The sequence below is a fragment of the Cavia porcellus genome, unplaced genomic scaffold, assembly GCF_034190915.1.
Source record: "Cavia porcellus strain 051 isolate PalLab524CR breed Dunkin Hartley unplaced genomic scaffold, mCavPor4.1 scaffold_7, whole genome shotgun sequence".
Lineage (NCBI taxonomy): Eukaryota > Metazoa > Chordata > Mammalia > Rodentia > Caviidae > Cavia > Cavia porcellus.
This window is the reverse complement of record NW_026947490.1, coordinates 15,420,663-15,479,005: the sequence shown is the minus strand read 5'-3', so window position 1 is coordinate 15,479,005 and position 58,343 is coordinate 15,420,663. Positions and strand designations below refer to the sequence as shown.

Below are 58,343 nucleotides of genomic sequence, written 5' to 3'. Positions count from 1 at the left end.
TGGGCAATCTAGTGAATCTGTCTCAAAACTAAAAACAAAAAGGGTTTGGGATGTAGGTAGCTTAGTGGGAGGCCCCAAGTCCAAGCATAAGCACCAAAACAAAAAAATTTTTTCCAAGCCCAAATGGTATTTTATAAAAGATTAATAATGTGAAGACACAGACAATATATACATACTATAACCTTTCAAAATAAAACATTTGGACTATTTCATTTTAAATTTTAATAAAATAGATAATTTCATATTACATACATTAAGTCCATCCACTCATTGTTGATAAAATTTTTAGAAATAACTTCTATAAAAAGTTTAGTATTTGATTGAGAATTAATTCATTATAACATAATTTCTACAGGTACAGAATTTTCATCAACACCCTATTCTTTAATTTTGTGAAACTTTAAAAATACAGAAAAGTACAAAAAATAAGACAAGATATCCATATACCACAATGCAGAATTAGCGAGTATCTTATTACATTTACTTGCAGAGAAATGGATATTTATATAAAAAGATGAAGCCCCTCCCCACCCCCACCCTCTCTCATTCCTATCCCTTCTCCATTCTTCACAGACCAACATCAAGTTTGGTCTGTATCCTTCCAATTCACTTCAAAAACATTTACATATGTATGTGAATCCATTAGCAATATAAAGTGTTGAACTGTATCAAGGAAACTCATAGAATTCAAATTTACAAAGTCATTGTACTATATGCATCCTTCTCCAACTTTCCCTCTCAACATTTTTCAGGTGTTTCCATCAACATGTGGCTTTGATCTGTTACATTTTTATAGATGTGTAATATTCCATAAGATATTTGAATTGTTTCCAGTATCCAGCTATTACAAATTGAGCCACAGAGAAACTCCTGGTATTTCCTGAGCATACAGGCAACTACAACTAATACATATTTTTGAGTTTGTTACAAGAAATGTTTTCCTACTCTCAAGGTCATAACCATTTTTAGTACACTGGATTTTAGTAATGGTCTTTAATTCTTGTGAGTTTTACTTTTCTGTGTAACCCATGCTCTACTCTGTACCCTCAAATTACCTTCAAACAGGTCTTTAAATTATTTCCTTACCTCCCAACGCCATCTTTCATATTCTATATTTGAATAAATGCACAGGTCTTTCTGGAATATCTTCTACCTAGCACAAAGGCTTATTACTTTGTTTTTTCCTTTGTAATACTTAAAACTTATTTTTCCGATACGATGAAGATCTCCATATTTATGCTGAGTGTAGTAACAGGCCTCTATATTTTCTGTCCCTGATTTTAGGGAAATGCATCTGCAGTATTACTTCTGACATTTTTTTTCATTTGGAGTGAGCAGTCTTTTCATCATACAAATGTCTTTTTCTTCAGTATGAACTGTTGGTGTCCTATAAAATTTTAGCATTTATTTTAAAGTTCACTTCACTCAGGATACTTTGCTTCAAAATAGTTCTGATTCACTGCGAGATACAAATTCCTGGTGCATATTTTCTCATTTTGAAGCTATTTACAGGTCTTAATGAGTATGAATTTTCTGGTGTCTAATGTGGTGTGACTTCTGGCTAAAAGCTTTTCCACATTCACTACATTGATAAGGCTTCTTACCTGTGTGTATTCTTAAATGCAGGGCTAGGGTTGAGAACTGTGAGAAAGCTTTCCCACATTCATTACAACCGTAGGGCTTCTCACCTGTATGGCTTCTCACATGTACAGTGAGAGAAGAACTCTGAGAGAAGGCTTTCCCACATACATTGCATTCATAAGGTTTATCACCTGAATGAATCCTCACATGTACAATGAGTGATGTTCTTTGAGAAAAGGCTTTTCCACATTCATTACATTCATAAGGTTTCTCTCCAGTGTGAATATTTTGATGTTTTATGAGGTACTTCTTCTGGCCAAAAGCTGTTCCACATTCATTACATTTAAAGGGTTTCTCTCCAATATGAATTTTCTCATGCTCAGTAAGATTTGATTTGCCACTAAAGGTTTTCCCACACTGTTTACATATGAAGGGCTTCTCTCCTGTGTGTGTTCTCTGGTGTCTGATGAGGTTTGACTTCTGAATGAAAGCTTTCCCACAATCTTTGCACTCAAAAGGTTTCTCTCCAGTGTGAATTTTCTGATGAGTAAGGAGGTTCTCCTTCTGGCTAAAGGATTTTCCACAATCATTACATTCAAAAAGCTTCTCTCCAGTATGGGTGTTCTGGTGTTTAATAACATACTGCTTTTGGCTAAAGGCTTTCCCACATTCATTACATTCAAAAGGTTTCTCTCTGTTATGAAAATTCTCGTGTTCAGTAAGACTGGATTTTTGGCTGAAGATTTTCCCACATACTTTACAGGCCAAGGGGCTTTCCCCACCATTTCTCTGCTGACCGAGGTGTGACATCTGAATGGAAGCTTTCCCACATTCACAAGATTTCTCTCCAGTATAAATTTTTTGATGAATGAGGATTTACTTTTGACTGAAGATATTTCAACATTTCTTACATTTATAAAACTTCTCTGTGTATGATCTATCAAATGCAAAATAAGGGATAAAGTTAAGAGATAATTTTATCACACATAGCACATTCAAAGCTTTCTCTTCAGAATAAAATTCTAATATTCAATGATAATATGTTATAGTGACCGGTTTTTCTTGAGCATGAACTTTCTGCTGCTCAATGAGATCTTTCATCAAGCTAATGGCTTTTTAATATTCCTTAGAAATACAGGGTATCTCTTCAGCATGAATGGTTTCAATGAGACATGTGAATAAACGTTTACCCACATTCAGTAAATTCATAGATTTCTCTCCAGTGAGGAATGCTTTGCTGTCAAATAGAATACAAAGGATTTCCACATTGACTTTCAAGGGGGCTATAATCACAGTGAATAAGCTCTAGTAGATGATTTCCAAATTAATAAAATTGATAATACTTTTCTACACAGCTTCCCTCATAATTCAGTCTAAATTAACTTTTGAAATTAAAATTTCAAAAAGGTGCTGCCTTAAGAGAAATAATGTTTATGAGAAAAGGAATTATTTTTCTAATTTTTTTATATTCACTGTTTTCTCCCGACACACTTTATTGGAGATGGATGTAACTTGCCTCACAAGTCTTGATGTTGCTTTATCTGCTCATTATCTTCTCAGAATTATTCTACAACAGAGTACAAAAAAACCATCATTTAAAGGAATTAATGTATAAAGAGCTCAAGTGGTACATTCAACAATCATTTAACAATCATTACTGCTACCTGTGAATTTCTTACTTGAAATAAAATTTCAGATTTCAGAATCCATGACTCATATTTCCCAACTAAATTTGGAAGGGGCTGAGGATTTAGCTGAGTGGTTTAAGTGCCTGCCTGGTAAGTACAAGGTCATGAGTTCGATCCTCGGTACCAAAAAAAAAAAAGACAACTAAATTTGGAGAAGAAAATCTTTGCAGATGAATTTGAGGTGCAAAAAAATTTTTAACGTTCTAAGTTTACAAAGGACAAAGTTCATATCTGGGTTTGGTGGTATACAACTGTAATCTCAGTACCTTAGGTAGCTGAGACAGAAGGATCTTAAAATTTGAGCCTAAGCCAGGTATGGTGGTGCATGCCTGGGCTACATATTAAGTTCAAGGCCAATCTGAATGATTACTAAGACCCTATAGTAATCCAGGCATGGGGGTTCATGCCTATAATTCCAGTTCCCTGAGAGGCCGATACTGGACCCAGCCTGGGTAATTTAGCATCTTAGTTGTCTCAAAATAAATGAAAAGGCTGGAGATGGACAGTGTGAATGAATAGCGGATGTACATCAGGATAAAGACCCTGAGTTCTAGCCTTAGTACCCTCCCACATCCCATTAAAAAGGAAAGGGAAAATGCACAAACTCACACAAAGCAGGATGTATTAGAAAGATCACTACACAGATCCAGGTGTGGTGGCACACACCTGTAATCCCAGCTCTCTGGAGGTTGAGGCAAAAGGTTCACTGCAAGTTTAAGGTCAGCCTGGGCTATAAAGTAAATTCAAGGCCAGCCTGAACTACATAGTGGGAAAAAAAAAAAAAAAACCTACACAACAATTTTACAATAAGAAAAATGAACTGTAAGATTTCCAGTGTATAGTAAAACATTATTTGTTCTTGTTTTTTTTTTTTTGGTCTTTTTCGTTTTTATCAGTACCAGGGATTGAACTCACGACTGCCTGCTTGCAAGGCAGGCGCTTATGCCGCTGAGCTAAATCCCCAGCCCCAGTAAAACATTATTTGAATATTCACTTTATTTATTCATTTATTTATTGGTACTGGGGATCAAACTCACAACCTTATGCTTGCCAGGCAGGCACTTCTGCTGCTGAGCTAAATCCCTTGAAAGGCCCTTCAATCTCACTTTATGTTAAGACTTTGTAAAAGATGCCAAAGTCAAAAAAAGGGGGGAAGGGGGGTGCCTGGGGATTTAGCTCAGAGGCATAAGCGCCTGACTTGCAAGCAGGCAGTCGTGAGTTCAATCCCCTGTACTGATAAAAACGAAAAAGACCAAAAAAAAAAAAAAAAAAAGATGCCAAAGCAACCAAGCTGATTTGCATAAAGAAAAAAATAAAAAGTTCCCACACAAAAACAGAAAAAAGAAATGAAGGGAATCAACTATCTCAAATTGACTCCAGATAATAGCTGGAAAACATGATGTAAGAAACAACTGTAGCTGGGTATGGTGGCTTATGGTCACTCCAGCACTCAGGGAAGCCGAGGCAAGAGGATCGTTGCGAGTTCAAGACCAGCCTGGGATACAAAGTGAGCTCAAGGTCAGTCTGAACTGCATATTTGTCTCAAATAGACTAAAAAAAAAAAAAAAAAAAAAAAAAAAAAAAAAAAAAGAAAGAAAGAAAGAAAGAAACAACTAGGCCAAAAAGCTCCATACACAGGATATCCACCAAATGACAGGGAAGAGCTGCTATACTGAAATCAATGGAATTGTCTAGATACAAACATGGTTGGAATTTCAACACCACTTTGTAGAGAAGGCCAAAAACTATCCACGGAGGTATACATACCTATGAGAAGGATATATATAAGGATCTTTGTCTGAAGAAATCCCACAACAAAGCTAGGATGCTCCTCTATGATAAAACCTTTACTTGTACTTAATTTCATTGGCCAAAACAAAGGACCAGATCATGGCTGAATTCAAAGGCAGTATAACTTTTTCAGGGGAGCAAATGACTGATCATTTTACTTTTACCTACTGAAGCTTTCCATGTAAGAGTTCCCAACCACCTTCAGTGAGCCATGGTTAAATATAGCGTTGCAGCAAATATTCCACACACATTTGAGGAACGCCATTAAAATGGAAGGCAGGGCCTTTCCAAGAAGCAGGCTATGCCATGTGCATTGGAAAGAGCCTCAGCCAGAAAAGAAACCATGCCTTCTTGTAAAGCAGACTCTGTCACTCTAATGGATAAAGGACTTAGCCAGAAAAGAAACCACACCTTCCTGTAAGCCAGGCGGTGCACGGGCTTAAAAAGCAAAAGAACACGGACGTACATGCCCTTAATTCTAGCATCAAAAGGATGAACAAAAGCATTGTGAGCTCTAAGTCAGGCTAAAGAAGGTATTTACCAGTGAAAGAGTATAAAATCTGTAAGAAGTATAAGAAAGTTTCCACAGTAATTAGGACTATGCAGATGATGGGAAAGCTGAGGTAGGCTGTATTGCTATTATCAGGAACAGGGTCTCTGCTGGCATACTGGCACATGCCTGTAATCCTAGCATTTGAAAGGTTAAAGTAGGATGACAGCCATGAGTTTGAGGCCACTCTCAGCTATATATTGAGTTAAAGGCCAGTCCAGACCACACAGTGAGACCTTTTCTCAAAAACCACCACCACCACCAAAACACAAAATAAACAAAAAGCAGGGTCTCTTTACTCCGAAATATTTTTTATATTATCTAACTCTAGCAAGCTTAGGCATGGCCAGTAGATATATTGATACAATACCATCACAAAGGGGAAGTATCATTTTTTGGTGGAAGTTTTAGTAACAAATGAATATAACAAGGAAATGCAATAACTGAGTCTCAGAGAGCTGAAGGCTAAGAAGGCAGGAAAACTCAAAGTTCAAGTCCAGATTGGGCAATTAGCAAGACTGCCCTGAAATACAAGAAGTGACAGAGGGTTCAGCGAAGCAGTGCATACCTATACCTGTAATTACAGGACTTGGATGTCTAAAGCAGGAGGACTGCTGTGAGTTAAAGGCTACCCTGGGCAACCCAGTGAAACCCTGTCTCAAAAAACAAAACAAAGTGATAAAGATGTAGCACAGTATAAAAGCCCTGGGTTCATGTTCTGGAAAAAGGAAAAAATACCAACTAGGGCAAATTTATTTAAAGAACCAACAATGAGAACCTGCTTCAAAAGTCATGAATCCCAATGGCATGTCTGCACTTTTTAGGCCAGACATGATGGCATCCACTTATAGCACACAAAGAGGCTGAGGCAGAAAGAAGCTGTGAGTTTGAGGCCAGCCTGTACTACAGTAGCAAGATCCTGCCTCAAAAAAATGAACACTGGGAAGTGTGAGGTCCTGAGCTTGATTCTCAGTACCAAATGCAACAGCAAAACACACTTTTCAGTATACAAGTGCTCAAAAATCTCACCTCTAAAGGAACTTTTCTCTCAGGATGCTACTGGAAAATGTCAACCATCAAAATTAGTAGCCAGAAAAGGGAATAGACACACAGAATTCCAAGGAAGAGGATACAACTAAGAAAACAGACCAGAGGATCTCCAAAGTAGAACCTGATTATGAGGTCTGAGTACAGCCACCAGTCCAGATGGAGCACTATAAAAATTTTAGTAAAATACTTACTTCAGCAGCACAAAAATTCCAGTAACATCTACAGGGTAGGGGAAAAAAACAAAAAAATGCAAGAGATTTCTCAATGCCATTAACTATGTACATAGTACGGAGAAGGTTTTTACTACAAGGGAATTTGTGCAAAATACAGACAAACCACACAAATAAGTCAAAGAATGACAAATATTAGTTCTATGAAAATTGTTAAGACGTGTACTTCGGGGACTAGGGAATTAGCTCAGTGGCATAAGCACCTGACTGTCAAGTGTGAGGTCTCGAGTTCGATACCTGGTACCAAGGGGGGGGGGGGCATGTAAACTTTTGTACATTAAGCATGCTACTTAGAGCTCTAAGTCTTAAAAATGCATGGGCAATTGCTTAGGTTGCCTGTTTTCACATCCATCTTACTTGGAAGGATATCAGATTTAGGCATTATTTAATTCTTCAGATAGAATGAAGTTAATCATTTCAAGAAAAACTGACATAATACATTAACATTAATAAAATCTGAGAAATTGAACAAAAAGTGTAATTTCAGAAAATTATTATCCTCTTCCATGTAGTTGCTAACTTCTCAAAGAAGTTTTAGCTAAATACTGTAAGCCACTCATCCTGCAACCCCAACACTCAGGAAAATTGATATTAACATATGAGGAAAATTGGTGATATTAGCATATATGACAGGCATGATGGTGCACACCCATCTTAGCACTCAGGAAGCTGAGGCAGGAGGCCAGCCTGAAGTACATAGTGAAAAAGTTTTCATATTGCCTAATAAAATGTGTCAACTTCTGAAAGCCCAATACTATGAACCAATGTTTTTCAAATAAACAATAAACAGCTGGGCATGGTGCCACACTCCTGTAATCCCAGCACTCGGGAAGCAGGAGGATCACTGCAAGTTCGAGACCAACCTGGGCCACAAAGTGGGCCCAAGGCTAGCCAAAACTGCATAGTAAGACCCTGTCTCAAAGACAAAATAATAATAATAAATGTTGATTTATTTTTACACTGATACACAGAAACAAAAATCATACACTGGAGAGATTTTATGTGATTTTTTTTATTAGTACAGAGACTGAACCCATGACCTTGCGCTTGCTAGGTAGGCGCTTCCCCTCCTGAGCTAATCCCTAGCTGATGTGATGTTTTGATACTTTATCTGAATTGTGTAAAATTTTAAAGACTGGGGATGTGGTTCAATGACAGAATGCTTGTGCAGCATATATGAGGACCATGGACTTAATTTCAGAACCACAAAATAAGTAGGGTTAAACATATCTACTGTCCTCAAAGTTCTGTCATTTTTCATGGTGAAACACTGCAAATCCTTTTCTCTAGCTTTTAGAAATACACAATATTATCATCACATGTAGTTACCATACTATAGCAGAACTTTATGCTTCCAGGGAATTTTTTGGGGGGTGGGGAGAAGAGAGACTCTGAAGACAGTGCTGGGATTACAGGTATAATTTGGCTCTCCTGTGGATTTTCAAAACATTTAAGACAGAGCAATGGATGTTATACAAAAATATACTTTACCAAAAACAAGTGATACTGGAGTTTGAACCCAGGCAGGGTCTTAGCACTGGATACATTTCCAATCCTTTCCTTATTTTAAGATAGAATCTCTAAGTCAAGTTGTCCAGGGTGAGCTAAAATTTGCAATCATTCTGCTTTAGCCTCTCAGACTGCTGGATTACAGTATGGATGATGACAACTAGCTTTAAAAAAATTGTTTCAGTCAGGTACACACAGTGGAACATGCTTGCAGTTGGAGAACTTGATAATTTGAGGCAGGACTCCCACCAATTTGAAGCCAGCCTGAACTATATATATATAGCAAGCAAAACGTGGTCTCCAAAAAATTTTTCTTTTGGAGTACAGTTTCAAATTCCATGGGTTGGTTTAAAAGCTTACCATTTGTCCAATGTTATAATACCAAAAGAATACTCATAATCATTTGAATAAACTATTAAAATACTTCTCCCAGCCAGATGTGAGATGTAGTGGCACATGTGTAGTGTGCCACTACACTGAGAGACTAAGGCAGGAAGATCAGAAGCTCAAACCTATCTCAAATCTAGCCTGGGTAACCTAGCAACTGAAGTGGGAACCTACTTTAAAAAAAAAAAAAAAAAAGGCTGTGAAAAAGTCCTGAGCTCATTCCCTGTACCAGGACAAATTCCCAAACTTTTCATTTTTATAGCTACACAGAAAACTGTGTCCTGCGTGAATCTAGATGTTCTCTATATAATTCAATCAAAACAGCATCACAAAAATAAAAGTCCAGCTGCCTATTAAACAAGACAGTGAAGATATTAAAAATGTGTAAAACATTTTCACTCTTCCCATGGTTTTTTTTTTTTTTTGCACCTGGGATCAAACTCACAACCCTACTCTTTCTAGGTAGGCACTTATAATGCTGAGCTAAAACCCTGGCTCTCTCATGTATTTTTTTTTTAATTTTGGAAAGTTATTTTAATTTAGAAATGTTATGTTTATATATATATAATTATTTTTAGGTAAATCAATTTTTTAAAGAATCAATTTTTAAAGTATGATAAATATTCCTATATCCCACAAACCAAAAATCTTTGGGTTAATCAGCTTTTTAAAAATATAAAGTGACTTCTGCCAGGTGTGGTAGCACAAACGTAGAATCCCACACTTAGAAGGCTGAAGCAAAAGGACTGGCATGAGATGGAGGTCAACCTGAACTACATTGTGCATTAAAGGCCAGCCTGAATAACATAGGAAAACCTGCCTCAAAAAAATAAAACAAAAAGCTTTTAATTTATACATAAAGTTGACTTCTAATGGGTACACGATTTCTTTCTGTGGGGATGAAATGCTCTGGCACTTAATACACACGATTTCTTTCTGTGGGGATGAAATGCTCTGGCACTTAATACTTTCTGTTTCCTTACTATGAGTATGGTACAGGTCCACACTCTAGGAATATATAGTATTAAATTAAATGGCAATCACTAATTATTTTTTTCATGCCTAGATCTTGTAACCTGAGCAACTACTTCAAAGATAACAATATGTAATATATTAACTAGTGTTAATTTCCTATTTTTTTGAAATTCTGTATCATTTCCATTTGTTTTTAAAATTAAAAAATGGAATATAAAAAATTAAATGGCAAAATCCCCCACTCTCATCAAGCTTATATTCAAATGGACAAAAGATAACAGGCAGATGGTTTGTTAGAAAATTCTAAGTGTTATAGAAAAATTCAGTTTAAATTTTCTTTTTTGAGGGGGGCACCAGAGATTGAACTCACAGCCTGGTGCTTACCAGGCAGGTGCTTCTACTGCTGAGCTAAATTCCTGGCCTACAGAGTTTCAATTTTAAATAGGGTGATGTGCTGGGCGTGGTGGCACATGCCTGTAATCCCAGCAGTTGGAAGGCTGAAACAGGAGGATTGCTTTGAGGTCAAGGCCAGCCTGTGATACAAAGTGAGTTGAAGGTCAAACTGAACTGCATATTGAGATCCTGTCTCAACAAGACCAAATAAAATCCAGTGATGCCTGAGAAGTTGAGAACTACATGAGACATGAAGAAAACAGAATGACCCTTACAGTATCTGAAGGAAAAGTATTGTCAGCAGAAGTATCCACTAAGCATGCTAAGTGTATAATCTGTGAATCAAATTCTATATATCATGCTCCTCATGTCCTTCCTTAGGTGAGCCTAGCCTAATTTCTTCCTATCTTTTAACCTTTGTAGGATCTACAGATTCTCCTGGAAGGAGTTCCAAGAACATTATTAAAAGACTTTGTTCGCTAACTGTGACTGTTTGTAAATCCCTTTCTCTAAATTTCTACTCACAATCATGTTCATTTTTTCTAAAGTAAATGTTTTACATTCAATGTTTTAAATCCAAATTTGTATGTAACGAAGTCTTTTAATATCCAAAGTATAACCTGAAATTTTCTGGACTGCACCAAGGGCTCTTTTTTTCCCCCTTGAATGACTGACAGCAAAACATACTGCAGGCAATATCAAGAGGAGAAAAATGGGGGCTGGGGATTTAGCTCAGCGGCATAAGTGCCTGCCCTGCAAGCAGGCAGTCGTGAGTTCAATCCCCGGTACCGATAAAAAAAAAAAAAGGAAAAAGACAAAAAAAAAAAAAATTGTAGATTATTGTCATTTATGAAGAGATAAATATAAGTAAAATTCCTGCTTATTTAAGCCAGTACTCAATTAAAAAACTAATTTTTTTAAGTTTAATGTTTGAGACTTCACCTGCTTTGGATTAATTTATGTTTTCAGAATTTTGGTATTGTAACTAGAAAGTCACAGTAATGATGAAGACATCCTTGACTGAACTCCAGTGACAGGTCAGGGTTTGTGAATGAATCTCAGGAATATCAAGAAACTGATCCCCTCACACTTGGGGCAGCCAGACTCTGGGGCAGGGGGTCAGATGCACTGATGGCAACCTCTTACCAGACACCCTGAGTGTTGGCCAGAAACCTAGATTTTCTGCATGTTTGATCCCTGGTACCGACAAAAACAAAAACAAAAAGACAAAAAAAAAAAAAAAAAAAAAGAGGAGAAAAATGTGAGGGAAACACAAGGATAGGGAGAGTACAAAGTTTACATTCAAAAGAAGACAAAAAGCATATGCAAAGTCTAAACCTTGACTGAATACTGGAAACCAAAAACAGGTGCAGCAACATGAGCCCATAATCCCAGCACTTGGTGGGTGAATAAATTTTAGTCCTGCCCAGGTAGCTGAACAAGACCCTGTCTCAATATTTTAAAATGTCTAGGACTATAGTTCAGTGGCACAGTGCTTACTTATCCTATGTGAGGCCTTCTGTTCAATCCCTAGTACTATAAAAAAGGAACTATTTCTGTAATAGTAATAGATTAAGAGCATACAATAGATTGTCTACACAAAAAACTACAAAAATAAAATATAAATCTTCCCTTTAAAAGGTTATAGCATAGATTCTAGACATCAAAAAAAGGTAAAATTAACAAGAACACTTTTAATGAAAAGTGAATTCAGGGCATGGTACCCCACACCTGTATCACAGCACTCTGGAAGCTGAGGGAGGATTGCCATGGCCAGCCTAGGCTATATAAGCAACTTCAAAACCTGTCTACACTACAAGCAAGACCTTGTCTCAAAACACCAAAAATAAACTGGGCATGGGGGTACACACCTGTAATTCCAGCACTTGGGAGGCTGTTGGAGAGGAGGCCACCCTGAGCTAAAGTAATGAGTTCAAGGGCAGCTTGAACCACATAGGGAGACCTTTTGCCTCAAACAAACAATTCAAATTTAAATGATTAACAAGACCTGAATTACAGCACTTCATAATCAAAGGAAAGTATTAGGATGGGTGTGGTATAGTACTCCTGGAGCATCCTAACAGTATTTTCTGTTTAGAGACAAGGTCTTGCTATGCAGTTCCAGCTGGCCTTAAACTCACTCCATAGCCCAGGTTGGCCTCAAATTCATGACGAGGAAATGGGCCTTCCTCAGCTTCCCGAGTACTGCTATGCAGACATGTACCACCCCAGCCAGCCTGGATCCTGAGATTAAACCCAGCTTGGGAAATGGGCAAGTCCCTGTCCTAAAATTAAAAGTGCTTGAGATGCAGCTCCACAAGAAAATAAGCCTTGTGTTCAACTGACAGAACACTACCCAACACACACACACACACACACACACACACACAGAAGAAAAATATCCACATTTATATCTGCATGTTTTATAGTCTTTTTTTTGAACTGGGGATCAAACTCAGGAGCTCATGCTTGCCAGGCAGGCACTGTGCCTCTGAGCTATATCCCCAGCCATACAGTCTTGGGAGTAGAGTAAAATCTTTTTAAATGTTTGACAGTAATCATAGTACCATGAGAAAAGAAATAGCTTAGATATATCCTAAAACTGGTTCATGTGCTCTCTGGATCTGGGAACAAAGGGATGAAACCTCTAATCCGGGGTATTTTGTTTGTTTTGTTTTTGTCTTTTTTTCATCTTTATTGGTACCAGGGATCGAACTCACGACTGCCTGCTTGCAAGGCAGGTACTTATGCTGCTGAGCTAAATCCCCAGCCCCTTTGTTTTGTTTTTTAAAGACAGGGTTTTATTGTGTAGGTCAGGTTTGCCTCAAACTCATGGTGATACTCCTGCCTCACTCTCCCAAAGTGGTGGGACTATAAGACATGTGCCATCACACCTGGTAAGATTTCTAATTTGGGAAAGAGACTGCAGCAGTCTCACATCTTCAGGAGATAAGATTCAAACCCTATACAATGTTTTTCCTATATAGATGTGCCCATTATACTTTATGAATTATGCATAATAAGCTATCAAAATAACAGGTTTTGAGAAAAGGGTTTTACTATATAGTTCAGGTTGGCCTTTTTTTTTTTCTTTTTGAGACAGGGTATCTCTATGCAGTTCAGGTTGGCCTTGAGCTCACTTTGTAGCCTAGGCTGGTCTCGAATTCACACTGATACTCCTGCCTCAGCCTCCCAAGTGCTGGGATTACAGGCATGTGCCACTACATCCAGTACAAAGGTTTTTAATATTTTTTAATGCTTCTGGGTAGTTTCCCCCCAAAACTGCACTTGTCCCCCCTTACTCTTCAGACCTTTTTTTCAAGTATTGCTTTCTGGAAGAGATTATTCCTTGACCAACTTACTTTAAATCATAACCTGGAGGGGCTGGGGATTTAGCTCAGTGGCATAAGCATCTGCTTGACAAGCATGAAGTCATGAGTTCAATTAAAAAAAAAATCATAACCTGGGGGATGAGGTTATAGTGGTAAAGCATGATCAAGACCCTGTTTTCTGCTGCTGGGTATTTAGCTCAGCAGCATAAGCACCTGCCTTGCAAATGCTCAGTTGTAAGCTCGATCCCTGATACCAAAAAAAAAAAAAAAAAAAAAAAGATGCTGGGCGCTGGGTTCAATCCCCTGTACTGACTCCCAATTAAAAAAAAAAAAATTAAAATTAAATTAACCCAGGTCCTCAGTACATCCAAATGGTCCTCAGTATAGCAGTTTTTCTTGCTTTTTTCCCATAGCACTGTCACTACTTGATGAAACACGTTACTTATTATCTACACCATTCCCTAATGACAATAGCTTTTAGGAGAGAAATTTTTGACTATCTTAATCACTGACATTTACTTAGTACAAAAAATAGTAACTAAAATCTAGCACTCAGTAACTTACCTAGTGGTAGAAATGTAAACTGGTTAGTTTTGAGAGCAATGTCCCTGTTTCAATCATACTTTTTCTACGAGTAAATCATCATGTAGTCTTGTCTGTGTACCTCCACAAATCAATATAAATAAGAATTCACAGGGGGCTGGGGATTTAGCTCAGCGGCATAAGCGCCTGCCTTGCAAGCAGGCAGTCATGAGTTCGATCCCCGGTACCAATAAAAAGGAAAAAGACAAAAAAAAAAAAAAAAAAAAAAAGAAAAGAAGTCGGGGCTGGGGATTTAGCTCAGCGGCATAAGCGCCTGCCTTGCAAGCAGGCAGTCATGAGTTCGATCCCCGGTACCAATAAAAAGGAAAAAGACAAAAAAAAAAAACAAAAAAAAAAAAACAATTCACACTTACGTCTCCAATTGCCAGTCTAGAAACTACCTAAATGTCCATGGAGACAAGTCTAATAATGTGGTAAGAGAATTTTTAGGGGGAAAAAAGGTCACATACACTATAGAACAGTACACAATAGAACAACAGTACTATTTGTATGAAAATGTGCAAGAAGGATTTATATAAAAATAGCATATTTGTGGCAAATACATAATATATGCTTGTTTATATATAGACCATCTAATGATGGATATGTGAGAAACTCTTCAGAGTCACTACCATTGGAAAGGAACCACAGGACAAAGGTTAAAAGTCATATATGAAGTCATGCACTAAAAAACAAAGGTATTAAAAACACTCATATAATGAAGGCATCCAACTGCCACCATCATAGGTTGACAAGATCAATGTTAAGTCTCTTTCCATCCCGCCATCCTTTTATATCTGCTAAAGATATATAATCATGGGTTTATAAGGCCCAGTGACCATGATTTAACCTCATAACTCACATCACTCTTTAAGCCCTGCTCTTGACAAGCAACTACCACTATACTTTCTCAAGCACTGTCCCCAGGCAGGTAGCCACAACTCTTTTTCCCCAAACTCTCCCCCTCCTCTCACAGCCATACTTTACACTCATGACCCTATAAAGCTTGGTCTGAGATCATATAGGTCTGGTCTAAGTGGAAGGGGAGACCTCCTCAGGTTTCTTCTAAATAAACCTGTCCAGACTGGTGAGCTCACAACTTTGTTTTTTCTTCCTTTTTTCCTAACATATCATTCATCAAAAATAGCAAAAAGGCACCAGTGAAAGAAGGAAATGAAAAATGGTAGATTTGCTGATCAAAAGGGGAGGTAGGTAAGTATGCAAACATGAAATATAATTCTGAGGGCCTTAACCACTCAAAGAATGAGGCCAGGTACCAAGTAATACAAAGGAATCTAAGTATCAGATGGTATGAAAAGATTTAAGACCTATAAAAGATAACACATGAGGAAAAGAGACTATACATAAGGAGACATGAAACTGGATATGAAACAGAAGGAAAACAATCAAAAGAGTAGTAAAAATAAAGTACAAAGTGTTAACATCAAGATACAGATGACAGGGATACATAACCCTTCAGAATCAGATGAAAGAAGCACAATATAGAGGCTAGGGATACAGCTCAGTGGCACAGGCATTTGCCTGGCAAGTGCAAGGTTCTGAGTTCTATTCCCAGGACCAAAAACCAAGTAAGTACTTCCTGAGGGTAGTGGCTCAAGTCTGTAATTCCAGCTGCTCGGGAGGCTAGAAGTTTTCAACTAGTGCATGGGCAATTTAGTAACTCTGTCTCAAAGGGCAAAGAGCTGAGCGTGGTAGTATATGGCCGTATAATAGCACCCAGGAGGCTGAGACAGAAGGATCACAGTGAGTTTGAGGCCAGCCTGATCTAAAAAGGGAGACCCTGTCCCCCACCAAAAAGAAGCTCCAAATACTTCCAAAACACACAAAAACTTAAAGGGCAAAGAGCTGGCGATGTATAAAGCTTAGCTCATAAGAGCAACTGAGGGCAGGAGTACGGGTCTAAGCTGGTGGCTGGCACAGCAACAGATACCTAGTAGGCCCTCAGTAAGTCTTGCTGTATGAATAAAGGGGAAAAAAAAGCTTAGCCTTCACTAGATCCAATCTCCAGTATTAAAAAATACTAAAATGGAGGCTGGGGATTTAGCTCAGCGGCATAGGCACCTGCCTTGCAAGCAGGCAGTCGTTGAGTTCGATCCCCGGTACCGATAAAAAGGAAAAAAAAAAAAAAATGTAAAAAAAATAAAATAAAATAAAACTAAAATGTGTAGAGTATTGTAACAGAAATAAATCATGTCTGGAACTGTCACCGGGATATCTGTGAAATTCATACCAAGTGAAAAGACTAGGGCCTATAAGGCAATGTCCCCAAAATTAGTTTAGAGATATCACAACTGAACATCTACACAAGCCTAGTTGTCGTTTACTCACCTAGACAGACCTTTTTCCACTTCTTTCTTTACCATCCAGTTTGGCTTCTTCAATGTAAGAACATATCCAGTTTGGTCTCTTTAAAACCTCCTACTGGGGTAAATGACACAGCACTAAACTGTTACTGCTGTGACCAAAGTATTTTAGAACTCAGGATGAGCCCTCTGGGGCCCCTGGGTCTTCTGAAAGATGAGAAAGATATACTTTCCAGAGATGCACAAAGAAGTGGCCTGTGAAAAAGAAAAACCAATTTTTTTAAATCTTGTGATTAAAGCACGCAAGTATATAGGCAAAAGACTTTGAACATTTTTTTTTTTTTTTTGAGACAGGGTCTTACTGCCTGGCTGAGAACTCATGGTGATCCTCTTGCCTCAGCCTACCACATGCTAGGATCACAGGTGTGTGCCACCTCAATCTGGATACCTAGGGCTTTTTGATTCCTAAATTTTAATGTTGTTGAGGCAAGGGGTCTCTGTATAATTTAGGCTTGCCTAGAACTTACAATGTAGCCCAGGCTCCTCTACAACTCATGGCAATCCTCCCACCTTAGCCTCCTGAAGGCTGGGATTACAAGTGTGCCCCACTCCTGGCTGAGTCCCACACTGAGTCATTTAAAGTCTCCATACAATCAGAAATATGGAAAGAGTATTAGCTCCCAGAATTTTACTTAAATAGAAAAATCTACTCATGCTTCACATGACAGGTTGCAATTTTTCTCTAGTGCCACACTCCTGCCTAGGTTTCTGGTTTTGTCCTATTGATTTTTACTATAGCCCTTATTCATATATCTTTGACCAAAGCAACAAATGCCTATCTTCTAGAATTAAGCCCTTTCGGAAAATTGCAACCAAGTCTAATAATACAATAAAACTAAAGACATGAAAAAGGGGGGGGGCAGACTGGGAAAAGTATGGCTTGACAAGTACTTGGGAATAGGCTCCAGAGAAACCAAATTTAGCAACTTCTAGAAGTGAACATGTTCTACATGGTAAGTATGGTAAAAAATTTAGGTTAGAAATCACAGGACGAGTCCTTTGCTGGAACTCTAGAGGAGGCACGTGAGATATGACATGCAGAATGCTACTAGGAAAACCATTCTCATACAAACACGTAAGTACTGCATGCTGATCAACTGTGACACTGGAACTCCAGTCTCATACAAATATAACACTAATAATTTGTCATATATGATACTATACAAAAAACAATGAAAATGGGCAATGTAGGCTGGTCCGAAGGTAGTGAGTTATCTCAATTGATTGTTCACAGTCAGTACAGATTGAACTCCTTGTTCTACTCTTTCCCCCTTCTCACTACTGTACTTGACTAGTCTTAAAAATAAATAAATAAATAAATAAATAAATAAAAAGAAAATGGGCAATGTAGTTTCTCAACAGTTATTTGAAAAATACCACCACAAAGCAGCTGAAAACAAACAGCCTAACAAAAATCAATTTAAAACAACACTTTTAAGATAAGGAATGAAAAGAACTTAAAGAGAAACAGAAATTAAGTAATTTGGTTGCCTAAAAGGAAGAAGAGCAAGAATGGATGTCTTATCCAGCACCTTATTTTTATCCCAGTTAAATTGGGGAAGTGGGAGTTGAGACAGGGTCTATGTAAATTCTGGTTGTCTATGAATTTGTGGCAGTCTGCCTGCCTGTCTCCAGAGGGCTGAGATTACAAGTGTGTACAACCATCTCTTCTGGTGTGCATCTGGGGCATAGAAAGTCTTGAAGCTTTTTGCTTCTATTAGCACCACAGACTCAGCCAGCATGGACAACCTATATCTACGTGGGTTATCATAATTATGCATCTGACCAAAAAGCCAGCATTTTATGGAATATCCAAACAATGAAAGCATCTCCATTAGTCAAAATACAGGGATGACCCCTGCTTATCATTTACAAGAATTACAAATGCTGGGGCTGGGGATTTAGCTCAGCGGCATAAACACCTGCCTTGCAAGCAGGCAGTCATGAGTTCGATCCCTGGTACCGATAAAAAAAAAAAAAAAAAAAAGAATTACAAATGCTAACTCAAAGTTAAACTGGGAATAAAGAATTCGTAAGAAATATTTAAAACCTGTTTGAAGCAAATCTAATTCTCCAGAGGAATCAGAAGGAAATCTGAATCAAATGTTATTCCTGCCACTAGGGAGGCTGAGGTAAGAGGACACTGAGTTCAAGCCCAACCTAGGCAACATAGTGAGATGCTACCTCAAAATAAAAAACTAAGATAAAATATGTATTATATACATGGGTAGGAATACAAAGATGTTCCTCTCCTCTAAATTATTTTATAAGTTTAATATAATTTCAATAGAAAGTTTTTGTTTTCTGGAACCAGATAAACTGATCCTAAAGTTTACATAGGAAAATGTAAAGCCAGGCCTGATAGCACATACCTATTAATCCTACACTGCTTCCTGAAACAGAAAGATAGCAAGCTGGAGCCTACTCTGGCTAAACAACTTAGGGTTTAAAATCTGGGGATACTTCAGTGTGAAAGATCTAGGTTCATCTCCAGTCCAAAAAGTAAGACTAGCCAAGAAAACTGAGAATAAGCAGTAAAATCAGTTATACCAGATATTAAAAAACATAACTATAAAGGTTCAATTAAAAGATAAATATGAAGGGCCTGGGGATTTAGCTCAGCGGCATAAGCGCCTGACTTGCAAGCAGGCAGTCGTGAGTTCAATCTCCAGTACCGATAAAAAAGAAAAAGACAAAAAAGAAAAAAAGATAAAATGCCAGCTCAAAAACAGATAACCAGACTAAATAAGTACAAAAATCTACATCTTAAAATATAAAGGTAAAACTCTTTCACCTTAAAATGCTAAAGGTAAAAACCTTTAAAAAATGGTGTTGAAAGAACGAGGTAACCATGAGAAAAGAGACAACTATTTTTTTTTTTTTTAATTTTTAAGACAGTCTCTCACAGTTCAGACTGGCTTTGAAATCACTATAAAATCACTAGATAGGCCTTGAACTTGTGGCAATCCTTCTACCTCAGCCTCTGGAGCACTGGAATTACTCTTTCAATCAAAAATATAAATTCAAGGGCTGGGGATTTAGCTCCACGGCATAAGTGCCTGCTTTGCAAGCACACAGTCATGAGTTTGATCCCTGGTACTGGTTTTAAAAAAAAAAAAAAAAAAAAATATATATATATATATATATATATATATATATCCAAATATGAAACCTGGTCTGGAGATTTAACACAGTACTTCCTAGTGTAAGGCCCCATGTTCCATCCACAACACTGCAGAATGAATGAATGAATAAAAGGGGGAAGAAATAAAAGAAGAAAATAAAAGGAAAGGAAGGAAGGAAGAAAGAAAAATAAAGCCTGTATCAAATGCTGGTTGGAGTATACACTGGTGTAACCACTGTGGAAATCAGTGTGGAGATTCTTCAAAAAACTAGGACTAGACATTTCATTTGACCCAGCTATGCCCTTCTTGGTATCTTCCCAAAAGAATTAAAAGCATCATATCACAGGGATAAATATGCAGTCTTAGTTATAGTGATAGTTTGCAACAGTCAAATCTTGAAAACAGCCCAAAATGCTCATTAACTGGTTAATGCATAAAGATGTGTTTTTTTAACAATGCAGTACTACTCTGCTGTAAATAAGGATTCGCTCAAGACATTTCTAGGTAAATGGATGCACCTTGAGACTATTCTCTTAAGTGAAATAATACTGCATTGTTTCTCAGGTGCGAGAAACCTAAATTCTAAGGACCAAAATCATAGGTATTGTGACATAGGAAAAAAAATGTTCCAATAGGAAGGAGAACAAGGGAGGAGGGGGGAGGGGAGAAGAAAAAGGAAAAAACAATGAAAACTGTCTACTCTCACATAAATTTCTCTTAATAAAAAAAGGGATAATGTAAAACAAAACAAAACAAAAAAAACACCCTTCCTGATTCTACATGGCTTAGAGAACTATAAAAATTTTGAAACACAAAAATCTGGGGTGTGGAGGGGAGTTGTGCAGCTTATTTTACATACACTGTCTTTTAAAACATGACAATTCCCAGAAGATACTATAGAAAGCAGAAAACACAGTTCTCAGACAACATACATGACCCTTGCGTTATGAATTAAACCTACACTCATATTCTTATTTATGCCTTTGGTAAAAAAAAATTAACCCACACTCGGGAGGCTAAAGTAAGAGGACCACTGAGTTTGAGGCCAGCCTGGGCTATGAAAGTGAGTTCAAGGTCAGTCTAAACTGTCAAGCCAGACTGCCTCAAAAAGAAAACTAAAAAGAGAAAAATCCAAATATTCAACACTACATTCTAATGCTAATGTTATGGGGGAAAGGAACTAATGCATATTGCTAGTGGGAGTGTTATGTACTTACCCAGTGGGTAATTCCACTTGGGAGAAATCTATTTTAGAGATACTCCTGCTTAAGTACAAAATGTCACAGGTAAATTATTCAATAAGGAGGTAGGCAGAAAGGAGATGAGGTAAACTATAATTCCAAAAGTGTGTTCTAAAAATACTGTAACTTCAGGACACAAAATTACTGAATACTATCCATTATCTCTACTCTGGGCTCACAGCACTTTTAAGGATATGATATAGGGCTTTTTTTGTTTGGTACCGGGAATTGAACAAGACCATGTGCTCGCTAGGCAGGCACTTGATGCCCCTGAACTAAATCCCCAGGCCTTAAAGATACAATTAAATCCATAAATTAACTTACTGATAAGGTAGAGGGCAGCAACCAACAGAGAATCAGATTCAAGGAGTTTAAAGAACATTTTTAAGGAAAACTTTTTAGTCACCCATCTTAACTGCTTTTTCTTCTGTAAATGGACATGGTCTTTCACTTGCAAATTGAGTCCTCCCACTCTATAAATTCACATTCCCTATTTCCGACAGATTCCCTGCTCGAAATCAAAAAGATCCTCTTGATGGCAAACAATCTATTTTCTCAGTGTGTACTTCAAGTGAGGAATCCTAAAATTCTTTTGTGTAGAATAGTTAAGACTCTATTCAATGGGCTGAGTTGAGGTATCCACTTTCTTTTAGAGGGAACTCCTCAGAACCCAGCATGCATTTTCAATGACAGCTAAAGATTGGAAACAACCCAAACATTCAACAGGGGAACTATAGTACATCTAACACAATGGCTCTCACTACAATTAAAAAAATAAAAAGCTCACAAGGGATGTCCTCAGGACACAAATGTTTAGTGAAGAAAGTAAACTATACTACTTCTTTGCACCTTTTTTACATAAAGGTGCAAAGAAGAAGTATAGTAAATAGATACCAGTGGCCAACCAAACACCTAATGGGTAAACAAGAAATAAAAAACCCCAATAAACTGTACTTATATGGTACAAAAAATGATTGCAAGAGAAAGGCAGAATGAGGTATTTCTGTAAGATGTATTTTACATTACTTGCTTTTAAAAAGTAGTCAAATTCAGGGGCGGGGGATTTAGCTCAGCGGTGTAAGTGTCTGCCTTGCAAGCAGGTAGTCTTGAGTTCGATCCCTGGTACCGATAAAAAACGAAAAAGACCAAAAAAAAAAAAAAAATAAGTACTCAAATTCATTTTTAAAGAAATAGTGCCTTGTCAGGTGTGGCACATGCCTGTAATGCCAGCACTCTGGAAGGCGAGACAAGCACACTGCAATTTTAAATCCAGCCTTGGCTCAATTTAAGTGAGATCCTGTCTAAAAATTAAAAAAAGTAAAAAACAGCTGAGGATATATATGGCACAGTGCAAAAGCTCTGGGTTCGATCCCAACAAAGTGTCCCCTTAATTTAAATAACTTGATCACATAATTCTGATATAAAAAATGTATTACAAGTGACCTTAGAACAAAGAACTTTGATATATATCTTTAGTGAGATGCAAAGATAAAAAAAGTTAAACCGCTGGGCGTGGTGGGGCATTGCTGTAATCCCAGCACACGGGGGGGCCGCTGAGGCAGGAGGATTATTTTGAGTTCCAGACCAGTCTGGGCTATAAAGTGAGTCCAAGGCCAGCCTGAACTGCATAGGATAGGGACCTTGTATCAAACACACACACACACACACACACACACACACAAAAGTTAAACATACTAAATATGTTAAAGAAAATTTAAACATGATATAGTGTGTTTATGGTTTCTACTATCAAAACAGTATTATTTTGGTAACTATTCTTTCTCTACTACAAAAAATAAGCATTGATACTAACATGTGTCTCAAAGTTTTAATTACAAGGCACAATAAAGAACTAAGAAAATAGACAAAACACACTCTACAGCTGTATATTGCTATACTACATAGCTATACGCAGAGCGTATTGAAGCCATCTATTACTGACAGACATGAACTTATTCGGGTTTTTTGTTTTGTTTTCCTGTTTGGTGCTGGGGATTGAACCCAGGGCTCCGGGTTTACTCAATCATTAAAGCTACATTCCCAGACCTTTGTTGTTTTTTTAATTTCTTTTTGTTGTTCTGTTGAGACAAGGTCTTGCTATGTAACTCAGACTGGCCCTGAACTATGTTTTCCAGGTTCGTCTCAAACACAAGGCAATCTCAAAAGCTTGGCAATCCTGCCTCACCATACCAAGCCCCTGTTTTTAATTTTATTTTTAGACAGGGTGTCACTAAATTACCAAACCAGCCTCAAACTTGCCATACTGTTATTGCCTCTCATGTGGCTAGGATTACAAGCCTGCACCACAAACTCAGTTTCAGTATTTTTCTATGCCAAATATTGCTACGAAAAGCAATCTTGTACTATACTGATTCAGTATATGTAGATACATTTGTAGTTTTAAAAATGTGAGTTAAAGTAACTGTGATTATCATGGATACTGTGTTACCTTTCCCTTCATAAGCTTCCCCCAGCCAATAACGATAGTATTTTACTTTTTGAGGTTTTGTATTTATTTTCTTCTTTTCGCTTTTTGAGACGAGTCTCTATGTAGCTCAGGCTGACCTGAACTTCTGGCGACCATTCTGCCTCAGTCTCTTCAGTGCTGTGATTACAAGTGTGCATCATCACAAAGTGTTGGAGAACTGAGACACCGATTACTTCCTTTTTTGTATGTTCACTGCCTATAGCTGCTTGTCTTTTTCCGTGTTAGTAAAATCAGCTTATGTAGTTCCCCTTTCAAAGCATCACATTAATAAATTAATTCTCTGGTACAATTCTTTATGTACCATAGTATTTCTATTTAAATTTATACCACTTAGTATTTTAAAGATTTTTCTAGAATAATTTTACACATTTCTTAAATTTGCATCTTTTTAATGCTATTGTAGATAGTACTTTTCTTCAATTTTATCATGTTAACTGCTTGCTGCTTGTCAATTTGAGGCTATTGATTTGTAGATCTTAACTTAGTACCAACTATTTAACTCTTTATTATGCAAAGCTTTGCGGAAACAGGACTGCAGGTGATGTCTTTAGAAAAACCATCCAAACAAAGTTCTCTCCATTATGTTACAAAATTCACATACCAAGAATACCTCCATTTATTAAGGTGTTTGGACTTTTAGTCCAGAACCATAGATAAAAGCTGTCACCAACGAAGTTTTCTTAAAAAAAAAAAAAAAATGAGGTTAACGATTTCTAACCCACAGTCCCTGGCTCTAATCCAGGGATACTGCTTCTCAAAAAGAAAAGCTATTTACTACGGGAATTTGCCTAGCAGCTCTTTTTTTAACTAAAGATTTGAGGGTTTAAAACAGGAAGCAGATATCACATAACAAAAAATACCTTTGAAATACTGCTTTAAAAATATTAAATCAAAGTGACTTGCACTCTAACTCAATAAAAGAAGAAGGGGATTTTACCATTTAAAAACATTGTTTTAAACTTATTCAATACTTGCTTTTTACCCGTTTCGGATTTTCCAAGTAAAATACTCTAGAAGATGGCACCGTTATAATTACCAGCACTTTCGCCAAGGGAAACGAGACTCATACGGTACCTCAATGTTGGGTCTCCACGTCTTCTTCTTAGGTGCAACCACACATAATCTTAAGACAGTTTCACATTCGCTCAACAATTCCAAAGAACAGATCAAACTTTACGGTCAAAGTCAGGGTCACTCACGCTCAAGCCTCCTCAGACCCCCACCTCCGCCCCATTCGTAGGCCAGACGTTTTTAAACCCACTCCCCACACGCGCGCCGCGTCCCTACAAATTAAGAATCCTCCCCTTCAACCTCCCCAGCCCGACAGACCCAAGACACCCAGATCCCACCTCCTACTTTCGCGCCACGTGTACCTAGAGGCCGTACCGACCCGCGGACAAAGACCAAAATGTCCACTCCGCGCGTTGCGCCTGCGCACTATGAGGGAGAGCGAGCAGTCCCAGAAGTCTCCGCGACACGGCCCAGCACGTTCGCCCTGACCAGCCTAGACGTGTTACCCGCTACAGTACCCGCAACGCCGCTTTTCTTACCTTGGACTACATTTCCCTTCAGGCACCGCGGACAGTTATATCTCCCCCCACGCAAACTAGGTAGCTTCCTCCTGTGAATTTGTGGGTCTTGCTGTGAGTGGTCCTTATTGGACTCAAGTAAACTTAAACTGTTAGGTTATTTGGAGCGAGGACTTCCTCTTCAATACCTCCCTGGTGCGATCTCAAAACAGGCCAATCTCGGACTCAGCCATCTTGTCCGACTACTTGGCTTTGAACTACGTCTCCCAGAGTTCATAGCGGCCCGACGTTACAGCTCCAGACGTCGTGGCGAGAACAGTAGCTCCACAAGGACCCTTAGGCTACTAAAGGAGGCAGAAGGTGAGGGGGTTTGAGAATCCGGGGCGGAGACAGGGCGTGTCCCTAGCTGGCTGGAGCCGCCAAGGCTGCGAGATTTTGAAAGTGTACTTGGTTGTGGCTCTGTAATGGGGTGTGGATACCTGTGAGCGTGCAATTGTAATCACTTGTCTCCAGGGTATACGGTTGTTTTGTGTAAACCTTGTATAATACTGTAAGCTGTGCTTGTGGAGGTGATATCATCTGTGCCTCTGTTGTGTACATGTGCCAGTCCTTATTGTTCCTGGGAATGAATGTAGTTGTGACTTTGTGACCCGTTCGGGTGGTCTGTCTGAGTTGTGTAATACCGTGGCCATGTGTGATACTGTGTGCAGTTGTGATGTGCGTGTGACTGTCGTGACACTGTATGCGTATTCCTGTGATGTCCCTTGGAAAGGGAAAAGATAATGACTGTGGGATAATGTGTGCTCCTGTGTATACAGGCGTTTAGTGTCTTTGCTACTGTAACTGTTGGCACCCCCAGTGTGGGTGTGTGATTTTAACTGTGTAGGGCATTTTGGAGTCTTGGTATGGAGAGCCTGTGACTGTAGGGGAAGTGATCGTGTGACACGATGGTAAGAGGATTGTGTGACTGTGTGGCTTCTTATTGTGTGGTTGTGACTGTCTATAGTGGCATAGAGTTGTCTGTGGCTGTGTGGTTGTATTCTTGTGTGTCTCCGGAAAGGATATGTAAGGGTCTATGATTCCCATACTCAGACCCCTACAGAAACTGTAAAGTTCTGCAATTCAGAGTGAAGTTACACATTCTGCCCTTGAATAGTAATGACCCCAGTTTTGTTTTTTGTTTCTGGTTTTTTTTGTGTGTGTGTGGTGGGGTCTCTGCTATGCACTTTGGTCTGGCCTTGAGCTCAGGCTGGTTTCAAATTTGCAAGGATCCTCCTGCCTCTACCTCCCAAGTGCTGGAATTACAGGCATGCACACCACGCCCAGCTCATGACCTCAATGCTTTATGGTGATCTTGCAATTAGGCAGGTTTTTGTTGCATGGTTAAATATACATAACATAAAATTTACCATTTGATTGATTGATTAGAGCCAGGGATCAAACTCATGAGATTAGAGCCGGGGATCAAACTCATGAGATCATGCTTGCCAGGCAATCGCTGTGCCACTGAGCTATATCACTGGGCCAAATTCACCATTTTAATCTTTTTTGTTTTGTTTTGTTTTAGACAAGGTCTCACTGTGTTTAGGCTGCTATTGAATTCACTATGTAACCCAAGTTGGCCTCAAAGTCATGAAATCCGCCTTCCCAGCCTTCCAAGTGCTGGGATTACAGGTATGTGCCACCATGCCCCAGCCATGTTAACCATTTTTAAGTGTACAGTGGCATCAAGTACATTCACAGTGCTGTGCTACCATTATCACTATTCATTTACAGAATTTCTAAAATCTTTTAAATTTTTGGACTGAGGATATAGGTCAGCAGCACAGTGCCTGCCTGGCAAGCATGAGGTCATGAGTTCAAGGTCATGGGATAGTGCGTTTGGGTCCCAGTTACAACCCCCCCACACACACACACACAAATCTTTTAAATTCTTAAGAAATCACTAGCCAGGCTTGGTTGGCACACCCTTCTAATCCTAGCACTTTGGAGGCTGAAGCAGCAGCAGCTCTGCAAATTCAGAGACAGTTTGGGTTACGTAAATGAGTTCAAGGCCAGCCTGAACTGCATAGCAAATCTTGTCTCAAAAAGAGAAAAGAAAAAAGAAACCAATGAAGTGTTCTTCATACCAACTATTCCCTCTTATCTTCCCACCAGGAATGTACAAAGGTTTTAAGTTTTCCACATCCATGGCAATGCTTGTTATTTTGATTTTTTATTAATAGCCACCTAATGAATGTCAAATGGCATTTCTCTAATGATTAGTGATACTGAACATTTTTTCTTGTGCTTATTGGCTATTTGTATATCTTCTTTGAAGAAATGACTGTTCAAATTCTTTGCTCATTTAAGAATTGTGACAGCTGGGGATTTAGCTCAGTGGCATAAGCACCAGCCTGGCAAGCATGAGATCGTGAGTTTGATCCCCGGTACCAAAAAAATAAAAAAGAACTGTGGAAAAGTGTATTATTACACACAAAATTTACCATTTTGACTATTTTTAATTGCACACTTCAGTGGCATTAAGTGCATTCACATTATTGTGCAGCTGTCTCTATCCTCCATCTCCAGAATTTTTTTCATCTTCCAAAACTGAAACTGCATTAAACAGTAATTCCCCAATGCTCTCTCCCTATAGCTGCTGGCAACCACCATTCTTTCTCTGTGAATTTGATTACTCTAGGTCCCTCACATAGGTAAAATCATATTTGTCCTTTTGTGACTGGCTGAAGTTCATCATTATTGTGACATTATATCCCATGCTCTTTTTTTCTCCTAAGTATTTGGGATTGAAGCCAGAGCCTTTGCACTTAGCTGTATTCCCAGCCCTTTAAGAAAAAATTTTTTGAGGGCCAGGTGTGGTGGTGCACACCTGTAATACCAAGATTTTGAAGTCTGAAACAGGAAGATTGCTTTAAATTATAAATCAGCCTGGTCTTCACAATGAGGCTAGCTGTGAATTTGTGGTAATCCTCCTGTCTCAGCCTCTTGAGTACTAGGATTATAAGCCTGCACCGCCCCACCTAGTGAGGCCAAATTATTATAAATAAAGACACTAGTTGTTAATAATCATAATAATTATTTACTGATAAGAATATATGTTTCAAAACTTTTCATTCTCAGTTGCTCAGGCTGAGCACAAACTTGTGATCCTCCTGTCTCAGCCTCTAAAAGTGCTCGAATTACAGGTGTGCACCACTATTTGTAGATGTTTTATTGATTGCTTTATAAATCACTTGGGAACTTTGTATTGAAATATGATGCATTATATTCTTTTACATTTTAAATATTAGTAAAGGCTCTTGGTTAGGGTTTTTACTCAGAATGATTACCTTCTCAGAAAACTACTACTAATGTTAAAATGGAGCTGCTTGTGTCTCTCCCAGTTCTCATGACTTAGCCAACTTTTCTCATCCCGTCAACCCAGGCCATATGTAGTGGGAACCTGTGGGCTATAAAGAATATGAATTCAGAAACGGAGAAAACTTATTGATGTAGTTTTGAGGTTTACTAGGTGGTTGTATAGATAGCTAAACTTTGCTTAAAGGCTTTGCACAATGTTCTGATGTTAGAGAGCTAAAAGAACATAGTTTTGTGGGGTCAACATATCCTCGTTCCTTTTTTTTTTTTTTTTTTTTTTGGTGCCAGAGATTGAACTCATGACCTTGCACTTGTCTGGCGGGCACTTCTACCACTGAGCTAAATACCCCACATCACCTTGTTATACTCTGCCTTTCATCTGACATTGGGGGTTTGAGAAAAATTCCTTTGAGACATATACAGTAGAAATAGCTTTGTCCCGCTATTTCTACAGCTCCCTCTGACTTTGTTGTTTTGTCCAAGGGCCTCAGCCTAAACTATTTTTTTTTTCTTTTTGGTACCAGGAATTGAACTCACAACCTTGCACTTGCCAGGCAGATACTGTGCTGCTGAGCTATATCCCCAGCTGAACTTTTTCTTACGTTATATGCAAAATACAGTGATACTGAGGCCCACTGGTCCTTGCCTTCATAGTTACTTCATTCATGTGTCTGTGTTTCCCAAACCCTAAAGTCAACCTAGCATTGTCTGCCTCTGGATTCTATAGCTAATTACATTAAAATTAATAAAAAGTTCAGTTCTTTAATCAAACTAACCACATTATAAATTCTTAGTAACTCACATGGGGTTAGTGACTCCTATATTTATAGCTCAGTGGTAAAGATTTCTACTGTTGGTGGAGAGTTCTTTTGGATAGCAGTGGTCTAAGCCTTGCACTCAACTACACAAGGCATTCTGAATTATTTTCTGCCCCGCAAATACGACATATACTTTTTTTGTGTGTGGTCTTTTTGAGACAGGGTTTTGCTATGCAGTTCACTTTGTAGCCCAGGCCAGCCTGGAACTGGTGGCAATCCTCCTGGCTTAGCTTCCCAAGTGTTAGGATTACAGGATAAATAGATAGATGGATACATAGATACAGGTACATACATCTGTAGGGATGACCATATTGCTCAATGATAAGGCGATTGCCTAGTGTGAGTTCAATCTTGATAGCACAAAAAAGTTGGGAAGCTGTCTCAGCCATAACCCAACCTTCTAATGTTCTTGGGTTCCATGTCAGTGGTGGGGCACATCCGCCTGGAAATCATCTTGCTGCTTTTGGATCCCCTAGTGTTTAATAAGAGGCTGGGTTTCATTAAGTCTGGTTGTTAATATTCTTGTTTGTGTGGTAGGACAATAGGAGGGCAAGCAAAGCAGAAACAGTACAAGTGGTAGTGTACTTACACTTGTCTGGATGTGCCAGTATGCATGGAAGATGCCTGTATTACTGTGGTTTTCTTCTCTCTGGTGAGTCCATATAGGGCTCAAGGCTTTAATAGAGTACTTGGGAGCACTGAAGGAAGTTCAGTTTATCAGACATTTATCCTTTGCCTGTTTTGCTTTTGTCAGATCCCTGCACATGTCCAAGTGAAGAAGTCAGAAAAAAGATAGAAGTCAAATAATTCCAAAAGCCATGGCCCATGTAAGTCACAATTTCTCCTGTCCTTGGGAAAATCTATTAATCAATATACTACTGGAGTTGGCTTTTAAATTTGATCTAAAGTTATCATATGCTTTTTTTGTGATTAAATTTTTTTCACTTAATACAGTATGTTTTCAAATCGTTAATTGTGTAGAACTATATCAGCAGTACACAAGTTGTGACCTTGAGGCCCTTTCCGGAGATCTGCAGGTTCAAAATCATTTTTATAATAATACTAACATCTTATTTGCTTTTTTCATTCACATTCTCTATTGATATATAGTATGGTTTTGCAGATGCTACATTACCTATGTTGTGCTAACAGATTAAATGCAGAAGCAAATATGAAAATCCAACTTTTTTTTATAAACAGGGTCTTGTTAAGTCACTACGTTGCCCATGGTTACCCAGGCTAGGCCTGAACTCATTGTCCTCCTGTCTCAGTCTCCCAGACTACTGGAATTCCTGGCCTGCACCACCAGGCCCAGCTCCAGATGTCTTTTATTGAGCCACTAAATTTTTGAATTTTGTCAATAGAGTTATTTTTCATAAAATGTGTTTTATTTATGTTAACATGCAATAGGTTTTTTGTTTAAGTAAATTAATATTTTTTACCAAATTTCTTTTTTTGGTTCTGAGTATTAAACCCAGAACTTTATTTAGTACCAAGCTACATTTCTAGCCCTTTTATTTTTAATTTTTATTTAATTTAGTTAATTAATTTATTTATGTCTTTTTGAGACAGGGTCTCTCCGTGCAGTTCAGGCTGGCATTGGATTCACTTTGTAGCCCAGGTTGGTGTGAAACTTCCAAAGATCCTCTTGCCTCAGTTTCCTCGATGCTGGGATTACAGAAATGTACCACCACACCCACCTCTCAGTTTTTATTTTTATTATTTATGTGGGTTGTTTTTTTTTTTTTTAAGACAGGTCATCATTACATAGTTCAGGCTGGCCTTGAACTCATTATGTAGCCCGGGCTGGCCTTGAACTCACAGTGATCCTCCTATCTCAGACTCCCAAATTCTGGTACTACAGACATGTGCTACCACACCTGGCTTCAGCTTTATTTTTTTATTTTGAGACAACATGTTACAGTCCCCAGCTGGGCTAGAATGTACCATTTGCCTGCCTTGGCCTGGAATTACATGCGTACACTACCACTTCCAACAGCTTTCTCCCTTTTAATTTCTTTTTTAATTAATTATTTCATGGTATTATGGATCAAACCTAGGACCTCAAAATGTTTGGGAAGTGCTTTACCACTGAGCCATACCTCTCACTTATCATTTCTTTTTTTTTTGTTTGTTTGTTTTTATCGGTACCAGGGATCGAACTCACGACTGCCTGCTTGCAAGGCAGGCGCTTATGCTGCTGAGCTAAGTCCCCAGCCCCTCACTTATCATTTCTAACATGGCAAATATTGATAGACATAACCAGCATTAACAAAAGTTCTTTAGGAGCTGGGGCTATAGCTCAGCAGTACAACTTACTGGCATATGTGAGGCTTTGAGTTCAATCCTCAATATCACAAAAAAGGAAAAAAAAATTACTTGGGGACCTCTTCCTTTTTTGCAACAGCTTTATTATTGTATATATAAGTCACATGCTGAAAGTTACTCATGTAAGTGGCACATGCCTGCAGTCCCAGCTGCTCCTGAGGCTAAGACAGGAAGATTGAAAGTTCAGGGCCAGCCTGGGCAAATTAGTGAGACCCTGTTTGAAAATTCAAGAAATAAAGGTATAAAAAATACTGAAGGGGTACTTGGATTTAGCTCAGTGGTGTAGCACCTGCCTGGCAAGTGTGAGGTCCTGAGTTCCATTCCCAGTGCGCCCCCTAAAAAAAGGGCTGAGGATGTAAAATGTCCCTGGTATTTGATCCCCAGTGCCACACATACACACACACAAAATATACAGTTTCATGGGTTTTAGTGTATTCAGAGTTGTATAACCATCAGCAGTTTTAGAACATTTTCATTATAACCAAAAGAAATCCCAGCTGAATTAGCAGTCACTCCCAACCCTTAGTCTCATCCACTGGCAATACTCATTTACTTTATATCTCATAGATTTATGTATTTTGACTTTTCGTGTGCATGGAATTATAAAACATGTGGTCGTTTGTGTCTGGTTTTATTCACTTAGCATAATATTTTCAAGCTTCATTCATATTGTAGCATGTATTAGTACTTCATTTTTCTTTTTGGGTTTTGCTACATAGTTCAGGTAGTTCTTGAATTCACTGTGTAGCCCAGGCTAGTCTCGAATGTTTGGCAATCCTTCAGGTTCAGCCTCCCGAGTGCTGGAATTCCATGCATGCATCACTGTAGCTGGCTAGTACCTCATTTTTATACTGAATAATGTTCTTTAAGTCTATATGTACCATGCTTTGTTCATTCAGTTCATCAGTGTTGGGCATTTGGGTTGTTTCTACTTTTTGGCTGTCATGAATACATGTACATTTTTGGTTGGGACATATATTTTAATTTCTCTATACTAAGGAGTAGAATTGTTAAGTTGTGTGGTAACTCTATGTTTAACATTTTGAGGAGATGACAATTTTCCTTTTTTTTTTGTCTTTTTTGTTTTTACCGGTACCAGGGATCGAACTCACAACTGCCTGCTTGCAAGGCAGGCACTTATGCCGCTGAGCTAAATCTCCAGCCCCCGAGATGCCAATTTTCGAAAGTGGCTCTGCCATGTGTGTTTCTATCTGTACCATGTGTGTTTCAAATTTCTTTATATCTGCACTAACACTATTGTGTGCTTTGTTTTGTTTTGTTTTTGTCTTTTTGAAACAAACAAACAAAAAAGCTGGTCTTGAGCTCACTTTGTACCCAGACTGGTCTTGAACATGCAGTGATCCTCCTGCCTCAGCCTCCCAAAGTGCTGAGATTACAGGCCTGCGCCACCGTGACCGGCTGTGTTTTAGGTAATAGCCATTCTAATAGATATCTTAATAGATATGTGAAGTAGCATCTCATTGTGGTTTTGATTTGCATTTCCCTAATGATTAGTTACGTTGATTATCTTTTCATGGCTTATTAGCCATTTGTATGTCTTCTTTGGATAAATCTTTATTCAAATGCAGTTTCTATTTTTATTGTCTTCTTATTATTGAATCATGAGCATTCTTTATATGTTGTAGATATAAGTTCCTTATCAGGTACAGTTGAGTATCCTTTATCTGAAATGGTTGGGACCAGGAATGTTTCAGATTTTGGAATTTTTCAGATTTTTCATAGACTTCACCAGTAGGTCATCTATAATTTTGAAAATCTGAAATCCACATTGCTCCACATCTGAACCTTTTCAACTGTCAGGAGCTGTAATTTGTCTTGATCTTAGTATATAGTGGTATCTCCTGTTTTATGAGGCCTTGTGGGTAGGGGTATGATTGGGAACTTTAATTATAGAAAAACTACAGTCTTATGAGGCAGTTTATAAGAGATAAATAACAATGAAATAATTGGGGGTTGAGCACTGTGTGTGTGTGGTACCCTACATTCCTATGATTCAGGGAAGCCCCACATCAGCCTTCTTATTTCAGGAACAAGGAAAATAAGTATTAACAAGCAGAGTAAACTGTGAAGATTTTATACATCTTTTATTTTATGGTATTGAGGATTAGACTCAAGACTGTTATATTGAAATATATCCCTAGTCCCTTTCAATTCTTTGAGGCAGGGTCTCACTAAATTCTTAAATTGTCTAGGTTGGGCTCAAAATTGCAATCCTATTACCTCAAGCTCCCAGAGTGCTAGGATTTCTAGGCACACACCACCAAACTTGGCTTTTACACGTCTTGTTTAAGCTGGATGCACCAAAATAATCAAATAATTGTATCTTACAAGATATAGCATATACTATTATTTAGCCCATAAAAATCTGTTCATTATAAATTTTGTTATAACAAGCTGAGTACACCCGGTACCGGCAAAAAAAAAAAAGCTGAGTACAGTGGCACACACTTCTAGTACTACCAATTTGGGAACCTGAGGCAGGAGGATTGCTATAGCTAGGCACAGTGGCATATGCCTGTAATCCCTGTATTTGGGGAAGGCAAGGCAAGAAAATCAAAAGTTTGAGCCTGGGCAATTTAACAAGACTCTATCTCAAAAAATTTTTTTTGTGGGTACCAGGAATCAAGCTCAGGACCTTATGCTTACTAAGCAGGTGCTGTGCTGTCGAGCTATGTCTCCAGCCCCATTTTATTTATTTATTTATTTATTTTATTTATTTTTTTTTTTTTGTCTTTTTCCTTTTTATCGGTACCGGGGATCGAACTCATGACTGCCTGCTTTCAAGGCAGGTGCTTATGCCGCTGAGCTAAATCCCCAGCCCCACCAGCCCCATTTTAAAATTTAAAAAAAATTTCTTAAATGACTGGGACTGGGTGTGGTGTAAATGCTGGATTACACCTGTAATGCCAGCATTTAGGAGGCTGCAGGAAAAGGGTCACCATGAATTTGAGGCCAACTGAACTACATAAGCAAGTTCAAGGCCAGTCTGCATTACATAAACCTTGCCTCAAAAAAAAAAAACAAAAAACAAAAAATGACCGGGGATGTAGCTTAGTTACAGTGCCTTGGGTTCAGTTCCTAGTACCACCAAAAAAATTAACTATAAACTATTTGCCATAACAAAAATTATGCTCATAATATCTAAGAAACTCATTCTCAATGGGTTACCGTTGTCATTTTCACTATTGCTTTCTTTGTATGGGATTCCCCTCTATACACGCCTGAGAAAATTCAGGACACTTAGCATTGTTAAGACCTAGCACAGAATGAAAGTAGCATACTGCTCCTCCCAACCACTCCTCACCATGTTATGACCACTGATATATGCATGCATGATTCCAGAGCCATCCAAAAAAGGGAAGTGTAGCTTGGGTTGAGATCCATAGACTAATTGTGATCTTGACTAGTTTTAGAGTTTTCTATAAATCCTGTATTTTAAGACAGGTTTGAAAGGTGTTTTGGATTCTTTCTTAGTATTTCAAGGGAGAAATGCTAACAAGGACCCCTTTTTAAAGACATTGTTTGCCTGGCACTTGTTTGCTTTGCTTTGTATATGTTCTTTCATTGATCTGTGAGACCCCACTTATCTAACTTTTGCTTATTTTCAACTGTATGAAGGAAGCTTTTTAAAAAATTTTTAGGAAAAAAAAATTTTTTAGAGACTGAGGATACAAGCTCCTGTCTGACAAGCACAAGTTCTTGAGTTTGATCCCCAGTACCAAAAAAAAAAATTTTTTAGCTTGTACAAAGAAGAAAATTATAAAGATGAGAGCACAAATTAATGAAATGGAGACTAAGAAAACAGTCTGTCTCAGTGAAACTTCTCTAAGTCTTAAAGAATAGCCACCAGCATAGTGCCTTTTAAATGGTGGAAGGAGTCCCATGTTTTATTATAGGCATGTGTATTTTCTAAGTCTGAGCTAGATTTCACTTAAGAAGAATCATTTTATAAAAGTTTATTATTATTATTTTTTTTTTGGTCTTTTTCGTTTTTATCGGTACCAGGGATCAAACTCACGACTGCCTGCTTGCAAGGCAGGTGCTTATGCCGCTGAGCTAAATCCCCAGCCCCTAGAAGTTTATTATTAAAGTCTGCTAGGGATGTTCTAGTATTATTTTCTCTAGTGCTGTTGTCTAAATACAGTCAAGCAAGGAGTACCAGTAAATTTATCAACTAATTTAAATGCAACATGTACAAGAACAAAATAATAAAAATATCCCATTAAAGAAATATCATGACCTTATAATTTTCCCACATTTTAACTTAGATTTACCCTTATTTTAACAAAAGTATATAAGAGACAAAGCAATTATGAGCAGTGGGCAAAGACAAGGCAAAATTTGAAGCATAAAAGTTTATTACCTAGCTAGCTGTGGTGGTGCACTCCTGTAATCTCAGCACTTGGTATGCTGAGGCAGGAGGATTGTTGCAAATTTAAAACCAGCCTGGGCTACACATTGAGTGCATGGCCAACCTGAATGCATAATGAGATCCTGTCTCAAAAAGACAAAAAAAAAAAAGGCGGGGTATAGCTCACCAGCATAAGTGTGTACCTTGCAAGTGCAAGGTCCTGAGTTCAGTTCCCGATTTTTAAAAAAAAAAAAGCTTTTTACACAACAAGAAAAACCACCAAGAGAGTGAGAGACAACCCACAATATGGGAAAAAAAATGTGCCAGCTATTCCCCCACACAATTGCTTAGCCTTTTGGCTAAGAGCAAGTATTCCTCAGCAAAGGATTACTGTCTAGAATATAAAACGAATTCAAACAAATCAGACCTTCAAATTTAAAGACCCAATCTGAAAATGGGCATCTGATTAGATGAAGAAGTACAAACAACAAATAAATACATGAAAATGTTCAACATCACTGGTTCTTTAAGAGATACAAATTAAAACAACTCTGAGATGCCATCTCGCCCTGGAAGTAATAGCTGTTATTAATAACAAATGGTGGCAGTACCTATGCGGAAAAAGGAACCCTTCTCCACTATAGGAGTGTGGACTGGTGCAACCACTGTGGCAATCAGTGTGGTGATTCTTCAAAACGCTAGGACTACAGATTCCATTTTATCCGGCTCTTTCCCTTCTTGGTATGTTTCCCCCAAAATTAGAAACATCATATCACAGTGATATATGCACACCTATTTTTATATCAGTACAGGTTGTAATAGCCAAATCTTGTAAACAGCTCAAACGCCTCTCAGCTGGTGAATGAATAAAGGTGATGTTGTTCAGCTGGGTGTGATGGCACGTGTCTGTAATCCCAGCACCTGGTTGGGGCAAGAGGATCACCACAAATTTGAGGCCAGCCTAGGCTGCCTAGGGAGTTCAGGACCAGCCTGAACTGCATAGCAAGACCCTAACTAAAAAAATATATAAATAAATGATCTAGTTATCTTTTATATGATGGAGTACTACTCTGTTATACATAAGGACAAACTCAAGACATTTCTAGGTGAATGGATGCACCTTGAGACCCTTCTCTTAAGTGAAATAAATCAAACGCACATGTAAATACCATAGGTTCTCTGTTATGAGAAACCAAAAGTGTAAATAAGGATAAAAATGTATAACAGGTATTGTGAAATAGAAAGAAAATGTTCAAATGAAAAGGGAAATAAGGGAGGAGGGAAGGAAAAGTTTTAAAAAATGAGAAAAGAAGGAAAAAATGGGAACAAAGCTTTTTAAATGAGGGGAAAAGGAATTAAAGAGAGGGTGGGGGAAGGAGAAAAAAAAGAAACAAGTTATGTCATATACAGGTACAAATTCTCTATGATGAATGTGTTTATTATGTATTATCTAAAATGTGGCAATAAAATCTGATTGAAAAAAATTTTTAGGTTTATTAGTACATATTTGCAATTCATGCAGTTTACAGTTATCTTGGGGAGTAGTTACATGTACATACTGTACATACTTCTTTTTTTTAAATTTCGTTCCCTCCCCGTAACCCTCTTCAGGTTCCCCTATCCCATATTTTTTGTACTTGTTGATATTATTTGTCTTAGCTCATGATATGTCATATAGTATTTATTTTACTTTTTTTATTTAAGGAGAAAAAGAAAAAACAGAAAAAGGGTACAAGTAATACAAAATTTAAAAAATAAACAGTAAGAAATCACTAGTTAATAGATTACATATTCTCATCTTAGAAATAGTTGTTCAAGTTACAAAATTGAAGCATATAAAGTGGACTTTCAAACAGTGAGAGTGCAAACGGTTTTGTTCAATGATCCTAAAAAACTCAGTAATATGGTTATCTGTCTTATACACTTAAACATATATGCAGTTATAACCTTTAGAGCACTTTCTTTTCTTTTCTTTTGTACAGTGACAATTACACATTTTGGGTTTTATTACTCCCACAGTTCTTATTACTTTTTTTGAAGAGAATAAAACCAAATGCGACATACCAGAACAGAGTCAGTCAAATCAAAAGGATGGACATAATAGATAATGTAAAAACAAAATACAAGGTGATCAACAATAGTTACCATACTGCCTCTTGCTATTTTAACAATTGCTAGTTATAATAAAATTGAACAAAACAGTAAAGAATAAAACCAAAGCATTGGAGACATTACAGGACTTTAAAAGAAGATAATAGTCAACTAGCATGGGCATCATAAAGAATCTTATTGTCTTCACAGTTTTGGCTATACTTTCGAACTTGGTACTATCAACCAAAGCAGAATAGCAGAAAATCAGTCAAAACAGGATGGTGAGGGCAATACAGGATTTCAAATCAGGTTAATAGGAAATCAAAGTAGGTTAGTATAATGTATCCTGCTATTATTCATTTATTTTTCCCTTAATTAAAAAGATAAAAAGAAAAAAATAAATAATTTTTTAAAAAAGAGGATTGAGATAAAAGAGGACATAACAACAGAACAGCGCAGGTCAAAACATAACCATTTAAGCAAAACAGTGTTTCACCACAAGATATCCTGACATAAAATAGTTACCATAGTGTCTCTTTCCTTGAAATCTTTGAGTATAACTTCGTTACTGTAGTACCAAACATTATCAAGACACTATAAAACCATTCAAGAGAATGACATTATTACAGGGTATTTAGAACCAATTAACAGAAAATGAACAATGGTTTCTGTATAATCTTGTCTATAAAAGTTTTTACTTATATTATATATAATAAAATCCAATAAGATACAACCTTTTAAGACCAATGGAGACAGAAGAATACAAGTTTGATGGGACTTCAAAACAAGATGATACTAGATCAGCACTAGCTATTATGATGTCTTGTTTTCTCCAAAATAGCTGTTCCTACCATCCGATCTTCTCTGCCTCATTTCTGTTGAGCTCTTTTTCTGTCGTTTGTTGTCAGTTTGTCTTCTTCATTTTGCTTTCTGCTCCATTCATTGTGGCCTCTCTGCCACTATTTCTGGAATCTTGGTATTTTCCTTTTTTAGAATATCCTGCAGTATTCTCTGTAGAGTTGAATTGGTGGTTGCAAATTCCCCTAGTTCCTCTTTATCTTGGAAGCACCTTGTTTTTCCATCAATTTCTAGGGACAGTTGTGCAGGATGTATCAATCTTGGCTGGAGGTTGTTATCTTTCAAAGCTTGAATTACTTCCCCCCACGCTCTTTGTGATTTGATGGTTTGTGCCGAGAAGTCTGCTGTAATTCTGATGGGTGTTCCCTTGTAAGTGATCTGTTTCTTGTCTCTGACGGCTTTTAATATTCTGTTCTTATATTGGATTTCTGGAATTTTGACTATTATATGCCTGGGTGTAGCTCTGTTTGGGTTGTAGGTGGCTAGGGTCTTGTATGCATCATGCATCTGAGTATCTTTTTTTTTTTTTTTTTTTTCCTTTTTATTGGTACCGGGGATCAAACTCACGACTGCCTGCTTCCAAGGCAGGCACTTTTGCCGCTGAGCTAAATCCCCAGCCCCTGCATCTGAGTATCTTTACCATTTGCTAAATTAGGGAGATTCTCTTGGATTATTTCTGTGAATAGCTTTTGTAGTCCATTTGTTTGTGTCCCTACTTCTTCTTTTATGTTCTTAATTCTTTTTTTTTTTTTTGTCTTTTTCGTTTTTATTGGTACCAGGGATCAAACTCATGACTGCCTGCTTGCAAGGCAGTCGCTTATGTCGCTGAGCTAAGTCCCCAGCCCCTTATGTTCTTAATTCTTAAGTTATAGATCCTCTTATCATCTTCTAGCCTTTGTATTGTTGCTGTTTGGGGATTTTTTTGTTATTTTTAAGAAGTTTTTCATTTCATGCTCCCATATTACAAATCTACCTTCCAATTCAGATAATCTCTCCTTAGTTTCTTTCAAGCTGTTATGCCAGTTTTCGATAGTTTTTAGTTTCCTGGTAATCTCTTTGAACTTGCTTCATATATTCTATGTTTTCTCTTTTTTCTCCATCAAACAATTCTCCCCTTTTTTTCTGTTCTTCCATTCCACCATCTATTTTTTTCTTGGGCGGTGCTTAGCATTTCTCTAACTATTCTACTTATATCTTGCTTCAGGTCATTAATAACTTCATTCCTGAACTCGTCTGGAGATAGCACTTTATGTCTATTGGTGCCGCATCTGATATTGCATGTTTCTTGGGATTGGGGGCCGAGGAAACTTTCTTGATGCTCCCTCTTCCCATATTTTTTGTTCCTTTTATACAAGCGTATATAGGAGGCCCAGGTTCTTTCTTTGTTGGTTACAGTTTGTTTGAATTGCACCGGCTAGGTGTTCCTGCCCACTGCAGCATACTAGAGAGACACAGACCTAGGCAGCCTATGCTGGGCCCGCCCCTCCAGGTCAACCTACTGAAGGCTTCACTGCTAGGGTGCACCTCCAGGAGCTGGGACCTGGTTTGGGCTAGCCTACTAGATCTTAGTCAGTGGCGTCACGCAGGCCAGGCACTCCCCACCAATCCTGCTTGAGAGGGGAATATGTGACTGAAGTCACTGCAGCATCCTGTTCCGGCTAGTCTGCCCAGTCCCAGTATGTCCTTTGCTGAAGTCTTTTACTCTGTAGAAGGGTCCCCGATCCGCTCACTCACCACAGGTCTATGCAGGGCTCCCGGCCAGTCCTGCTCTCAACTCCATTCACCGCTTCCCACTCTCAGAGCTTTCGCGCCTCTCTCCTCATATAGTATTTATATTAATTGAGGTTATTAGGTTCCTGTATATGGGACATCTTTTTTTTTTTTAATTTAAGTACTGGGAATCAAACTAAGGACCTGGTGCTTGCCAGGCATATGCTGCTACATGACACATCTTTATTCCTTTCATTTCTGTTTCCCCTTCTCCTCATCCCTCAGCCTTGTTCCCTTAGAGCACTTCCCTGTTGCAAAAGATTCATCGACTTAACCCATTTGGTCTATCCTTTATCACTTTCTTTCTCTATACTTTTCCTCACTCAAGTGAGAGATATCATAAGGTATTTAAGCTTGTGTGAATGGTTTCAAATGTGATATTACCCAGGTGTGGTAGCATACATCTTTAATCTCAGCATTCAGGAGGCTGAGGCAAAAGAATCTCTGCAAGTTAGAGGCTACATAGTGAGTTCAAGGCCAGCCTGAACTGGACTGTAAAATTGTCTCAAAAAGACATAAATAAATAATAAATAAAATGTGGTATTTATGTACAGTGAACTTGGCTATAAAGATTGATACCTTTGTGGGAAAATATAATGTTGAGTGAAGGAGGTTTTTTCTATAGCCGTGGAAATGTATACAGGCATCTAGTCACATAAATGTATGCATTGTATAACCGTATAATAGTAAGGGTGTAGCTCTAGCTTGCTTGCATCATCACCTCCTCCCCACAATGCTTTTATTCACTTCCTCATCTTAAAGACATTTTCTTGGATGGATCAGGTTGTCAAAACCTGAACCTATTTGTCATTTTAAACCCATTAAAAATGAGACAGCCAGTGGCCAGACATGGTGGTGCACACCAGTGATGTCAGCTATTTGGGAGGCTGATATGGAAGGATCATGAGTTTGAGGCTAGCTTGGGCAGTTTAGCAAGACCCCCATCTGAAAAAGAAAAAGGTACAATTAGTCCTCATAGGATGCTGTAGGACATTACATACATGTACCATCTCTGACGTATTCTACCCACCCTAAAAATGGGAATCAGGGCTCTACTACTATTTTACAGACACTATGAATGAAGCATATTATATTGTGAAGATGCACTGAACCAAATACAGAATGTAGGAAGTTCTACTTAGTCAAATATTTCTTTAATAAATAAATGGGGATTTTTTTTAAAAGTTTTTTTAAGGATTATTAGAGCTTTAAAGAACTTTGGGAGACCGGTCATGCACAGGGCATGAATCTGATTTGAACAGGACAACTATTTTTTAAAATTTTTCTTTTGATTGTGGCAAAATGAATGGAACACAGTGTCATATGCCTGTAATCCCAGCACTCGGGATGCTGAGGTAGGATGGTCGCTGGGGATTCAAGGTAAGCCTGGGCTACATAGTGATTTCAGGGCCAACCTGAACTGCATAGTGAGATCCTATCTTAAAAAAAAAAAAGTATGGAATAAATCAGGCACAGAAAGATTGATTCGACATGTTCTCATGTGAAAGCTAAAAAAGTTGCTTTCATAGAAGTAGAGAGTAGAATAGTGGTCATCAGAGGCTGGGGAGAAGAAGGTAGAGAGGACAAGAAGAGAGAAGATTTAGATAAATGCAATTAGATATGCGGAACAAACACTGATATTCTATAGCACCATAGAGTAACTATTGTGTACAAAAATGAGCCAGGCGTGGTGGCTCACGCCTGTAATCCCAGCACTCCGGAGGCTGAGGTGAGCTCAAGGCCCGCCTGAACTGCATAGTGAGACCCTGTCTCAAAAAAGACCAAAAAAAAAAAAAAAATGTACATTCTGTAAAAATCTAGACTACAGGAATTTAAAGGTCTTAAATGCTCATAATCCTGCTTTAATCATTATAGGCATATATTTAATTACCACACTGTACCTCTTAAACATGGGCAATTTAAAAAAAATAACTCACCTTTTTTGGTTTTTGTTTGTTTATTTGAGACAGGGCCTTGCAATATAATTCAGATTGACCTTGGACTGACTGTGTAACCCACACTGGCCTCAAATTCACAGTGATTCATCTGCCTCCCAAATGCTGTGTTTACAGGTGTGCACCATCATGCCTGGCTAAAAATAAAACCATTTTGAGGAATCTTACACAATTTGACCTTAATCTGACCTCTTAGGGAATTACTGTTAATTTGATTAAGTATGACAATGATACTCAGTTTATTTATTCTATCTGTCTGTCTGTCTGTCTTTTTTTAGACAGAGTCTCACTGTATATCCCAGGCTGGCCTCAAACATGCAGCAATCCCTGTGCCTCACCCTCTATTACAGGTGAGGGCCCCCATATCCAGCAATGCTTTTTAAACTTTTTCTTATTTATTGTGTGGTGCTGGGGATCAGACTCAAGGCTTTACCTGTGCTAAGCATGCTCTATGGTATCTCTGGGAAGAAAAGTCTACTTAATACTAAAATATTTGTGGGTAAAATATTAGTAATATTTGATATGTGGGATAAAAACACACCAGCAATAAAAGATAGAAAGAAATGGGAAAAACAGGGCCAGGGGTTTAGCTCAGCGGCATAATTGCCTGCTTGGCAACACAAGGTCGTGAGTTCAATCCCCAGTACAAAAAAAAAAAAAAGAAATAAGAAAAACAAAATATGCAAAATCTTACTAATTGTTAATGGAGAGTAATGTATTCATGGGACACATTATACTTATTCTCTATACTGTTGTGTATTTTGAAGTATTTGTAATGAAAAGTTAAAAAAGCCAAGGGTGATGGTGCATGCCTATAATCTCAGCTACTCAGGAGACTGAGGCAGGAGGATCACAAGTTAGAGGTCTGCCCAGGCAATTTAGCATGGGTCTATGTCAAAAAAGGGGTACGAGGGCTGGGGATATAGCTCAGTAGGGAATTTGCCTATTTTGCTTAGCATTTGTGGATTCACAAAAATGGGGAAAAGTTAAAAAAGAAAAATCCTTTACTGTATTATTAAAGTATGAGCTTATTATTTCAGGGATTGGTGACATTCACAGATGTGGCCATAGAATTCTCTCAGGAAGAATGGAAGTGCCTGGAACCTTCCCAGAGGGACTTGTACAGAGATGTGACTTTGGAGAACTTCAGTCACTTGGTCACACTAGGTATGGCTAGTGGTCACTTGGGGAAGGTGGAAAGTGAAGCACCAGGGACAACAATGCTGGGAGTTGGCTGATTCTACCTCAGGCCTGAAGGAGTGACAGGAAGCGGTGCCCCTGGAGATGCTGCCGCAGTGCCAGCTGTGCCTCCTTCCAGATTCCAGGCTCTAAGGAGGGAGGACAGAGCAAGACAAGCCCTACACTCCCCCTCCTCCTCCTGCTCACATGCTCATGCTTTCCTTCTGCCACATGACAGGGTGACCCAGTCCCTGCAAGCAGAATATCCGTGGTCAAAAGCCCAGCACAGAGCAGGGCCATCTAAGGAATGAATTGGAAGGGAAGGAGAGCGCTAATGCAGTGAAATTGCCCTACTTAGCAATTCCATATAATTTAGGACCAGCCTTCTGGAATTTCTGGTTTCTTCATTATGAATTTCTAAGACAACTTATAAGTTTATAAGTGAATTTCTGTCCTTTGTTACCAAGAGAATTATTTGTCTTTTGTAGAGTCCAGAGTGAGTAGTTTGGGCTGGGGATTTAGTTTGGTGGCATAAGTGCCTGCTTGGCAAGTGCAAAGTTGTGAGTTCAATCCCTGGTAACCAAAAAAAGAATGAGTAACTTGATTGGTTCCCTCCATCTGCCTCTCTTATCTTTTGGCCAGATTCACTCCTTCCTCCTTATCATTGCCCCAATTCCCTGGTGGCTAAGGGATTCAGTTTGAATTTTAGAACAGTATGATCATTTTCCATTTCTTTTCCTTTAAACAGGACTTTCTATTTCAAAACCTGATGTCATCTCCCTATTAGAGCAAGGAAAAGAGCCATGGATGATTACCGATGACTTAATAGGACCATGGTATCAAGGTGAGCAAGGGCTGATCCTGCGGGGGAGACTCCGGGATAATAGTCCGGTGAGTGAGTCAACTGGTCGCTGTAGCTTGAAGTTTTGTCAGGAGCTCTGTCACAGCCTGGCTGCGAGGAGCACAGCCGTAAAGAGCATAGCATCGGCTCCCAAGGGAACCTTTCCCTCTCCATTTAGTTCCTCTCTGCTCTATCTCACAGTTCCTTCCTATTGCAAAAAGGTATGTGTCCTTTTCTTCCCCAGTGGCTGCCTTTGTACAGGTACTCTGAATTCTTCTTTCCTGCAAATTTCTTCATGCCTTAAAAAAAAATGTTGTCTTAAAGCTGCTGGGCACAGTGGCACATGCCTATGGTCTCAGCAGTCAGGAGGCTGAGGCAGAAGAATCATGTTTGAGCCTCGCCTGGCAATTTAGGGACTTCATGAGACTCTGTCTCAAAATAAAAAAATAAAAATAGTGGTTGGGAGGTAGTCCAGTGTGAAGGCCCTGGGTTCCATCCCCAGAACAGCAAGCAAGCAAGAAAGAACAAGAGAAAGACACTGAAAGAGGGAAAGGGAAATAAGGGAAGAAGAATGAAAAAAAAAGAGAGAAAGGGAAAAGAAGAAAGAGAGAGACAGGAAAAAGAAATGGAAAGCAAAGGAAAAGAGAGAAAAGAGGAAAGGGGAAAAGGGAAAGGAAGGGGAGGAAAAGAAGGAAAGAAAGAAAGGGGAAAAAAGAGGAAAATGAAGGAAAGAAAGAGAGAAAAAACATGCTTCTTATTTTGTTTGAATTCAGGAGTTCAATTATTCATATAGTCTCTTCACTTTTGAGAGTTATGGTTGTATAGGGTTGAGAGCACAGACTTTGGAGTTCACTACCTAAATTCAAATCCTGAGTCTGTCACTTAGTAGCTAGTATTATTACCACTTTGTTTAATGTGTGTACACTGTGGCCAGGATTCTGTTAGTTTCCTCTTTCAATCAGTCTGAGGGTCCTAGATTTAGCAAAAAGGGATTTCAGTTCATTTTCATTTGAGGTTAAAGTTGATGTCCATTCTTTTTTAAAAAATCTTTTATTATTTTGAAAGTAGTAAAACACAGCAGAACGAGATAGAACAAAGCCAAATGAGATAATGCAATGAAATTGGTACAGAACGTCACAGCAGGTTGCCAGGATAACAGTAATAGGTGCCATAGTATGTCTCATTATCTTTACAACAGTTGTCCTTTCAATCAAGTATGGCAAAATCACACTAAATACAGAACATTACAGAACTTATCAAAACAGAATATTGAATAGAGCAATACAATTAATCAGAACAAAGCAAAACAGTCAGTGATAACAATATTTCAAAGAGATGGTAGAAGGAAATCCCCCATATTTGCTATATTGCATAGGGTCATCCTCCCATGAGATGCTCAGTCCTCTGGCTCCCATTTGCTGATGGGGTCGGGGGTGTTTGATTCTCAGCCCGCACACCTGTAGGCACACAGCTGCTTACCAGGGAGGCAAGTGGATTTCTTTCTTTCCCAATGCCCTAAGTTCCAACATGGCATAGATCTCAGAAGATGCTGGTTCAATGTCCATTCTTACTTGCATCATTTTGTTTTATATTTTTCTATTACTCGTTTTTCCCATTTCTAACTATTTTTGTTTTCCTTATGTTTTATTAACACTTTTCCATCAAGTAATTTTGAACTTGTATTTTCTTTCTGTCTCTCTCTCTCTCTTTCTGTAGCTCTCTGTCTCTGTCTCTTTCTCTGTACTGAAGGTTGAACCCAGGGCCTTTGCACAGAGCTATATTTGTAGCCTTTTAAAATTTTTTTATTTTGAGGTGGGGTGTTGCTGAATTGCTAAGTTGCTAAAAGTTGAGTTTGAACTTGAGATCCTCTTGCCTCAGCTTCCCAGAGTGCTGGAATTATGGGCATGTATCAACTATTACTGTGGTGTTTGCTTAATTTTTGTGTCCCTTATTCCTTTTATCATTTATTAAGAGAAATTCTTTAAGAAGAGCTGTTCCTGCCCCTCCCGTTCATTCATTTATTTATTCATTTAGTCATTTGTGGGCTCAGGAATATTTATTTTAGTCTGTGGATTGAAGTCAGTACTTTAATTATTTCATTGCTCAAATTCTTCAAACAATCAAGGAGAACTCCTTTGGGCTGGCGCCTGGGTTCACTCAACATGCTTTTTTTTTTCCTGCTATAGATTGAAATTAGATTCTTATACATGCTTGACTTGGCAAGCATTCGACAACAGCTATGTCTCCAGCCTTGCCCTCATTCTTTTTTAAGTACTTCCATATTTTATGATACCACACCATGTCCCCCCACCTTTTTCGTAGTACTGGGGATGAAACCCAAAGTCTCTTCCATTCGAGGCAAGTTCTCTATCACTGGCATATCCCTCACCCCAACTTTTTTTTTTTTTTTTTTTTTTTTTTTTTGTGCCAGGAATCGAATTTAGGATCTTGTGCTTGCCAGGCAGGCACTTATACTGCTGAGCTATATCCCCGGACACTACCTTTTTTTTTTTGAGATAGGGTCTCACTATGTAGTACACCTTGGGCTTGAACTCATATATCCTAGTCTGGCCTCGAACTCATGGCAATCCTCTTGCCTCAGCCTCCCAAGTGCTGGAATTACAAGCATGTGCCACCATGCCTGGCTATACTCACCTTTTTTGAGAAAGATTCTTAGTAAGTTGCCCAGACCAGCCTTGAACTTGGACTCCTCCTACACCAGCCTCTCAAGTAGCTGTAAGAATAAGCATAAACCAGTGCACATAGTTCTTATTCCAGGCTTACCATGTATTTTTCCTGCCTCAGACCTGAAATTAACTACTCCATAGAGGAGCCTGCTTTCTTTAACTGAAGAATGATATGAAATAGTATCTTTACATTTCATTTTCTGCAGGGCATGGTGGCACACATCTTCAATCCCAGAACTTGGGAGGCTGAGGCAAGAGGATTGCCATGAGTTCGAGGCCAGTATGAACCACACATGACCCTATTTCAAAAAAAAAAAAAAAAATCCAAAACATCTGGGGAATTCAGTTTAATAGCAAAAGAACAAATATTATTTTCAAATGAGTAAAAGGCCTATGTAAAGGTTAACATTTCTTAAAAGAGGATATCTAAGTGGGCTAAAGTGTGAAAAAAGATGTTTAACGTCACTCGTCATCAGGAAAATGTAAATTAAAACCACAATGATATATCACCTGTACCTACTAGAATAGCTGTTATCAAAAAGACAAAGCTAAGATGGAGTGGTGGTACAAGCCTGTATCCCAGTACTTGGGAGACTGAGGCTGTAGGATAGCTGTTAGTTTGAGGACAGCCTGGCCTACATAGTGAGTTCAAGGGCAGCCTGAAATGCATAGTTTCAAAAAAAATCCGGTCTCAAGAAACAAAACAAAACAAGAAGACACAGATAACAAGTATTAGCAAGGATGTGGGCAAAAGGGAACCCTTGTACCCAGTGGATGGGAATGTAAATTGGTATAGCCATTATAGAAAACAGTAGAGTTTCCTCAGAAAGTTAAGACTAGAACTACCAATTATGTAGCAGTCCTGCTTCTGAGTATAGTAATGAAGTCATTGTGTCAAAAACATATCTGCACCCCCATTTTTATTGCAGCATTAGTCACAAAAGCCAAAATATGGAGTCAACCTAAGAGTCCATCAATAGATGAATGGATAAAGAAAATGTTGTATATGCTTAATACACAATAGAATATTGTTATGGTTTGTGTCTAGATGTTCCCTCAAAGCCTCATGCAGTCATAGAGCTTTTTCAGAGGTGGCTGAATCTAGAGTGCATGAAGCTGGGATTAGGGTATATGGTTAATGAATTATTAACCACACTCTTTGATTTGGCATAGTTCTGGGTAGGATTAAGTATGTGAGTGCTATACCCACCCTAGAGCAGGTAGCCTGCAAACGATATAAGCAACATAAAGAGTTTTGTCTCCTCTCCCTTGGTGCTTTTGCTGCCCTGTGGGTGCGATGAACTGTTCTCTGCTGTGCCACCCTGCCTTGGAGCCATCTAATTATGGACTGAAACTTCTACATACTGTGAGCTAAATGAACTTTTCCCCCTTTAACTTTGGATGTTGGGTATTTTGCCCCAGCAACAAGAAAAGTAACTAAGGCAAATACTATTTAACCTTTAAAAAGAAGTAAGTCTTTGTTATTTGCCATAACACTGGTTGGAAATAAGTTCCCAGATTCAGTTTGCTAGTGCAGATAAGCACTCAGACACCAAGAATTCTCGACAAGGCTTTTTACTTTTACAAAAGGGTGCGGGCACGCCATAGCAATGAGGTATCGGGCACACAGGACAAAGGAGTGTTGCTCCTTTTATCCCTTGCTGGAGAAGCAACTGACCATTTTTCCCATTGGTTGGGTTGAGGTTTACTATCTATCCGGATTGGCTAGTTTAAGTGGCACAAAGGGTTGCTGGGCAGAGTTATTAAGGGAAGGGAGAGTAGGAATATGGGGCACTGAAAGTCCTTGACGGTTAGTAAGTTATCTTTAGTTGTTAGCTGTATTCCTGGAGATTAAACAGAGCAGCCATTTCTCACAACTTGGTGTGTTCAGGATGGGCTGCCTAGGGTGCACTAGAGTCCAAAATAGAGGCACTCCTGTTTGATAGAAAAGACATAGCTATTTCTCACACATGGATGAATCTAAAAGATAGTATGTTGAGTGAAATAAGCCAGACACAGAAAGACAAACACCACATAACCTTAGTTATATGTAAAATCTAAAAAGATCAAAGTCAACAAAAGAGAAGAGATAATATAATTACCAGATTTTGGGTGAGGAGAGAAGGTAATCAGGGAGATGTAATACTTAGGTACAGAGTTGTACTTAGTAAGTTCAAGGGATCTTTGTACAAAAAGGTGACTGTACTTTATAATAATATACTGGCTTGTGGGTTTTTATCTTTTGGGTTTTTTATTTTTGTTTTGGTTCTAGGATTGAATTCAAGCTTTACCCAAAATAACTGAGCACACTGTCATTTAAGTACCCATTCTACCACTGAGCTATACTATCATTCCCTGCATTATTTGTTCAACTTGAAAATTAGGGGGAAAAGCCTATTTGGAGATTATTCTGGTATATGGTACCCTAATATATAGATCTGATTTTTCTTTTCAGTTACCCTGATACTATTTATTACAAAAGCCTTTGAGTTACCCTGATACTATTTATTATAAAAACTTCTGTTTATCCCTTTGAGATACTGCCTTATAGTATATTCAATTTCAATAGAGTTCAGTCTATTTCTGTTCTTTTTATTGTGCTCTACTAGTCTGTCTACTTGGAATCCAATCTTTATCCCCAAATCCATTACCAAAAATCTACTCTATGCTAGGAGTTGATTACAGTCACTATTGAGAAAAGCATAATTTCTGCATTTGGAGAAATTTAAAAACAAAAAACCAAATACATCAATAGATAAATATATGGAAACATAATTATTACTGATAAAAGTGTATAGGGGGGCAGGGCACAGCCTTGCAAAAGAGAATGTTATAGTTTGTGTTCAGATGACCCCCCTAAGCCTCAGGCAATCATGGACATGGCTGAATCTAGCATTCATAATTGGTTCGTTGTCTAGCACTAGGATTGGTGGTATGAATGCTACACCTGCCCAGGGGTGGAGCCAACATACAATGTAAGGGCAGGATGAAGGCATGTCTTTTCTCTTTTGCTGGGTTCACTCTAGCTGTTTTGCAGGGGCCATAAACCATGGCACTGCCATGTCACCCTGCCTGGGAGCCAGCCGAGTAAGGACTGAAACCTCCAAAATTGTAAGAAATAAACTTCCCTTCCCTAATTTTAAGCATCAGATATTTTGTCTCAACAACAAGAAAAAAGTAACCAAGACAGAGAATAAATGTGCATGCTTAAGGTTAGCAAACTAACGCTTTTTTAAAAGTGAGTTTTCGTCTGAGACCTGAGACCTGAAAGATAAAAAAAGAGCATGTAGAGAGCACAGGACCTGTTAAGTGATCTGAGGTGAAAAAGGCCTATGTTTATTCTAGATGCTCAAAGGAAGCCTGTGGTTTGGTACAAAGGTAGGAGAGAAGAGAGTTCTCATTGTGATGATGTATTGTCTGTAGTTGAGACAGTGATAAGAAAGACAGCAAGGACCCACTTTGCTAAGAGTGTTGTGAGCCATGCAGTGCATTTGGAATGTTCTCCCAGCACAGCAGGAAGGCAGTGAGAAATTCAAGCAGAGATTCTCATTTTGTTTGTCCTCAATATTACATGATGGGGCATGTTACGGAGATTGCCTCAAATTGGGCACAATGGCATGCCCCATAATCCCAGTTACTTGGGAGGTTGAGACAGGAGAATCATGCCTGGGCAACATAGCAAGCCCCTATTTTGAAAAACAAACATACAAATTTTAAAAAGTAGAAATGCTTTGTCTATGTGGAATGTCTGGAATAGGCAAAGACATAAAGATAGAATTAGTGGCTCTTTGCCTAATCAGTAGTGGCTCCCCAGGGATGGAGGGAATAGAAAATGGGATAGACGTTTTATGGGTGTTGGGTTGTATTTTGTTTTGTTTTGTTTCGCTTCTCTCTCTCCCTCTCTCTCCCCTCCCTCCATAGTGCTGAGCGTTGAATTCCTCAGGGCTTTCCCACTGAATTACATCCCCAGTCCATTTTTTATTTTGCAACAGGGTCTCACCAAGGGTCTCACCAAGTCACCCCACCTGGGCTCAGATTTTTGATCCTCCCAGAGGACTGCAACTGCAGATATGTGCCACTGTGCCTGGCTCAGGGTCTTGGGATTCTACATAGGATAATGAAGTGCCCTCAGACTAGAGAGTGGGAATATGTTACAAGCCACTGAATTGTGCATTTCAAGATGATTTAAAGGGAAATTTTATTAGGTAAATTTAAACTCAATTTTAAAATATGCATATATGTGAGGCCCTAGGTTCAATCTCTAGCATCATAGAGACTTTAAAAATTAAAAAAAATATATATGAACACACACACACACACACACACACACACACATACACACACGCTCTTTGGCGCAGCTCCTGTAGATTTTGATTCAGTCTGAGGCGAAGCTTGGACATGTGCATGGTTAATACACCTCCTGGATGATTCTGATCCATATCAAAATGGAGAACCTGACTTATTTTGTCTTGCTGCTTTCTGCTGCCATATGAAGTGCTTTTGTATGATTTTTAGAAATTGACCAATATTTGAGACTTATGTAAGCTATTCACTTTTTTTTTTTTTTTTTCTTTTTTTGGTGGTACCAGGGATTGAACTCATGACCTCGCACTTATGAGGCAGGCGCTTATGCCGCTGAGCTAAATCCCCAGCCCGCTATTCACTTTTTATGGCTATTATTTTCATTTTGTCTTCTCTGCTTTACTATAGAATGTTTTCTTTTTCCTAGAATAGCTTTTTTTTCTTTTTTTAATTTTTAATTTTATCAGTGCATGTTTGTGGTCACATCCTTCATGAGGAGATGGCATATGTACATAATACATGCTAGTTCTTTGTGTGAGAATAGCTTGTGTTTAATTTTCTCTTGTATTTTTCAGGTTTGGAGTCCAGATGTGAGACAGTTTCACAAAAACATGTTTTTGAAATAAAGTCCTTCGGTTGGGAGGTAATGGAAACTCTTGAAAACTGTGATTTTGAGGGTTCTAGTTTTAGAGGTGACTGGGAATGCAGTGGCCAATTTGAGAGACAAGAAGCAAATCAGGAGTGCTGTTTCAAGCAAGTGGAAGTCACCTATGAAAATATTCCCAGTTCCAAGCACCACAAATCCCGCACTCCCCATCAGCACAGTGAGACAAGCGAGAAACTGATTGAATGCAGTGAATGTGGGAAAGCATTTAGCCGTGGCTCACACCTTAGTCAACATCAGAAAACTCACACTGGTGAAAAGCCCTTTGATTGTAAAGATTGTGGGAAGGCCTTTAGCCGGGCCTCACACCTTGTTCAACATCAGCGAATTCATACAGGTGAGAAACCTTACAGCTGTAAGGAATGTGGGAAGGCATTTAGTCGAACTTCAGAGCTTATTCTACACCAGAGACTTCATACTGGTGTCAAACCCTATGAATGTAAAGAATGTGGAAAGACCTTTAGGCAGCATTCACAACTTACTCTGCATCAAAGAACTCACACAGGTGAGAAACCCTACGTGTGTAAAGACTGTGGGAAGGCTTTTATCCGGGGCTCACAACTTACTGTTCATCGCAGAATTCACACAGGTGCTCGGCCCTACCAGTGTAAAGAGTGTGGGAAAGCCTTCAGACAGCACTCGCAGCTGACTGTCCATCAGCGGATCCATACTGGGGAGAAGCCCTACGAATGTAAAGAATGTGGGAAGGGCTTTATTCACAGCTCAGAAGTTACTCGGCATCAAAGAATCCATTCTGGGGAGAAGCCCTATGAATGTAAGGAATGTGGGAAGGCCTTTAGACAGCATGCACAGCTCACACGACACCTGAGAGTTCATACAGGGGACAGACCCTATGGATGCACGGACTGTGGGAAGGCCTTTAGTCGCAGTTCCTACCTTATTCAGCATCAGAGAATTCATACAGGAGACAAGCCTTACGAATGTAAGGAATGTGGGAAAGCATTTATTCGTGTTTCACAGCTAACCCACCATCAGCGAATTCACACCTGTGAGAAGCCCTACGAATGTAGGGAATGTGGGATGGCCTTCATCCGTAGTTCACAGCTTACTGAACATCAGAGAATCCATCCTGGCATCAAGCCTTATGAATGCAGAGAGTGTGGGCAGGCCTTTGTCCTTGGCTCTCAGCTCATTGAACACTACAGAATCCATACTAGTTAGCAAACCCCAGATGCAAGGGACATAGAAAAGCCTCTGTATTGGTTCAGGCATGGCTCAGTATTAGATCTGTATCAATATAAATAATGTCAGAAAACCTTCATTGGTCACTTTTATTGTGGAACATTAGGCAACACATACCAATAAGAAAATTCAATAAATGTGAGAGTTCTTTTTGTCTCTCTTACTGTTTACTAAGCATCAGAAAAATCTGTGTTGTAAAAAGTTAATAAGAAGGGCTGGGGATTTAACTCAACGGCATAAGCGCCTGCCTTGCAAGTGTGCGTCGTGAGTTCAATCCCTGGTATCGATAAAATGAAAAAGACCAAAAAAAAAAAAAAATAAATAAAAAGTTAATAAGAATCTTGACCAGATTTCTATTTACATTTGAAATATGTTAAATTTTTGAGAATTCCAAATAGAAAATGACCAATGCAGGGGTGAGCACTCGTAGTCCCAGTTTCTTGGGAAGGTGAGGCAGGAGGATCACTTGAGCCCAGCAGTTCAAAACCAGCCTGAGCAACATAGCAAGACCTTGCCTCAAAAGAAAATGTGAAAGTGCCTTTTTTCACGGTGACCTTACTTGACATTATCTTCTCATTTCCATTGTTACTGACTGTAGAGCATTAGGGAAATTTTTGTAATCTGTGTCCCTCATTTCCTTACTTTTTTCACTTATTTTTAAGTGATAATTATATCTACCTAATAGAGAGTTCTCATGAAGACTAAGTCTATTTTTTTTATAAAGCCTTTAATCATATCTGGAACATGTATGTGCTCAGTAAGTACTAGCTATTGTCATTAATTTTGTTGTATCAGGTCATGTGTAAGGAGGAACTTATGGATATATCAAGGATCTAAAAGCTGTCATATCCATTTATAATATTTCATTCCAAAAAAACAGTAATAAGGCCGTAATTATCACAAAAAAGGCCTTCATTTAGCCTGTATAGTGGCAAATGCCTGTAATCCCAGAATTCAGAAGGCTGAGCCAAAAAGATTACCTCAAGTTCAAGGCCAGCCTGAGCTACATAGTGAATTCAAGGCCAGCCTGAAATATAGAAATTAAGAGTAACCAAAAGAAATGTACCTGTGAAGAAATCTAAAATCATCCGTCAGTGTAACTTAGTCTAACAAGAAATTAAAACTGAAATTACAGCCAGGCACAATGGTGCACGCTTACAATCCCAGTTATTTAGGAGGCTGAAGCAGGAGAATCATCAAGTACAAGGCAGCTTGGGGAATTTAGACCATCAAGAGTTGCAAAAAAAACCACAAGAACCTACAACCTAGACATGAATAATAGTAAATTCTGCATATTAAAAACCAGTTCACTGGGTCTGGGGGTTTAGCTCAGTGGCACAGGTGCCTGCTTGGCAAGCACAAGGTCATGAGTTCGATACCTGGTACCAACAAAAAACCCAAAACGGTTCGTTGTTGCCAAAGCTGTACTCTAAAAAGAACTCAAGGATTTAAGTTAGGAGTTTTGTCACCAAGCACAGATCTCTGGCACTTAGTCATTCCCAGTCACATACTGAGCATGTTGAATGAATGATATTCTAATGTTAGAAAAGAATCACAACATAAACCCAAATCAATAGTGAGAATGATTAAAAGTAAAAATGTTATTATAATCCCAGCATACAGGAAGCTGAGATAGGAAGATAGCTATCAGTTTAAGGCCAGTCTAAACTATATAGTGACACCCTTATCAAAGCACCAAAAAAAAAAGTTTTTAAAATGAAAACCAAAATAGTAACCATAATCTAAAAGTTGTTATTTAACAGTACAATAAGAGAACACTTTACAAATGTCTTCTAACAAATACAAAGGGAATGGAAACTTTAAAAAACAACTTATTGTGTATGACTTCATTCTAATATATTTGAAAAGCTAGAGAACAGATTTTTACAAAAATATCAAATTGGTTCAAGATGTGGAATGCCTAAATAAATCAGTGATTATGAAAGGACAAGAAAATTCATCAAAACTTTCTCCCTTCGAAAGCAACCACTTTAGAGCATAAGGACATCATAGTGCAGTGGTGTAAAGTGTTTATCAAGCATGAATGATCCCCAGCATCACGAAACAAAAGAGATTTTTAAAAAGTGTGTAAGAGGCTGGGGATTTAGCTCAGTGGCATAAGTGTCTGCCTTGCAAGTGCGTGGTCATGAGTTTGGCCCCTGGTACTGATAAAAAAAAAAAAAAAAAGTATGTAGGGGCCGAGGTTTAGCTCAGTGGTATATGTGCCTGCTTGGCAAATGCAAAGTCGTGACTTTCATCCATCCCCAATACCAAAATAAAATAAAACAATGTGTGGGGCCTGGGGATTTAGCTCAGTGGCGTAAGTGCCTGCCTGGCAAGCATGAGGTCATGAGTTCAATCCCCAGTACAAAAAAAAAAAGCGTGATGGCACAGGGAATTGAATACAGGGTCTTACATCCCATCCCTTTAAAAAAAATATTTTGCTGAGCTGGAGATTTAGCTCAGTGGCATAAGTACCTACTTTGCAAATGCGTGGTCTTAAATTCAATCCCTGGTACAAAAAAAAAAAAAAATATATATATATATATATATATATATATACACTTATACATACATATATACATATATATATATTTTTTTACAGATTCTTACGGAGTTAACTCAGCTAGACTGGATCTTGCAATCCTCTCAAATTTGTAATCCTCCTGCCTCAACCTTCTAGAGTGCTGGGATTATAAGTGTTTACTACTATGCCTAGCAGGAAACGTTTTAATCTACAGAAATTTCAAGGAACAGATAATTTTTTTTCCCTTGATACTGGGGATTGAACTCACGACCTTGCACATGCCAAGGAGACACACTGCTGAGCTAAACCCTGGCTTGTTGTGTTTTTGAAACATGGTCTCCCTATGCAGTTCTGGCTGCCACAGATGCTTACTTTGTTTGTTTGTTTTGTCTTTTTCATTTTTATTGGTACCAGGAATTGAACTCACGACCACCTGCTTGCAAGGCAGGTGCTTATGCTGCTGAGCTAAATCCTCAGCCCCCAGATGCTTACTTTGTAGCTCAGGCTGGACTCAAATTTTCAGTAATCCTCCTGTCTCAGCCTTCTGAGTGCTGGGATTATGGGCATGCACCACTATGCCCCACTGGAAGCTGGCCAGTTTATTTTGAAGGATAAATAAAATTCTGATTAACAAAACATTAAGGAAAAGTTTTTGAAAAGAACTACAGTTTATATACTTCTCAAAAAACAAATTGTAGGGGGCTGGGGATTTAGCTCAGTGGCATAAGCACCTGCCTTGCAAGCAGGCAGTCGTGAGTTCAATCCCCGGTACCGATTAAAAAAAAAAGGAAAAAGACAAAAAAAAAAAATTGTAGATTATTGTCATTTATGAAGAGATAAATATAAGTAAAATTCCTGCTTATTTAAGCCAGTACTCAATTAAAAAACTAATTTTTAAGTTTAATGTTTGAGACTTCACCTGCTTTGGATTAATTTATGTTTTCAGAATTTTGGTATTGTAACTAGAAAGTCACAGTAATGATGAAGACATCCTTGACTGAACTCCAGTGACAGGTCAGGGTTTGTGAATGAATCTCAGGAATATCAAGAAACTGATCCCCTCACACTTGGGGCAGCCAGACTCTGGGGCAGGGGGTCAGATGCACTGATGCCAACCTCTTACCAGACACCCTGAGTGTTGGCCAGAAACCTAGATTTTCTGCATGTCCGTTGCTTACAGAAGATTAATATTCTGTATGTCGTATTTTTAAGTTATTTAGTGATTAAAATGTACAGTTGAGGTAGAGTGCTTGCCTACCATGCAAAATGCCCTGGGTTCAATTCCTAGCACCAAAAAGAGAAAGGGAAAGAGTAGTAGTTAGAGAAGCTCAAAGCTGAACATTAAAAATTGCTCCATTGCATAGTTAAAGGATATCCATAGGATAAAAAATTATAAATTGTGACAATAACTGATTCCAGTATGTATGTATGTATAAGTGTGCATATATATGTATACACATACACGCACATACATAATTTTTTTGAGACAGAGTCTCACAGTGGAGTCCAGGCTGACCTTGAATTCACAGTGATTCTTCTGCCTCAGCCTCCCAAGTGCTGGGATTACAGGCATGGTCACCATGCCAGGCTATGTACTGTTAAATTATGAGACAATAACTGATATCAGTATATTGTTTGTGTACTTGATGATTTATATTTCCGTAAGCACAAACATACACTTTATTAAAACTTTTTATACCGTGATAGCAACTTGTTATACCTTACTCTTTCCTCTTAGCCACACATCTTCATACATAGCTGCTTCACTTTCCTAACAAATCCTTACTGTTCCCTTATGTGTGTTTTACACTTTAACCCTATTTAGAGGAGGTTTTTTGATTACTTTCAAACAATCCTAATAAACATCTCCCTTACACGTAAGTTAATTTGTATGTGTGATATATCTTTAAGATGAATTCTTGGGCCCGGGGATTTAGCTAAGCGGTGTGAGCATTCGCCTGGCAATCAAGAGGTCGTGAGTTTGACCCCCAGTACCAAAAAAAAAAAAAAAAGAATTCTTGGAAATGCTAGATCAAAATACATATACTTTTTAAAAAATAACTTGTGTGGGGCTGGGGATTTAGCTCAGCGGCATAAGCGCCTGCCTTGCAAGCAGGCAGTTGTGAATTTGATCCCTGGTACTGATTTAAAAAAAAAAACAAAAAAACTTGTGAAAAAGAGTTGAGCCTGGTGTGGTGGTGCACATCTGGAGTCTCAGCTATTTGAGAAGCTAAGGGTAAGTTACAAATCAGCCTGAACAACATGGCAAGATTCTGTCTCAAAAAAAAATTTTGTTTTTGGTGGTGCTGGGATTGAACTCATGACCTTGCACTTGCCAGACAGGCACTGTATGCCACTGAGATAGATGCCCAGCACCATCTCAAAATTTAAAAAAATAAAATTAAAAACGCTGGGGATGTGTGTCAGCACCACTCAGGTTCAAGCCCACTATTTTAAAAAAAAGTTGAACATATACAAAATTATACAGAATCTTATAATAAACCCCAGTGGCCCCAATACAAGGTTAAATAATTTATCAGCCCATGACCAGTT

General features: G+C 38.5%; 2 protein-coding genes across 15 annotated transcripts; one reads left to right on the top strand and one right to left on the bottom strand.

Annotated features, from left to right (window-relative positions):
* Nucleotides 1-207: 207 nt before the first annotated feature.
* Znf146 (zinc finger protein 146) lies at nucleotides 208-25,009 on the bottom strand. 4 transcript variants are annotated; one of them, XM_063252165.1, is made up of 4 exons: nucleotides 24,857-25,009; nucleotides 16,418-16,647; nucleotides 3,098-3,148; nucleotides 208-2,518 (listed from the first exon to the last, which is right to left on the bottom strand). In XM_063252165.1, exon 4 carries the CDS (start codon nucleotides 2,389-2,391, stop codon nucleotides 1,516-1,518), a length of 876 nt encoding a protein of 291 aa, XP_063108235.1. In that variant the 5' UTR covers nucleotides 2,392-2,518; nucleotides 3,098-3,148; nucleotides 16,418-16,647; nucleotides 24,857-25,009; the 3' UTR covers nucleotides 208-1,515. The 4 variants fall into 4 exon arrangements, with proteins under 4 accessions (XP_063108235.1, XP_063108237.1, XP_063108234.1 ...); XM_063252167.1 differs by lacking the exon at nucleotides 24,857-25,009 and adding an exon at nucleotides 24,680-24,809; XM_063252164.1 differs by lacking the exon at nucleotides 24,857-25,009 and adding an exon at nucleotides 24,656-24,797.
* Znf565 (zinc finger protein 565) lies at nucleotides 25,009-57,671 on the top strand. Of its 11 annotated transcripts, XM_063252126.1 has the most exons (8): nucleotides 25,040-25,195; nucleotides 26,403-26,509; nucleotides 29,768-29,840; nucleotides 30,586-30,634; nucleotides 42,666-42,737; nucleotides 43,428-43,554; nucleotides 44,315-44,410; nucleotides 51,972-57,671. In XM_063252126.1, coding segments are annotated over exons 3-8 (1,617 nt in total). In that variant the 5' UTR covers nucleotides 25,040-25,195; nucleotides 26,403-26,509; nucleotides 29,768-29,838; the 3' UTR covers nucleotides 53,243-57,671. The 11 variants fall into 11 exon arrangements, with proteins under 11 accessions (XP_063108197.1, XP_063108204.1, XP_023419783.2 ...); XM_063252127.1 differs by lacking the exon at nucleotides 26,403-26,509 and having other exon boundaries at nucleotides 25,009-25,195; XM_063252133.1 differs by lacking the exon at nucleotides 30,586-30,634 and having other exon boundaries at nucleotides 25,039-25,195; nucleotides 42,670-42,737.
* Nucleotides 57,672-58,343: the final 672 nt, after the last annotated feature.

What these genes read in the sequence shown, in the direction of transcription:
- Znf146 (XM_063252165.1), bottom strand. Translation starts at nt 2,391, where the DNA reads ATGTCACACCTCGGTCAGCAGAGAAATGGTGGGGAAAGCCCCTTGGCC.
- Znf565 (XM_063252127.1), top strand. An exon ending in GGATTCACTTTGTAGCCCAG is followed by an intron (nt 30,635 to 42,665) that starts GTTGGTGTGAAA and finishes GTCTTTTTTTAG; the next exon opens with ACAGAGTCTCACTGTATATC. An exon ending in AATAGGACCATGGTATCAAG is followed by an intron (nt 44,411 to 51,971) that starts GTGAGCAAGGGC and finishes TGTATTTTTCAG; the next exon opens with GTTTGGAGTCCAGATGTGAG.